The 72089-nt window shown below is 38.6% G+C and overlaps 1 protein-coding gene and 1 long non-coding RNA gene across 2 annotated transcripts; one reads left to right on the forward strand and one right to left on the reverse strand.

The window, feature by feature from the left end:
* Positions 1-5393: 5393 nt before the first annotated feature.
* On the reverse strand, positions 5394-5808 carry LOC128786065 (uncharacterized). Its single transcript, XR_008430168.1, has 2 exons — positions 5724-5808; positions 5394-5637 (listed from the first exon to the last, which is right to left on the reverse strand). It is a non-coding gene; the product is annotated as an uncharacterized LOC128786065 (long non-coding RNA).
* Positions 5809-10959: 5151 nt separating this feature from the next.
* EPM2A (EPM2A glucan phosphatase, laforin) lies at positions 10960-50191 on the forward strand. Its single transcript, XM_053939304.1, has 4 exons — positions 10960-12784; positions 24456-24630; positions 46737-46978; positions 48394-50191. The coding sequence occupies exons 1-4, from the start codon at positions 12523-12525 to the stop codon at positions 48672-48674; spliced, it is 960 nt and encodes a 319-aa protein (XP_053795279.1). The 5' UTR covers positions 10960-12522; the 3' UTR covers positions 48675-50191.
* The last annotated feature ends 21898 nt before the right edge of the window (positions 50192-72089 follow it).

Below are 72089 nucleotides of genomic sequence, written 5' to 3' on the forward strand. Positions count from 1 at the left end.
CTACCTTCAAGTTTTTTGTGATTTAAAAAGAGGCAATTGTGCTAGTAAAATGAAAGTTGGGTTGCATTAGCATTCATAGCACAGGGGTAGGCTGCAGGACAAAACTAATCTCATTATGTGACTGGTTAACAAATGAACAATCAACAACCTGGTATGGACCTCATTGGACTTTGTTCAGAAGTGTTAATGTTTGATTGTTATGTGTTGTGTAATCATCTGAATATTGTTTTCTCTTTAGTATTTTAATTATATAGTTGTGTTCCATGTGTGATTCTGGAGGCCTTTGCAGCAAACAGGAAACAGTATGCTGTTTACAGAGATTTGAACCTTGGTTAAGGTAAGGTATTAGTGCTGTGAACTGTGACAGCTGTTTATGAGCATCAGCTGTCCAGAGTTTCACATCATTGTGTATTTGAAGAGAAGGGATGGCCGGATGCTGTGTTGCCTAAGCAAGGTGGCTTTACTTACAAGCAAGATGTTTATAAGGTACAGCACTGGGCATGTGTTTTTTAATGTACAGATGGGTAGCATATTCTTGAATGAACAATGCAGTAAGACTACTGAGTAGATGGGATTGCATACAACAAAAATTGCTTCCATATTTTGTGATAAAACAGATAAAACCTGCATCTTTGGCATCAGTTAAATGGAGTTTTAACTTGTAATCATATTTTTCAGCTGATGGCCTTTTGGAGACACACACAAGTCTTTATATTAAAGGTTAGAACCAACCAACCAAGAAAAAGACCCCACACCAAAAAGAAACCTACCCCAACAACTGGAAAAATCCTCAGTGATATATTTTTTTAATGTATAAACAGTGTTGATTAATGGTTGTTAGGAGAACCTGGGAAGTAAATAGAAAATTCACTTTCTATATTTTGTTCAAATAAAATCTCCTGCACATAGATAAGCAAGTGCATCTTTTTAGTGAAAAACAAAGCCAAACCAAAACACATTTACAAAAGCTGTATGATTGGCAATATGACTTTTCTACTGTCCTTTTGAGTTTCAGGTGAAACTTCAATGATCCCAAATTTGCTAATTTTACCATCCAGAGAGGGAGGAAGCTCTTTGAGAAGAGACTGTGAAAAACACTTTGTAGCAGCTGTGAGAGAAGAGTGACAAAAACGTGAGAGAAACAGCCCTGCAGACACAAAGGGTTAGGGGCAGGAGATCCCTGGTGCGGGAACAGAGATTCCCCTGCAACCTGTGGAAAAGACCATGGTAACTCAGGTCATTCCTCTAGCCCATGGAGGACTGCAGAGAAACAGGTATCAGCTCTGCAGCCAGTGACGGACCAGCAGGGTGTAGGTGGATCTACTTTGAGGGGAGCTGCAGTCTGTGGAAAGCTCCCACAGGATATGGCTTCTGGCAGGAGATGTCATCCATGGAAGAGAGTCTATGCAGGAGCAGGTTTTATGGCTACTACATTAACTAGTCCCAGAATAACACACAGAAACCTGTGTAAATTAGTTACCTTGTGTAGAGGTGTGGTAAATAAGGTTGGCCAGAACATCCATAGATGAAATAAAATGTAAGTAAGAAATCATTGAAATAAGTGGAGAATATGGAGTAATTTATGGTTTTGACAGTTAAGGTAAATCATAACTGCTCTTTAATGTTGCTCTGACCACACATATGCTCTCGGCAAAAGTGAATTTAAAAACCACTGCTCTAAAGGTAGGGCACAGCCTGCCTTTGGAACATTCTGTTTGAACTTTAAGCCACTCTTGGTTGACAGCAATTGAACAACTTACTGTTAACTATGGTACTTAGTGAGAACACACAAAGTGAATGAGTATTCCCTGGCAGCTGTGGTGACCTAGCAGAGCTTGGGGAAAGCTTAACGAGTGGCCAACTGATGCATGCCATGTGACATCAGATCTCAAGCAAAGTACCTGATGGTTGTATGAAGATCATATGAGCATGTTTTTATTCCATATTTTGACCAGGTTAGAGTGACTACTTGCATCCATAGTGGTAAAGTTTTGAAGTTGTGCTCAAGCTGAAATTATCTGGGGACTCGCCCATAGTAAGGGTTAGCAGCCCCCAGACACATGTGACCACACAGCTTGTAATTGTAATTGTTCTCATGAACTTATCCATAATGCAACTTGTAAGGAAAAAAAGTCACTGTTTATTGATATATGGATCATATAGATCTAATCACATTTAAATTAAGTGAGATACTAAACCTATGACTATAGTAATTCTTCGAAGTCCACGTAGAGTTAATTTTATGCTTAGTTGGATCAATGTGTCAAATGAATTGGTTTCTGTCTCCTTGAATGTATGCAGGTAGTAATGTTTGAACAAATATGTGGTACAGCAAAGCAAATATTAATAAATGCAAAATAAAACCACTCATTCTCTCGTGGTATAGACATAAACCTTACCAGAACTTAGGAAAGACTTACCAGTGACTACCAGATGGATTTACTATATACATGACAACTTCTCATAGATTTTGAGTAGTTTTGGTTTCAGTAGAACAATCTGAAGTTTGTTAGCTTATGTGTTACACATATTCATGGCATAGACATTTGTACATGTTCACATTCTGTGATATGACAACACTGTTACTAAATTCACGTAAAGAGGTGTTTGTGGGAAAATGAGTGGATTCATTTGACTCCCGTGCAATTTTCAGGCTGTTCTAATCCAGGTCACATGAGTTGCTGCTTAAAATACATCTCAGTTCTAAACCGAAGTACTAACTCTCCAGGTCTGAAATAACCCCTTCTAGGTAATAGTGTGCCATTCATCCATCACTCTCTGGTCCATTGCTATGAAACAATTCAGTAGCTTTCCCTTTCTTTAGGTCTCTAGTTGATGACTTGTCCCTAAAGAAAAGGCTGTTGTATTTGCAAGCATTTCTGAGTGGCAGAGAATTACAGTTTTCAAAAAAAATTTATATGGTACCCAAATCAGTTGCTGAAGTTTAATAGTCCCCTTTACATTTTGAGCTGATTGTTTGTGAGCTTTAATGAAATCCACAGAGCTTCGCAAAAAACACAGCTGAGGGAAGCAGTAGAAAAAGGATCAGTCTCTCTTGGTGTCTGTGTCGTTCAGACAGGGAAGAGCTTCTTTGCAATATTTCCCTTTTCCTTAATTTCTCTAGTTTTCTTGGCGTTGTTCAAAAAAGAATAATATCCCACTGGCTGTTCCTACTGAGACACTTAATCCACGGTCATACTAATGTAAATTATGTATCTAAAAGACCATTTTGCATAGCTTTATACACAGCAGTTTTATTTTCATAAAGTCTTAAGTTAAAACTTCCACCTATGTTAAATACCCATGGCTTAAAATAGGTGGTCTGAAAGCACAGAAAATGAAATATATGTTTCTGGAGGTATATAATCCTTTATGTGGTAATAAAATCAAAGGAGGGTGTGGATTTATCTGTTACCTCTCAAAAAGTCTTAGCTTTTGACTTCCAAAAAAAGAATGGTTTTGCTAGAGTCACTTTGAATCTTTCTGCTAGCAAAGGCACTGACAGTCAGTGCTTTTTTTTTTCATGCTTTTTAAATATGAAGAGAGGAAAACCTACCTTGTGAGGTTTAGTGTTTAACACAGTTAGAGAACCTAATTTGAGTAAGATTAGTTTAACTTTCCCAACAAAGACATGGAGACCAAAATGATAGGAATACTGGTTTGTCTCTCTCCTTAAAAATATAAAAAGGAAAAGCATTAGAAGGTAGATATAATTGAGTTGCTACAACACAATGTGCCACCTTGGCTCAGTTACTTTTGGAGGCAATTAACGATGGGCTCAGCTCTTGCTGTGTTAGATCTAAAAAAGTCTAAGTCTCATGCTTGTTTGGCATAGGATCCTTCTGGAATCAGATACTGATGTTGCTATGCTGCAGATGGTTGTTTAGTACAGATGTGGATCAGTCTGTGATTGCCACCTCTCCTGCAGTACTTGGCTTTGAGCATGCTGTAGCAAGGATTGTTCCACTGGTCACACATGGCAACAGGCTTGATTATTTTTTTTTTCATTGATGCTAATAACTTGCCAGACTGTTAACTTCCAACCCACAGGAGGATGGCTGATAGAGACAAACAAGTATCTGCAGTGACTAAGGGAGCATGGAGATCAACATGCAAATACTAAATGTGTCTTTTGTGTTCATAATCACTCTTCAGAGCGCTGTCAATTAGTTTAGCTTATTATTTTATAGATAGAATTTATGTACTTTGAAAGCAGTGTGTGTACAGCTGAAAGCGAGGTAGTTCAGAAAGCAAAGGTAAGACAAGTGCTCTGATATACTTGGAACCCACAGTCAGTACCTCATGTAATACACTTGTATTCTGGTGAAGAGGAACTGTGCAATAACACTGGTCAAATTCACCACGCCAGAAGTGATACTCTCAGAATTTCTGATTATGGAAGCAACAGATTGAGTTATCACACCACAGTCTTTGCAAAATGCTGAAGGATAGTTTGTTTGATGTGTCATTTAATGCAGTTCAGGGTAGTGAACACTAGCAATATCATGGATCATAAAGGTAAAGTTATTTTATTTGCATATTGATACTTACAGTCATAGTGAAAAAGCAGAGCTTAATTGTTGCTTTCAGTTTAAAGCAATTAAAATGTGGATGCTTCCAAAGGAAATCTAATAGTGGCACATCAAGTGCTTCACTGTGCTGCTCCTGTCAATCCAGACTGGCCATCATGCCAGTCTAACAGCTCAATTAGCTCCTTAGAAATATTTTAGCCAGTGGGATAGCTGTATTTGGTAATAAATTTAAATTACTCATAAATATGTGCGGTGTAAAAAACCTCTTTGTTAAATAAGATTATGTTCTTGAGAACTCGGAACATGATTTTCTACTACATGCTACAAAGAATTGTTAGTTGGCTGACAGGAACTCAAAAGTGCTTGAAGTTTGCATGGAACTAGTTCCAACAATCCCTATATAAATGTATTTTTAAAAACTCCCATTTCATTGTTTTATGGGCAGGAACCTAAAAAGTGAGAGATCAGATCAGGATTTATTCTACAAGTTTCACAGACACGGAATTTGTTATCAAGGAAAAACTAATTCTGATAATTTAAGAAAATAATTCCACTTACCTGGAATTTGAGGTCATGAGTGTAATACTTGAGAAATACGCATTTTTGCCCAAATTAATTTTGCCTAGTATTAATATATGAATCTGTTACCTTTTCTATTTGGATTTTTCTCAGAATAGGAAAGGCATTTGGCAACAATATTTTATATAGCACTAAGCCTTAATGATCTTAGCTTGAGAATTTATGCTTATGGAAAAGTACAGATTAGTTAATATATAAAAGTAAACCAAGAAGGAATCTCTAAAAATTAGATCTCAGTGCTATTTTTCAGTAAACTTAAAACCACTTTAGAGGGCTCAGGCGTAAGAAGTTTCAGACAGCTTGCATTATAGTTTAATGCAGTAAGAATAAAAAGTAAGCACTGAGAAAGATACTGTCATTTGAAAATTCAAGTGTTCTTATAGCTGTTCAAGACAATGTATGTGTAATTCAAGTGTAACTCTACGCAGAGAATATTTGAAGCGTGTGCTGTACTTCCAAGGCTGTTGTAATACTGTTGATTAAGATGATGGATCTGGTTTTGGACTGATCTTCAAAATCCATTATTCTTTCAAACAGGTGAAGAAAAAAAAAAGTGATCAGCTGCTGACTTAGGAGTCAGGTACAGCTCAGCTGTTGTTTCTGTGGCATTACCTTGAAGGATGGCTGTGCTAATGATGAGGCATCTGTGTGAGAAATTGAGCTCAAGTGGAAACAGGTTACTATGGTACACAGCAACATACACATACCAAATTAAGTAGCAGGAGTCCCCTGTCTATGATCTAGTCTGCAAAGTATGTCATACACATCTCCTGGTTCTTGGCTGCAAGCTGTTGCCATGGCCGGTGGAAGGTTGCTAAGTTGCAGGCTGTTTACACTCTCTTTCTAGACTGCAATTCCTATTTCCAAGAGTTTCTTTATATCTGGATGAAAGTAGTGTTTGTTTCTTAGCAAGGATTATTTGTGTGCCAGGTACGTGAATTTAGGGAACCTTGCCAAAACAGCCAAAATAAAGATTCTTTAAAATAAAGAGATGTGCAGTGGAAAATTTGGTAAACACATGAAACCAGAAAGATAAGCAGCAATATGTTGTATTGATGCAATGATACAGCAACAGATTCCTATATGGAAAGAAGATAAGAGAGTGCTGTACTCTATGTGCTGTTATATACACTTGAGCATTAAATCTCTGTTTTATTGGATTTACTGGTGATATAACTGCTTCCTTTTATTTGTATGTTATGGAACTGTTGGGTAGGGAGCAGGGTGCTCTTTTTTTTTTTTTTTTTTTTATTATTTCTGCTGGCACTTTTCCTAGACCATAAAAATCATGTGTTGATCTAAAGATAACTTCTGGATTTGTTTTTTGATCCAGTTTCAGTCTAAGAAAAAGGCTTTGTTTTTACTTTTTAATATAAATGAAAAAATAAATTGATTGGTAGGGTCAGTCACCAGTAAGTTTGATTTGTTGTACTATGTGGAGCATATAATAACCACTGAGAATTGTATACTTAAATGAATAATCATTTCTGTTCCCTTTTGTGATATAGGTCCATGGCTTCAAGGATAATATCCTTCAGTTTGCTTAATTTTTTAAAAAACAAGTAAAGGGAAACCTTTACCGTTCCAAACAGCTTTTGTTCCAAAGCTGTTTAATCATTATGCAGTAAAATGCACAGTAACTTAATAGTAACTGAAGTAATTAGTAACTTACCTAAAATCTAGTCAGACTTGTTAGCAAGACTTCAATTTTTTAGGCTGTTTATTAAATTCCAATCAGTTTTGGAGCTAGATGCCTATTGCTTAAGCACATATGGAGAAGGAAGTTCTCTTGTCAAACTTCCTTTCCCATGGTTGCTTTTCTCACCTTTTACTCCACATCTAATGCTGTGTGTGACTTCCTGAAATGTTGCTGGTCAAACATAAAACAATTGCAATTAAAAGGTCTGCATAATGAAAAGTAAGCAATTAAAGTTTTCTTAAAATGGCCCCAGGAACTTTCTATCAATCAGTAATTTGCTGGGGATCCCAAGAACACTGAAACCCTGCACAGGTACAGAGGGTGCACTATACTGGAGCGCAGTTATTAGGATCTGTGAGCATTGGCTTTTGAAAGTGGAAGGATTATTTAAGTCTCCCCAGAAAAAAGGCAGGCACATTCTTCTACTTAAAACTTAATGTCATATTTTAGCACATAAGTTTTGGGTCAGATTGCATTCTCCTAACTAATGAAATAAAATTTTGCTATTCCATACAGTCAAGTATTTGCTTTTACACTGTCTTGTTTCCAAACAGCCAAAACACTTTTTTCCCTTAAGTAGGCATTTTAATTAGAAACCTGATAGAACATTGGTGGTAACAGGCTGGTATCAAAAATGAAGCTTACAATGAGTTAATATTGTAATGATTACTGCTACATACTGTTTTTCACTCAAGAAGCTCCAGGTACTTTGATCTCCAAGTAAACACTTGGCCTCTCTCATCCCTTTGTGCCAGGCAGAAAAGCCATGTTCCTGCTAGGGCTACCAGAACTTTGGGCTGGTTTGGGTCACAGCATCCCAGTGCAAATGCACCACAGATGACGTGGAGCATCCCTCCAAAAACTGTGTAGCTCATTCTGGGCAGGAAAAGAGCCATGTGCTGGACTAGTCTGCAATATTCGCTCATTTCTGGACATTGGTGAGGCTGATAGGACATCCTAAAAGGGCCTCATGCTGAAATATGTTGGGACTTTTTCCAGCTCCTAAGGCATATGAGGCTGGGGAGGATGCAGACAGCTTAACTGGATGTTGAAAAAAGAAACCTACCAGATCAGTTATTCCTGTATGTATTTCTGTAGTGTTTACTGTAATGTTATTGCATATTTATACTGCCAAGTTACTTCTAAAACCAACAAACGTTTTAAAAAATATGCTACACAAACCCCCATGCAAAAGTGGAAACCATCTCCTTTAGTGTCCTATCTATTGTTGCAAAATAATTTTCCAAAACAATTCCTGAAATGGTCAGTCCTGACAGAACTTCTGTAGCTTAGTCTGCATAAAAGGTTGCTCCTAGCAATAAGCAGCTAAAATGGTTCATGCAGTTATCAGTGCTCTGACACAGCTCAAAACTAAAAATTATGGATAGCATATCTGTTAACTTATCTGTTAACAAGTTCTTTAATTCTTAGTCTTTCTTCAGTCTATAAAGGTATTTCTTAGCTGCTGTATCATTAAATTAGAAGTATTGGTGAGAGCAGTAGGTCATAGTTCTATCAGAATTGATATGAGAGGAACAGTTAGAATTCAATTAGAAGGTCTGCGTCTGTAGATTGATTAGTTTAGAATAATCAACTTTTACTTAAACCAGTAGTCTTAAATTATTTGCACTAGAATAGGGTGTCTTCTATATTTAGCTCAATCTCTTTGAAGAAATACAGGCTGTCTAAATTTTTCAGCAATGAACATTTTACCCAAATCATTAATACATCTAAATCAGCTTATCACATAATATAAATGTTTGCCTTTTTACAAGCAAGACTGCGTACCATGTGCTCCCTTTCTCTTTTCTATAATTAGCAGAAATATTTGGGAATTGCAATAACACTTTCTCTGTATCTTTACAAGAAAGAAAATGACCTAAAAAGGGAAGAAAGGCAAGTCTAGGAAGGAGCTCTGCTAATCTAAACATCATCCACAACTTGCAATCAGGGATACTCCCTCCCTTCTCCAACCAAATATTTCTGTATTTGTGTTTAGTTTCTGTTATTCAAACTCTCTCTCTTCACTACAGATTTCCCTACTTGGAAATATTATCATCTTAGATCACTGTACAGCAATAACAGATAAAGCTGTTCCAAGCTGCAACTGGGCTATGGGGTAAAAGTTTGGAATCACTAAAGAACATGTATACTGCAGACACAGGCTACCCCAATGTGGAACTATTAAGTTCAACTGTCATTTTAGTAGTGTTCACATTGATCAGATAACTGTGTGCTGTCCCTATACCTAGTACACACTTTTCAGATAAGAAAATGGTGAAGAAAAATATGACTTTCCACTTGGAAAGCTGAATTTTGAACTGGTGTATACTGTCAAACTTCTTAACTACTGTCTTCACTAAAATTTGAGCCAGCAATACTTTGCACAATTTTCTTGGCATGAAACAAATGGTTTAAAACTCTTGGGTTCACAAAAATACCATGACAATTTTATCTCTGCAAGAGACACCATAAGAAATTAGACTTCTGCAGAATGTTAGAACTGTGATTCTGCAAAAGTTTAGTGCACAGCAAGTGAAAATGCCTTTAAAGATGTTTTACATGTCTGCAAATAAAATCACATTTCTGGACATTCAGACTTCTCCCTAGAATCCTTTCAGATACAGCCATTAGGCAGAAACCTGAAGGCATAACTAATGGTTGGTTGATGTTAAGTTGTTACATGGCCTCGGTGAGTCCTCCTGTGAGATTCCCACCACCTGCACAAATTTTGGATAATAAACCAGCTAATTAGCTAGAAATTACATAAGGCTACTACGTATCAGTACAATTTAGGTGAAATCCACAAAGCAAGTGATTCTTGCAGAAACTGTGATCTCTCAAATCCCTTCTTGCACACTAATGCTGTGTAAAAATACAGTCTTTTTTTTCATACAATTCTTCCCTTTTTGCCAGTTAGAAACAACGTTAGCAAATGCCTGGGATGGTAGCAGAAACAATAAACTGAAGGCCTTTAAATAAACTTGGCACTAAGCCTCACTGTGTTGTAAGTTCACTGTTCAATTTGAGGTCAATCGAGGCTTCCAGTCAGCAAGTGGCTGCTGTAAGTTAAGTATGCTGAGAGATCCTAAACAGCTGTGAGGGACACAAATGCACAGCATTTATTATTGCAATGCAGACAGACCACTAAGATGGCAACTTGTTCCCACAGGAATCAACAATTGACAGTAGTTTTTGTGACAGTTAAAAACAACTTGACTATTAGGGGTTTGCCCCTTTGTGCCAGAGCTTTTTGATGGGAACTGTAAGGCTTGCCAAGTTGGAATGAAGACTTACTATAGTGGAAAAAAAAAAATAAAGGAAATAGTCATGTTTAATTTGTGGTTGTAAAAGATGACTGGATTATCGTGAAAGCTTTTAGGTTTCAGAATAGTGTTGAGGACTGTAGTGGAAGAGCACTGGCCAGGCAGTACTAGAATAACAGGTCATTTTGGCAAAGGAAACTATTGTTAATTCCTTAAGAGGCTTAGGGTGACACTTGAAACTAAATTTAGGGTTATGGCAGTGGCTCAACTGTGGAAGTACTTCATCAACTCCTTCAATCCCAAATACTAACAATAAGTGGAACTCCTCCCCACCTCCCTTGCCTTTACTCCAGCTGAAATTCCAGTTTGGAAGATGACAAATCATAGACCATGCAAATCTAACGGGGGAAAAAAAACATACATTTGCCTTTGTTTCTTGACCTTAAAACCAAACCTTACAGTACCTTTAGCCCCTCAGTCTCAGATCTAATGCTAATAAATTTTATCCTGTCTACAGCCCCCATTCAGCCTGCAATTTCACCAATATAAACTGCTCTTCTGTTCCCAGAACAGCAGCCATATACTATGGCCATGGGATAGTATACCCAGCCATGGGATGTCCCAAGCCAATCTACATTTCTAGTTTTTATCTCAGTCTTGCAGGATCCATCAGTAGATCCAGTTTTTCAGCCCTTCCTGTTGATCTCTCAACCTCACCCTTATCTGCACTAGGGCTTTTGAGGAAACCTCAGCAAATCAAGCTGGCCACTTTCTGTCACCTTTAACCTTAATCTAACACACAATATTGAGTGGCACAAAATGGATTAAGTCAGATCCTGGAGAAGAAATGGACTAAATTATTTTTAAAGATACTACTTGGCACATCTACAGAACATTTTTTTGTTGTTCCTCAAGGCTTACAGGAATAAGATGAGATATTTACAGGCATAAAGCAGTTCAGATTTGTCCAAAGATGGATGTTGCTGGTCTCCCTTTTCACTGGGGCTTAGAGAACAGCCAGGAACTAAACTGTCAATCAGATGCCCTATTGGATCCTGCAGCCTTTAAGCTGAGACTGTGACTGGAATGAGCAGAAGCATATGGTTTTATGTAGACACAATATGCTGGTTTTAGGACTCCTGTCATGCTTGAGCTTTAGGATAAAACCCCAAAATTGTTACATTGTCTTGTCTGTGCTGCTAAAATGAAGGTGTATGGTAAAGAGTTAGATATTTGAAAGACAATTACGAGACAGGGTATGGGTAGCTCGACTGTAAGGTTGAGAAAAAAAAGAAAAAAAAATATACTGCACTGTTCCACAAAAGCAGTAGTGCTACAGTAAAGCCAGCAGAAATGGAGGACAGCGAGAATTTCATTTGCTTTGGTTATGTCTGGAAAAGTGGTGGAATATCACACAAGTTCAATGAGTATCAGTGAAAACTGGCTAAAGCACTCTTAAAAATAAATTTGGCAGCACATACACTTCAGTGTCATCACCCCTGAATAAAGGAAACAAACAGCCATCTCTTGAGGCAGGATTTCTTTTGACTCATTGAAAGGCCTTCAGCCTGTTCCCAGAACTTGACCTAAATAAAGTTACCACTCCTCTGTTTCTGTCCTTAAAAGCTTCTGAAATGGGTGTATTCAAGTAAGGACCGCCCATTAAATGGTCGGATTGCATCCTCTTCCTCAGTCTTTTTAAGTCCTGAGTATTGCTACACGTAGGAGTTGCCAAATTTTCCCCTTCTGGCTGCAAACAGAACTCGTGCAGCAAATTCCAGATTTCTTTTAAAAGCTTTCTAACCTCCCTCAGCATTTCACATTTCTTTTCTCACCACGACTGGCTGGCTGTCAGCGGGGAAGACATAAACATCATGAACACTACAGCGTTATTTGCAGCCAGTCCTTGTTTGTAGCTGCAAGTATGGCAATTTTCAATGATGTTTTTGCTGCGCTAAATTAAGCCTGGGCTTTTGGGAGTAATTGCAATGGCTTCCTTTAATGCAGCAATAATCCTTGTTAAACACCATACGTGCCGCGTAGCTTTTGGCAACCAGGACAGCCAGTGTTTAGCTGCGGAGGGGATTTTCCATCCCTACTTTAGGAGGCGATCGAGGGTCGGTGTTGTTTGAACTTCCAGCCGCTACTTTCGGAAGGGAAGTTCCCTTGGCTACGTGCGCGCGGCAGCCGAGCGCCCGAAAAAACCGCACCGGGACCAGCCCCGACCGAAGGAGCCACCGCTCGGGCTCCGCAAGGGGCAGGGGCGGTGTCCGGTGCAGGGGCAGCGTCGGGGACACGGGCGGTGTCCGGGGCAGGGGCGGTGTCCGACCCCCAACCCCGGCGGAAGGGCGGGCCCGGGCGGCCTCCCAGCGGTAGCTCCGCTGCCGGCCGTGCTGCAGCAATAGCAGAGCTCCTCATTAAACCCCATTCTTTGTGCAGCAGTAAAATGCTGTTCCGCTTCGGCGTGGTGCTGCCCGCCCGGGTGACGGAGGGCGGCGCGGAGCTGCTGGTGGCCGGGTCGCGGCCGGAGCTGGGCGAGTGGGACCCGCGGCGCGCCGTGCCCATGAGGCGGGCGCGGCCGAGCGCCCCGCTGCCCGCCCAGGAGCCCGCGCTGTGGCTGGCGGAGGTGGCGCTGCCGGACGAGGACGCCGCCAGCCCCTTCTGGTACAAGTTCCTGCGGCGGGAGGGCGGCCACTTTCTCTGGGAAGGTAACGGAGGGGACCCCCTCGCCGTCCCTCACACGCCTGGCGCTGCCCGGCCGCAAGGACGCGGCCGCCCGCCGGCCCTGGCGGGAGGGGCGGTGCGAGCTCTCCTGAGCAATGGCTCTGGCCGCTGTCCGCCGCGGCAGCCCCGCCCGCTTCCTGCCGCGGCCGGCAGGCTGTCCCGGTCGGCCGGGCCGTGCCTGAGCCGGAGCTGCCGATGCCCCGGCACGGCGGTGGCCGGAGCTGTGCTTGCAGGTAGAGCCGCCCAGGCTGTCGTGGCGTGACGTGAGTTCTCGCAAACAAAAATGTTTTTTGACTCTGTGATAGAGGCGGGTGAATGCAGAAGGAGGTTGTCTTTCTAGGTTGGTAAAAGTTATTTGAAACAGTTTCATTTTTCCCTCCTTACTTTAGGCATCCATTGTCATGATGTTTTGTTTTGTTTCTTTTCTTTCCCCAGAAGTGAAGAATTTAGGATCTCCTAGTATGCATTATGGTTGTTACTTTATTTCGCTAAGGTGAAATGTCATGATGGCATTTTCAGGCTGGCAAATGTTGCTATTTTGATTTCTTAAAGAAAAACACAGGGAGAAGTTCAGTTGCGGCTTTTCCAGTCCTCCTGCTGTTTCAGTAGTACTTCCACCGTGTTTTCCTCCTGCTATGTGTTTTCCAATGTTGAATAACGCTGGCCAGTTTCCATGTGCTGTTCTAGTATATTGAAATATCTTAAATCCAAGAGAACACTCAGACAATCGTCTGCTGAGTCAAATAAAACTCTAAATATACCTCCTGTAACTGAGGAATGATCTGACCTAGTGAAAGGAAGACAGATCACTTGGTAATTTTTGAGGGTATTTTTTTAACTCATAGCATAATAATCCATGTACCAAAATAACACATTGTAGAGCAGTTGCTCTTCACCCTGTTTTAAGAATACATACCACACTTCTGAACTGCCTTTCTGTCATGTAGACTAAAACATGCATGTTGTCATAACTGTTGCATTTGTTTTGACTTTGCGTTAATGCTACATTCACAGAAGTTTACATCATAAAGGACTATGTACATCGTACCATAGTAATTGTTTTGTTTAGCAGCTAAAACAAATAGTATATTCTGCCTGTTTTAACCATGTTTTTCTTTTCCAGAATTGCAGGAAAAGTGAATTTATGGAATAAAAATCTTTACATCTGTCCAAGGAAGCAGAATTGGGTCTCTTTGAAGGTGCCAAGTTGTACATAATATGACAGTGATACTGGTATATAAAGCAGTCCTCATGATACAGATTCTAGAAATAACAGTAGAATTAGAAATAATTAGAATTTCATAGAAATAATAGAGAATAATTACAGAGAATCAGCAATTTTAAGGTTGATGGTTTGGAAGTAGTGGTAGCTCAAATTGTTGTCTATTCCAGGGAGCACGTTTAGGAAATGTAGTCAGAGTAATAAACATACTTTGTTTTGGCAGATTTGCAGTTTTAGGATTAACCTGGCTGGCATTTTGTTCTTGTCATTGTGAATGCTCAGGAGTTTGAGCTCAGTGCTTAGCAGGAATGATAGAAAGCAAGTGCGCATATCCTCTAAATGCAGAAGAATTTTTTAATTAGTCATTAATATCAACAGTTTTTTCCTCAATTGATATTTACAGGAAAGCACAAATTTGCTTACACCTTGAAATTTATTGTTCTTGCTGTATTGCATGAAGGGAGCCTAGGGATGTTTTCTTATCCAATAACTGAGCAATCTTGCCGTTCTTTTTAATCTGTTTTAATGTTTTTTGGTTTTTGGGGTTTTTTTCAACTGTTGATCAATGAAAATTTGGCTGTCATCTGTTTATTCTTATAAAAATCACAACTTGAAAAGACAACTCTCTTCTTAAAGAAAAGAACAGGTGTTTTTTTTGTGCTAAACAAATGCTGTGCATTGTCTCTTTAGTATCCTGCATGTTTAGAATTAAAATGGGCTTTGGGAAACACTTAGCACTTGCAGAACATCTGCAGTTTTGAAGACATGTTTGTGACGGATAGAGGAAAGTGCAGAATGATACTTGCTCTAAGTTTATGAATTGAGGCATCCATCTGTAACCAGAGAGACTGTAGTCCATGGAGGTCAGTCTAGTTATGGATGTCAGATGTTTACATATATTGGATGTTGAAATCACATGCTGTTTTTAAGAAAATTACTTCAGCTTTTTTTACTAAGACACGTATGTGTGTGAGAATTCCACTGGCAGTGCATATTGTTTTTATGATAGTACGATACCTGCTGTATCATGTATTTTGAGTACAAATTTCAGCCATTCCAATACAGTGGGGAAGACTGAAAGGTAAAAGTGAGGGTAGTTATTTATGTGGGCTACAAGAGCCAAAGTCACAGGCCAGTGTTCTATGGCTTCTGGTAGGAAGCTTTCCGGCAAGGCTTGGCCTGTGCAAGATTCACTGTGTTGTTGCATGTAGCTTGAGGGAACAAGTTCCCCTCCCTAGGAGGATGAGGTGGGAGGTGAGACTCCCCTGTGCCCCTGAAGGATCAGATACTTTCTCCTGCTGTCCCAGGGAGATGTTGCTGGTCTGCACGCAGGACCTGTCACTTAAAGCCATTGAGTGTTTCTGGCTCGGGTCACGTGAGCTGTGTGGGGTTTCTTCAGGGTTGGTACTTGCTTACCTACTGTGAAAGCTGCAGCTTGCTATCCAGGAGGGTTTGTGATATGCTAAGGTATCTGTGGAAACAGGTTGCTTATGCTGAGCTTTAAAATCTGGGAATAGGTTCGAAAAAAAGCTAAATCAATTTATGTACCTTTTTCTCCCCCAGCTGCAGCTGTGTCTGTCTGTGTACTTTGTTTTTGATGTTGATTCTTGAAAACTGGACTTAACATCTCTCAGCTTGGAAACTAAAACTATTTTGTGCCTGCTGTCAAAACCAAATAAATACAAGATGAAACTTATGCTTGAGTTTGTTTTTCTGAGTTTATGATGGAAGAGTCTTCTGTGCCTTTATCCCCTTACTTTCATCTAAATAAACTGTAGGTACTAATAAAGAAACATGCTGCATAAAAGGACAGGGAATTTGCTAGAGGTATGCCCCAAACTGTATTTTGAGATGATGGAATACAATCTGCTGACACTTTGTATTTTTGGGAAGGGGAAAAATAAATTATATAAAAAACCTACGTAAGCTTGTAGTACATACACAAGCTTGTATTGTAAAATATTGGCCCTCTGATGCCCAGAGAAACTGTGGATGCCCCTGCATTGAAGTGTTGAAGGCCAGGTTGAATGGGGCCCTGAGCAACCTGGTCTACTGAAACGTGTCTCTGCCTGGGGAGCTGGATGATCTTTAAGGCCCCTTCCAACCCAAACCATTTTATTATTCTGTGGTTTTCATGTAGCTCTTTATTTAGATGGTGTAGATGAAGCTTGCCAGATACAGTATCACCAGTGAAAGCTCCAAAGTACGGTCAGCCTATATTCTAGTAATTTGTTCAGGTGAGCAGAGCCTTAATCCTTCCAAAAAAACTCCATCTTTAGTTTTGGGTAGGGAGGAGGAGAGAAAAGGAGATGTCTTGTTTACCATACAAAACAAATGATACAATACAGAGCAATTTAGAAAAAATTATGTTACTCCGCCTGCGGTATGTTGGCCTTCCAACATTTCCAGTTCACACTTCCGTGAGCCTATTTGTATAAACCAAAAGATTGGTTCATTTATGGAATAATAAAGGTTTTCACATCACTGTAATACAACCAGTGAAAATATCAGAAATAAATTCTAGTCATAGGTGTCAAGGGTTGAGCACCTGATTAGTTGAAAACGTCGGTGATAGTTAAGCACATTAAAATTTCACTTTTAAAGTGTGTTGAAACTTAAAGCAATCTGACTTTTTGTCTCAGCTCTTTGAATGAAAAAGGTGTAATTTCTTCATTAAAAGGAGGGGATTCTTCTGAGGCTGTATGAGAAGGTAAGATTTAGTTGCCATTTGCAATGGAGAGATTGTAATGGAATGAAAAATACTTGGGGCTAAGCCTTAGCAGGATATGCAAAATAAAAAATAAAAAAATTGAGGCGATTCTGAGAAGTATGGTTGGATACAATGTTAATTTCTGTAACTGAGATCCATGGGTTTTTTCCTTTTTTTTCCTCCAAAGCTAATCTACAGATCCCCAAAATAGGTAGCAGTCCCCTGATTAAAACCAACCAAACAAAACTAAATCAAACAAAAAAAAACCCAGCGAACCCTGAAGAGTTACATTTCTTCATGGCTCTTTTAATGCAGATGTTTCATGTAGTGCTCTTCCCACTGGGTGGTGCCATATTCCCTGTGTATAGCCAGTGCCTGCCTAGCGTCTTGCAGCTACTTGCATGTTTCATTAGTATTTAGTGTAATCTGTTATGCTCTTGAAAATAATCCAGAATTTTACTTATTTTCCCAAATCCCAGTTCTGAAGTAGGTGGTGACTAGAAATGAACATAAAGCACAAGTTGTGTGATAGTTGAATAATTGTGCATCATAGGCATTTTGTTCCTGGAAAGCTGTTGTCTGGACAGCACTAGATACCTTAACACCTTTCAGATGTGACAAAACTTAACGAGTGGATAACTTTGAATTCTTCAACCCAATACTTCTTTAAGGAATGAAAAAAAAGCTTTGGTTACAATGTGCAATAATAGCTCATTGTGTTTTGTTCTTCAACCCCCTCAAGTCTTATACATAGCATGCATTTTGGTTCAATTAAATGGCATCAAGATTCTCATTACTTTCTATCTGCTTATCAGCATTAGCCAGCTTATACTGAGCTGACAACCAGACATCAGTAAGACAATGTAGAATGGCCATGTGAAACTGCAAAATTACAAGAATAAAAGTAAACACATATACTTGCATTCTTCTGTGTTTGGCAGACATGGATCTTTTCCTACCCACAGAGATAATCAGAGGCCAGTTCTGATTTCTGTGTGAGCCTAATTAAAGTCTTTGTGGTTATAATGGCAAATTTACAATGAATGCATTGTTTATGCAAATCCTATATTTACCATTTTCCCTGTCCCTCACTTCCAAGTGGTGGTAGCGTTCAATAGGGCTCAACAACTTATTTTGAATGGCAGGAAACACTGAAAAGTGATAAGTAACTGGGATGATACTTTGGTCAAAGTATTGCCATGGTTGCTATTTTGATGTAGCTCATTTCCTGGCTATTCTTCTGGTATGGTAGAAAATAGCCATCAGTAGTAGACAGTACAGTAAACAGTGTCAAAGCAAATGGGAAGATTGATATTAGATTATACATTTTGTTGCTATTAACCATTATTCTCTCATCTGTATTTCCTGTAGTGTTATTTCTACCATCTGTCAGAAAAGAAACTGTCTTATAAATGAGGAAAACTTCCTTTTAGATGCTTTTCTCTGACTTCATCATTAAACCAGGCATTTGATTAAAATCTCTTCATACAATAGAAGCACCCACTGAAAAACACCTGGGCCTGAGCAGACCTACAGAGAGAAATAAAATACGTTTTTGAAAGTTGCCTCTGAAAATTCTTATTTTCTTATATCTGATTAAAAAAAGAAAAAGAAAAAAAAAAGCCGTGGTGATGAACAGCATTAAGTGTTAAGAATGGCTTTCTTGTAAACCATTTAGTTTTAATTCAGGCATAATTTCAAAATGTAATTCCATCAAATAATTTTCTTAGGATATATAAATAGACTAAAATGTCTTAAATTCTGCCTGGATTTTAATAGAATTAGAACTTGTTTCCATGGTTCTGTGTAGCAGCTCTACCAAAAAGGAAGTTGAAACAGTCTGCTTTAATCTGGTAGAATACAAACATGTGGTGTATGATGCACATGGTTTTCTTCTTTTTGGGTATCTCTTCTTGGCTTGCAAATGCAAGGAAACATTTCTGAAAATCAGACCAGTTAAGAAGGAGTTACTTAACTAGGTATGGCAAATTAAACATTTTGTCTTACATTAATACTAGGTATTTAAGTAATACAATAAATTCATCTGCCACTTACAGAATCTAAGGGGAAGATGGTTTGCTGACAGCAGAAAAAAGTAGCATTAAAAATCAAAGCATGCTTTTCTCAGGCATATGGGTAAGGCTTCATACATGGCATACAGAATTGGAGCTATTTGTCAGAGCTGTTAAAACAAAGGGCTGCTACTGAGGACTTTGCTGAGACTTGAGGAAGGTGGGACTCCAGAGCCTGTGGCAGACTCAAACTCTCAAAAACTTGACCTTGCTCAGTTTCAAAGAGAGGAATTCAGCCCCCTCCACCTCTGTTTTTTTAGCAATCAGTAGCAATTCAGTCTTGGCAAAATTGAGACAGATCCTATTTCAAAACATCAGAGATTGAATTTTGTTACAGGCAGCAGGGGGACTTTTCTAACAGAATCTGGTGTGAAGGGTAAGTAAATTTGGATATTGTGAGTGTACTGAAGGAAGTTCAGTTAGAGTGATGTGTGATAACAAGACTGTGCAGTAGCACATTCAGATAACTGAAAATTGTATCCAAAATATGACTTGAGACTTCTTCATTGTTATTTTGGTATAAAAGGTAAGGAAGCTAGTAAAAAGTTATTCTTTTAAATATTTTTGAGATTTTTTTTTGTACGTTTTCTTTACTTTCTGTTCTACTACTATTTTTTTTTTTTTTTTGTAAAATATCTTTTATTCCTTGATGCCTTCCTGTTTATCTACCCCCAGAGTGCTTATAATATTAAACTCTTTCAGGGGAATTTCTAAGCATGAATTTAAGATACTCATTTTCCTTGTTAAAGGACCTCATTTGATACAAATGGAATGACTTAAAATATTTAGACATAGTTAAAATTTTGAATTGACACTTAAAGTGTGCTGGTTCATGCAAAATTATGACAAAGATTATAGGAGTTAGTCTGTCCTCCTACTGATTTGTGAGTAGGTGATCTGAAAATTGCCTGGTTGCTTGTGGTTTGGGTGGGTTAGTTAGTTAATGTGTTTCAGGTTGTCTAAGTAGCCCTGTGGTTTTTAAAGAGGTAGAAATGGACTGAGAAACACCCTCACCTTACTGGGGTTTGGAAGTTGCATATCTGTGTTTTAGGGTCAGGCTAAGGCAGGGATGAAATACCCAGCACCTTTATGTTTGCTGTTGTGCCCTGTAGTTCCTGCATACCTTCCCTTATACAACACAGAACAGAAAAAAATAAAACTTGGAGCAAGGTGTGCAACAAGCTGGTAACTGGGAAAGCAGTGGTTGAGCAGAGCCTTTGCTGCAAAGAGCTCTGCAGAGACAGCGGGAGAGGCAATCTTATTTTTTTCATTTATTGATGTGCTTTTTGTTCACCACTCTTAATGGTGATAAGAAATTTCATTGACCCATATTTTGTTTATCTTTTAAGATCAAGCTGGTAATTTCTTCACTTTAACTCTTCTGTGCAATCTGTGTGCAGTTATTTTCTGTGTCAAGATAAGTCTGTGCTGTTGGCAGACTTTGAATTATACTTCTTTCATGCCTGCAGTACGCCTGTAATAAAATAGTAACTGCAGGTTTTTGTGTTTCGTGGTTGTGCCTCATTAGATTGAATTTCAGAATATCCTCTTCTAGTCTCTGCTTACCTTTTTCAGTCCTAGATCTTTGCACATCTTGTATCACTTCATATATCTGCTTCTGGTTTTCACAGAATCACAGAATTAATCAGCTTGCAAGGGACCACAGTGGGTCATCTGGTCCAACTTCTCTGCTCAAGGAGGATCAAAACCAAAGTTTTCCTCTGCTTCATTCTGGTCTCCTTTCATTCTGGTCTCCTCCTTTTACCAGCACCATTTATCAGTTATATGGAGATCTTTGGTTTTATTCTTTTGTTTAGTTATTTGTACAGCCACTTCTTATGCTCCTTTGATCATCCTTCATATGCATTAAAGAAGGAGCCATAAATTGCAGCCATGCAGATTTTGAAAGAGCCCTCTGTGAGGCTTGAGCTGTAAGTGGGGCTACTTTGTTGCTGTGCTCTCCAGCAATTCCCTAAGTCAGTAGATTCTGCGCAAAACCATCTGCAGTACAGAGCAACCGGTGCAAAAGCAATTAAAAACTTTATAATTTAATGCCTAGAAACTTATTTTAATCTTTCTCTTCCAGATAAGCATTTTGCTGTGAAGACTCACAAAGATGAGTTTTAAATTTTAAAAAAATGGACCTTATTAAAGGAAATAAAATGCTATCCTAGAACCTATATGTAGGACCTGTATATTCTAATAAACTCTTCCAGAATGCTTTTCTTCTTTACTTAGGAAAGCAAATATGACCAATTAATGGGAAGATCAGTACTATTCAAATACTTAATGTATCCCTTTTTATGGTTGGATTTTCAGATGATTGTGTATTTGCTTCCCAATTATAAATAATTAAACCTGTGTTTTGCCACTTGGAATATGAATAAAAACAAGATGAAGAAAAATAATGATATAGAAATGGGTTTAGCTGTAAAACCATGTGTTTGCTGTTGTGTGAGCCCTTTCTCAAAGGACATTTGTGTTTACTTTCCTTTTCTTCAAAGATGAACAGGTGAATGTTGTCTTATGGCATCCAAAATATGGCGTATTTCCTGAGACAGATTGTGCTAGCAGAAGCATGATGTTGACTGAGAAAATAATTTTTTTCTCATTTTGAAACTTCCTTGTTAAATGCATATTGTGAAGCAAACTGTGGTGAGAAGCACTTGTGTAATTGTGTGGATATTACCTGGGTAGTGAAACCTGATCATTTTTGGAAATTGCAGATTTTCATAATTCCCTTAAGAAGTATAGTGAATTCAGCTTTCTGAACACAGTCATAGTGAACACTTTGATCATACTGTTCCCTAAATTAGTATTTATTGAAGACAGTAGCACTCTTTCCTTCCTGTATGAAGCTATATTGTGTGTGAATATGTATGTACATGTTGAAAATATGTTGATGTACATTCTGCTGCACAGATGTCTTATTTCAGTAGGAAAGCTGTTTAATTCATAGATCAGTATCTAACATAAGGAGTAGTAAAGAACTAGGCAATTCTCATAAAATATGAGTGTAATCTGCTATTGTTTACCTGATTATTAAAGGCAAACCAGAACCATGCCTTTTGAAATTCAGGTCTGACTGTAGGCCACAGTGGGAAGGCTGAGGCTCAGTGGTGCACAAAAATCAACAGCAATAAATATTCATTACAGAAGACAGTGTTTCAGAATGAGATTTGACCAAAACTGTTTGAGGGAACAAATAAAATAAACATCTCATGCCAACTTACACTTAGCCCTGTTTCCATATGTGGTTTTAGGCTATTTAAGGGAATTAATGATGCTGAAGGTGGTAAGGTTATAAGGCATGGAGGTTGCAGGACTTAAGAAGGCAGAGAGAAGGAGGAAGGTCATAGAGAAGGAAGGAAGGCAAAAAAGGGACAAGAATTGAAGCTGGAGAAGGAGAAGGATGATGAACTGTAAAACTGGCAGGTGGCAGAAGTGCACGCTCCTCAAGCAGCAGAAATTGGAAATGGAGCAATAGGAAGCACATGGTGGGTACTTGTGTACAAGGAAGCACAGGGCTGGGAGTAGCAAAAAAAGCCAGAGATCCTGAGAACATGGTTCAAAATTGCCATGGTACAGTGAGGGCTGGCAACTCCCCGGGGACTGCAGGGACACCCCATGGGACTGGCAGGCAGGAGCAGGCAGCTAGGGGCATGAGGGCAGTCCCAGCCCCAAGCATCAGGCATCTCCCTGGGGACAGGGAGGCTGGGACATGACATGGGCCTGTGGGCATGTGGTGGTCAGGATCAGACACAGCCTCATGATGGCAGGACATGGCCATGGTGATGTGCATTGCTACAAACTGTTGTTGGACAGTAGAATAGGGAAGTCAAGATGTGGTGTTTGTGGCTGTATTTTGCTGAATGCATGAAGTCATTAATTAAATGTCATAAACATACAAAGATTTTGTTACATTGTTGTATTTGTTGATGTATGCTGTTGTCTTCTTGTATTGTTTAAAAATGGTAAGAATATGTAAACAATTATAAATGTGAGATAAAAATATAGTGGTGTGATTTGTAGCTTCTGAAACTGCATTGATCTTGTTTACCTTATTTATAATCAAAATAATCAAAACCTGTGTGATGCATAATTGCTCAGCAATGTGAAAAAGACAATAGTTTTCTGCCTCATATTTTATTTTTCATTTTGATAAATAATAATATTTCAAAATTATGATAAAATGGCCTGCATGTCATCTGGAAATAAGGAGATGGTTTGAGCTTTCCTCTTAAATGTTATTCTTGCTCTCTAATCATTGCATTAATACATCTCCCAAAACGCTCTTGCTCTAGCAAATTTCCCTAACTGTAGTGATTGAACACTGGTCATGCATTTACGTGCAGTGGGAAATTGAAGATATTCCTTTGGGCATAATTTTTCTCAGAAATATTTTAACATCATTAATATGTATAAGTGTAACAGGCTTAAGCAAGCCATAGACTAGGTCACTTCTGATCTGCACGATAATTATTCCTACATGGCAATTAGTATTGCAATAAGTATGTAAAAATGGTGCTGGGGGGAAAATGTACATGTACTGTATTTTTGGAGGCTGGATAACTTTTTGATTGATGATACGACCCATTTCAATTCAAGTTGTTTACTCTGTCATGGTATTAAAAACAGGTTTTCTGACTAAAGCTCACACTATTGCTGTAGGAGAAGAAGGGGTAATAAATATTAGTGGAAAATTGTAAGAAAAAGAATCTTACTTTAAACTAGGCTGTTTAAGGTAGTTGTGGTCATTCACCATTGCAATTGTGACTGTCTCTCTGTGGGTCACTTTGGGCAGCTTCTACTGTGTATGAACAGACTCTCAAAGCCAGACGTGCATTTGAAGACAACAAAGTGAGTGTTTATTGGTCCAAAAACATAAAAGACAGAGATTAATGAACTCCTTGGCTAGATATTCAAATGTGTCTGGTCTGCAACAGGAATCTGATGAGTCTTTGCTGGCCAGGCAGCTGTGAATGAGGTGGAAGAGGGCCACCCTTCTTTCCCCCTTTAAACAAGTCTGCCTTGTTTCTACATTGTTGTCTGCCACCTTCTTTGGGCTTTGATGCCTTTACACATTGATGATTTTCCTCTTGAATCCTTAAGCTGGTAGTTTAAGTTGGTAGCTTTTTTGTGTTTTTACCTTTCTGAGCATGCATGGCTGTCCTCTGAACTTTCTCTGAGGTCTTTTCCATATCTTGGCAACTTCCTTAGAAGTCAGCCTGAGCCAAGGTCAGGCTGCCATGGCATGTCTGAGACACAGCAAGATTGATACCCTAGGGAGAGATCACTGAGCAAGAATCTGAGGTCACATACTATGAGACATAAAATGAGGAACTTAGATGAAATTAATTATTCCTTACATTGTAAGTGATTTAGGAATTTTTAATATTGTGGAGGTTTTAAAATAACCAATATATTAAAATACATTTTAAAAATAATCAACAAAATTTTGTTTTGATGCTGAACATTTGCTTTGTGGCAGTGCTTCTGTTGCCACTATTTCAGTTGTTAATAATGCAGTTTGAAGAAGCAGGAAGAACCACTCCTGGCCTTGAATGCTCAGTTCAAATCTCCCTGCAGTTGTTTTTTTTTTTAAGATTATCCAGATACACAGCCTACAACTGTCCTTTCTTCTGTTCTAGGCAGTGGGCCCCATCATGATCGAAGTTGTGTTTACAACCAGAGCAACATAGTAGATGGAGTTTACTGCCTCCCAATAGCACACTGGATTGAAGTCTCTGGGCATACTGATGAGATGAAACACACAACTGATTTCTATTTTAATATCGCAGGACATCAAGCTATCCATTACTCCAGGTAAAAGAAATGTGCAGAGCTTGGCTGGCATCAAATGTTACAAACAGAAAATCTGAACTGGCATATCTGAAAACTGCATTTGAAGTAAGGAATGTTTGTATGTATGTAACAGTAAACTTTAACAAAGATTCGGCACCTCTTTGCAATTAAATGTCAGTTTAGCAGATCCTAAGTTCAAGGATACCTGTACCCTGTACGGGTCTATTACATTGCATCACATCTGAAAAAGTTTTGTGGCAATTTTTGGGTAGTCATTTTCAAATGCTTATCTATATACCCTTGTAAAATTGCATGTATGTTATGTGTTTGGTTTGGGATGATTTTACTGAAGAACATGTCCTAGGAAACAAAAGTGATATAATCCAGCACCAGAATTTACTGGTGACATGTTGTCGCTCTTGTGTGGCAGCCACTGCAATTAGTGACAGCTGCTTTTGATGACTTCCACTTTCTGGACGTGTATTTAACAAATTACTAAAACTTAAACAAGCCTTAATATGTTTGTATTTCATAGTGTTCACTTGAGTCCACTGTCCCACTGGTGAAGCATCCTGGCTTGAATAAGGAGACAGTAAAGGTTGAGGAGGGCACCCACCCTTTAGGGCTGCAGATGAAGCACAGGCTGTATTTAGAGCAACAGGCTGAGCCCTGGAGGTTAACAAAGTGGCACTGAGGAATTTGGGATGCTGTGTACCTTTTTTCCCCATTTCCATTCCATTGATCCAGCAGGAAGTTTGTGGATTGATAATAGTTGTGTGAATGCTGGCAGTCCTGATATGCCACATGCATTACAGAACAGTTAGTTATCCCAAAGATGTCACCCTGATCTTTTAAGATTTTCTAAAGCCTTCTGAGTTTACATTCTTGTAGCAAACTTTCTCACACAATTTCTGTACATAACTTATTGTTTTTGCATTCCTTTATAGAGGCAGAGAATTTTGATGGACTGGTAGTTTGTCCAGTGTTGTTGGAGAGGTGGCACTTTCACCCTCCAATCCACTGGCACCTTTGGAAAATTATAAATGCTGGAGTCAGCAAATAAACTTGCCTTTTTTACCTTTACAATAGCAGCGGCTCGCATCGTGCTTTCTTGTGTCCTATAGTGACACAAAGTGATATGTATTTTTTTAAGAAATCAAACCACCTTGTACTTTCATTAGGCCCTAGCATTGTTTTGTGTGAATTTCTCCAGATCACTTTATCAGCTACACCAACCTCACCATCGTGTCTCCTCTTTGTGCTCTTTATCTCCACCCTCTCACAGGGTAGGAAGAAGAATTGTCTTTTCCTCATTAGGCTTGCAGTGTGAGAGGGAAAGCTTTCTTCCCCTTGGTATCTTTTGGAATAGCAGGGATTCATAAACACTTTCAGGTACATTGTAGGTATTTGTGGGACCTTTTCCCTGAGACCCCCCCAAGTTATATAGCACGCCTGATAGACTATAGTGTTATGTGGATCTTAAACATCTGTTTCCAATATCCTATCAGAGTAAAGATCTTGTTTATTCCAAAGCACAGGCTTGTCAATTCCAAATAATCTTTGCTTGGCAGAGACATTTTTTTGAGAAAGAACAACAGCTGTCAGAAAGTGAATATCTAAGTACCAAAGGCTAACTTATCTTCCTTTCCAGAGGCAGCAGTGATCCATTTAATGCCACCTTATCTGCATGACTATGTGTTTCAAAGATTAGGTAAAAAGCTGCAGATTCTGCCAGAGGATATTTGCAGAAAATTTCCTGGGCTGTGTAGTCTTTTGCAGATGAGGGTCTTCTCCTTCATTCCCTTCTCGCACATACATACCTTCATTGAAAGGCAACCTTATATGTACATCTTAGTAACTCTTATCTCATTTCTTCGAGCTATATTAAGTAAGTGTATGCTGTAACAGTCCTGTCACATAATTATTTCTAATACTTTGAAGATAAGCAGCCTTAAATGTTTTTTAATTACTAACAGTTGGGGGCAGGTTCACCATTCTGCTGGTTATAATAAAGCAGCCCAAAAATACTTTAGATTTTTTTGTGGTTGTTGTTTGCAGAGCAGCTGAAGTGAGCTGATGAAAATGCCTTTAATTTGCAATGGATTTATTGATTCAGAAAAGTACTATGAAGATTAATCTAATAATTTTTTTTAATACCCCATATACCCCCCCCATATCCCCAAAGCAAAACCAAAACTCAAACAGAAGCAAAAAGCTAGTCCTTCTGCCTGTACAGTTAAATTTCATAGTATGATCAAATAATGGTTTTCCAGCTAACGTTACCTTTTTCCATGCTGTACTAAAGGCAGCAGTGCTGCAGGGAGCATTATGACCACAAATTCTGAGTCCTGTCACCACTTGTAGGATCTTTACAGTGGTGGAGGCTGGAAAGAAGTGATTTATCAATGAAAAATTTTGATGTGAGCTCATCCTCTATGTTACTCCACTTAATAGGGCTGCCATGTGTGAATTAATGAGAAAGGAAGGTTTTACTCTGTCAAAGGAGGTTCCCGCATGAGCCCTGGGACTGATTTTATTTTTCCCTGTAGAATCACAATTAGACACAGTTGCTCTGAGCTTTGTTGCCATCTTGCTTCTTCATAAAACATGAGCTTCTGCTTTATCTGGGCTGCAGCAGGATGAGAAGAGCCTGCCTCTGGCTGGGACCAAAACCAATTTTGCACTATGCTGAGGCTGACAAGAATGCTCTGAGGAATCAGATTTTTCTTATTCAATGTAGATGTATCACTCTTAATTTAGTGAACTTACATTTAAACTTACATTTAGAGAACTCATTTTGTGTTGGCCATTCAGGTGGGAGAGTATATAATGTGGTTTTTAAGCCCAGCAGGATTAGAACTAATTTCATGTAAATATGAAATGGAGCTTTCCCACAGCTAAGAGTCATGACTGATACCTTCATGGCATTAATATTCACTTGGTTTGGAGATGTAATGACACCTTTAACCAAAATCTGATTCAGGAAAAATAATCCAAAACAAAACAATCAGTTTCTTTTTTGTACTAGATAAGATTTTTTTTTTGTACTGCAATAAGATGCCTTCAAATTGCAGGAAAGTTCACTTAGGATGAAGTAATTTTCCAAAGTAAATTTGAGTTATTGTAATCTTTTCTGAGAGAAGATGACTTCAGAAAATTTGTGAATCTGGGCCATATTATCTCTGTTTCAGTTCCATGTGTGAAAGGCAGAAGTTCCTAATTTTTAGATGTAGTATACCTTATTATTTATATAAAAACATATGCATTTCTCAGAAGAAAGGCATTACATAAGAGCAAGAGAGGGAATGATGCCTGAAATTACAAAATACTTAAATAATATGTTGAAGACAATGATGCTTGATGGCAGAATTAGGTGCTATGGAAATGAATATCTCTGATAGAAACAGCCATCTAGTTATTTGTTTCCTATTTCCAGACTGATTTTAGGTGTGTGCTTTTTGTGAGTCATATTTCTTAAATCTGACAAAGAAAAATAATTTTTACATGCCTTGCATGTAGAATGCAGATAAACTAGAATGTGTAAGTGAATTCCTTAGACAACAGCCTCCGTAACAGTGGTATTGTATGGCTGTTAAACTTTTTGGAGGAAAATATACAATTAGGAGTCCACAATCAGGGGAGTCACTACATGAGAGTAGCCATGGGTCCTGACAACAATTTTTTGAGGTACAAGTTTCTTTAGTACCTTTTTTGCATTTTATATATATATATGCCATTAAATACTAATATCTCATGTTCATGTTTTTGGAGTGATTGGGAAGCTGACAAATGTGTTGCTATCATCAGTGGGGTTTTTCCCTAAGACAAAATTAAGGTAATGATAAAATAAAATTTACTCCCATGCTTGGAAATATTATTTTTGTTTCTCAATGGTTGCAAATGAAACACAATTTATGATGTAGTATTTACAAATATTTTGTGGCTTGTTGGTGAGACAGTTTCCTACAACACTGTCAGTAATATAGGTTATAACCTAAGTTAGGTGTTGAGTGGGAATGATCAGGAGAGTCACATAAGATGTGTGTTCCTGCTTTGTAGTAAATGTTAATGTAGATATGTGAGTGAATGAAGAATGATCCAGGGCAAAATGGAGATGCTTCTTGTTTACCTTGTGGAGGTACTAGAGCAATATTTTGCTCATGGAGCACAGAATTTCTTTCTATGGGAAAAATGAGCATTTACTTAATTGATATGCATCTTTAATTAGGTGGCAAACAAGAACTTGGTTGAATATATTTGGTTTGGTATGAAATTAGAATTACCTTTGAAAAAGATACAAGAGAGAGCACTTTTTTTTTTAGTCTTTAAATTCTCTTTTTACTGGTTGTAACTCATTCACAAAATAAAATGCCTTTCTGTTTTAAATATAATTCTTACCTACTTTTTTATTACTAAATTGTAAAAAAGGCTTTTAAGAGTAAGCTGTCACAAAAACCCCCTACAGAGTAGTGACATGTGCTACCGTAATAGAAAGCTGCACTGATATTTTATGCCTACATTATGAATTAGGAGAAGAGGTGATGATGTCTACAGAGATTACCATAATTAACATTAAAAGCTGAGAGCTAACTGTCCCCTGTGCCTAAAGAATGCTTGTGATTGTAGAGAAAAGAATAAGAAATAATGAGCTCTGGAACAAAATTCATTGATTGTGTTCTAGTAAAATAGTCCTGATCAAAAGGACTTAACATCAATAAGAGTTCATCCTTTGATTTCAGTACTTGGGTCTCTAACTGTGAAGTTATGTGGTCATTTTATACATTAAGTAATGAAAATATTCCAAGGCACATTTTTTAATCTGTTTATCCCATAAACTAGGATATCTGACTACTACTTTGAATTGTTTCATTGTACTGAGCTATAGTCTGAAACTAATATAAATTGGAACCATTGTTGTTACCAATGGGAATCACCTTTTATAGAATGGTTCAAAGGTTAATTCTATTTTTTGTCCTTTGTGTCTTCATTTTTTTCTACATCACCCCCAGCTGGAGCCGGGAAATGCTTTTACTAGCCTCTGTTGTGAAGAAAATGGGTTTCAAATCAGTGTAAGAAGTGACATTTAAGCAATTTTTTATTTAAGTTCTTGAAAGTGAAGAGGGAGTGTGAGGCAACAGGAGCAAGAGTGAGAAGACAAATTATGAGGCTAGAATTCTATTTGGTTTTAGTCCTTATTTGTTTTCATGTATTTAATTTGGGTGATCTCTGTATTGGGTAACAAATGCATTTTTCTTCCACATTTGTTGTCCATCCAAACAGAAAGCTTCTCCTTTTGTGAACTCCCCACACTGTGCCCTACACATTAATGGCTAAAACCAGGAAAAATGATTCTATTTTTCCAAGTTTTGTGATCTTGCTTAGGCAGGATGGCACTTAGCTGGGGTAGCCCAAGCCAGGCTACTGCTGAGTTAGCTACAGATCTCAGTCTTGTGAACTGTGAACAGAAATAGGGTTAGGATGTGCCAGCAGTGCAGTCACATGCCATGAAGTCGAATACTGTGGATGAACTAGATGATAGGAACTCTCTTTTCAGTTATTTTGATTTTTTGAGTATTAGCAAATGGCTGCTGCCAGCACAGCTCTGGGTCTCTTGCTGTTACCTACTGCCTGAGCACCCAAAAGGAACTTGACATGGAAACCCTGGACGTCACTCATTTCTAATTGCATTTCTTGTGAGTGCTGGCTAGCAAAGGAAATATACCTTTAGAAAAGGTAATTTTGCCAGAAGAAAAAAAAAAGTCACACAGCTTCTAGATTAAAGATTTTTACATGACTGTCATCAGCATTTGAAGTACCAGTATTACTTCTACCTACAGTGACTGGTCTGTTAAACCTGATGAATCGCTATTAGCTAGCAGGCTGCCAGATTTGTTACCTCCTGCAGTGGCTGAGGGACACAAATTTTTGGCTAGGCTTTGGGATGTAGTTGAAGTAATGTCTGATGAACAGTACACTACCTATGTGAAAAAGCTAAAGGAAATCTTAGCATGGTGTCTGGTTAGTCTTGTGAGTGTTTTATGGAGTTTTTTTTCTGTAGTCTTCTTTACCATCCTGCCATTCATATGTGGTTTTGGCAATGGCTGTTTGAGAATTTTTTATTTAGAAGGATGATTATTCTGGAATGAGTATTTCATTAGTAAAATGGCAGCAAGCAGAGTCTGGCTGTTGATGAGAAGATGAGACCTTTAATCAGTTGGCCAGTAACAGGTAATATTTACTTAAAAACACTGTTGCTCTTTAAAATGGATCTTTTCATAGGTGTGCCTCTGCACAAAAATTATTTCCTTACTTCTTAAGAAAAAGTTACAATTCTGTGTCATTCTGGGAGAAAAAAACAGAAGGAAGATTGGGAACCCTCCATGGAAAAACCTGGAGGAGTAAACGTAGTTCTGTTTTTCTCTGTGGGATATAACAGAAAAATGTTGCTAGTCCGGTAAGTATGAATTTTATGTGGGGTATCACTGTTAGGGAGCAGAAACTATTGTTGCTTCTGATTTCTCTGTGTGTTTTACTGTGTCTCCCTGCCGCTTGTCCATATTTCTTCTGGGGGTTTTCAGCCCTTTTTCCTGCCTCTTTACTCTTTAACATTCAGGCTGTCAGCGAGGGAGTAAAGTTGTCTCCATTGGAAAGCAATTTGCTGGTGTTGCCGGCTGTGAATGAAATTGACTGAGATTGTGAAATCCTGGGCAATTTAGCTCACAGCTGGGATGACAAGGAAGGGGCAGCATCACTCTCTCTCTGAAGATGATGTTCCAGTTTTCTTCCAGATATTTATTTCCTCCTAGCTTTTACATGCATTTATTAGGTGCCAGGTAATTGCTGGCATTTCTTAATGCAGTTTATCCAAAGATAGCAGAACTCTTTCTGAAAAGCAGAGATCGTTTACACATCCTAATTGCTATTTAGCCTACCAGGAGGGAGTAAACTCAGATTTCTGTTTGTTGTTGGAAAAACTTCACTAACACAACTCCATAAGTTACACCTGGTGATCGTGTTGAACCAGGGATGTGTGTTTGCAGAGTAAACTTACTCTGCCTCCCCTTCCAGTGATTTTTTGCAGGCACAGCTCCCAGGGCAGATTGGCCCAGCCAGCCTGAGGCTGACTCTTACAGAAAAAAAGTCTCAGAGCAAGAGAGTTTTTGCTCCCCAAATGTGAAAAGTGATGCCATCAGATGTTTTATTACCACCAGCTGGTTTGGTGTTTACTTACTTGCTCAGTGTATACTATATTTCTGAAAGAGGTGATCTGAAAGTCAAAAAAAATCTGAAATAAACAACTGCATAGTTATTTTAAATGAAATGGGAAAAACATTAAAGATACTTCATTTGAAACAGTAGCAAGCCGTAGCTATTAAGTTATGAATTCTACCTCTATCTTGAATAATTTTTGTAAATGCTGAGAGATAGAAATGCAAGTTTTCATGCTTAAATGCTCTAGATATTTACAAGATAATTAAAAAAATGAACCTCCATATAAAAATATGGAGAATCCTACTTAAAGGATAAAACATTTTTTATTAGAAAGTAAACTGGAATATAGCTCTAGTTCCTTTGAAGCGTGTCTCACAAACATAAATATTTTATTTCTCAAGACTAAATAGAGATTATCCAGTTGTTGCTGTATTTTCCCATATATAATTTTCTCTGTATAAGGAAAAAAAAAGCAACAAAGAAATGAACTGCATTTGTCTTCCCAGGGAACATATTAAGAGGCTGAACTGAAAATATCTTGTTCCCTCCTTTAATGCTTGTACTTTGGGAAATTTAATTTCAGGGAGTCAGGTAGATAATCCCTGCTGTTGTTCAGAAGTTTAATGTGCGTCCTCCCATGAACTGTGATAAAAATTGAGTCAAATGTCATAGACATTGCCAAGCTTTAAGAAATGTGTATTTCTCCTTTGGTTCAGTAGACAGCATGGTTTATAAGTTTAAATGAAATGTCTTTTTTCTTTGATGTGAAAAACCTAGTAATAGATTTTAAGCATCAAGAAGAGGATAAAGGCAAAATATGCATTTCAGTTTTATACAGACACAAGGAAATGTGGAATATATAAAAAAATAGTATTTGAATAGGTGGTTGCTTACTTTCTCCCTTTCTTCCCTTTCCTTCCCTCCTCTTCCCTCCCATCCATCAGCTGTGGGTCAGCAATGAGGATCTCTATGACTGTCATTTAGTTCAGGGGCTGGGTGCTGGGCAGTAGTACAAGGGGATGGATGTTGATGTGCTTCTAGAGCCTTTTCTTTTTTAATTATTATTTTTTAGTTTAACTAACTTCTCCAGGACTGCCTTTTAAAAGCACTTCAGAACAGTTCTATCCAGTGCCATCATTTTCCCAAGGTGATGATCTGATAAGGAGGATATGCAGCTTCCCTAACAAGACAATTTCTTTAATTTTCCTTCTTTCTGTGGTCCAGCTGCCAGCTTGAAGGGTTGGCTGGGTGCAGACCAGTCCTAAAGAATGTTAAATACTGCTTTCACTGCAGAAGAGTGAATTTCTCAGCTTCCTTGTAGTAATGAGTTGCTTCAATGTGGTGAGATAAAAGGAGGAAAAAGCTTCTCAAATATATCTCTAGTCTTGGTAATAAGGTTTTCCAGTGTGTTTAACAAATGTATAAAGTCAAGCTTCAGCTGATAATGTAAACACATTTAAACAAACTTTAATAACAGTAGGTCACTTTGAAATATTTGTTCAAATGCTTGAAATTTCAATTTCCAATCAGGTTCAATGATACTGCTAGGAAAATAAAGAAATCTGAAAGGAAAAAAAAAGAGACATTTTTAAAAAATAGAGAACCCCTGGTAATTCATGTCAGTCTTTGCTCTCCAATAAAAACTGCAGCATTGATTGTTCATAAATTTAACTGTCATGATTTTTTCCCATTTTGTCATCCAAGACTTCTTCAAGACATTCCACTATACTTTGTAGTTTTGTGTTAAAAAGGTACACATAGGTTCTTCTGGGGCCTCTTAGCAGCTCCATTACCATCCCAGCCTCAACCTTTGATGTTGGCTACTCATCCACCAGGATTATTAATCTTATGTTTAGAATCCAGAAACCAAGTACATTATCTAAAATTAAGTTTTTTGACAATTTTTTTTTTGTGGTAGCACTATACACATGTTCCTTTGTTTTGACTTTGCTGTGAGGACACCTTATTTTAGATGTTTATGTAACTGATGTGGTGAGGTTAATCCCCTTTTTCTCCATATTTCTAAGGTGTTTCCCCCAGCGTGTTCTGTTCTGTCAGCATGTATCTGTCCATCTTTAAAATTCAAATAAATGAACTGATGTGTGTTTAGAAATTCTGGATAAATTGGAATGAACATGGATACAGAGCTCATCAAGGCTGTTTTCAGATGGTATTACAGGGGATGAATGTACATCTTTCTTTGACTGTTGGAGTTCTGAGAGATTCCATTATTTTGTACATGTGCATATGGTGCCGTGTGGATCACAAGGCCACCTAGCAATAATCTGTGCTTTGCAATTATGCAATTTTCATTAATATGTACTTGTTTCTGAACTATTGGAATGTATTTCCATTAGATCTGGAATGCTACATTTTGAAAACTGGATTAATCTTTTATTGTTTTCCCAGTCTAGATTCCTAAGCAGCTGCTAATAGGTAAACTCTGAAAGAAGACTAAATATATTTTTACCAATGATTCCCAAATCTTCTCAGGCACCAACCTAAAGTTCATTTGTAGCAGTTTAAGTCAATTTTGTTGAGATGATTTAATGTATAGGTGCCAGCAGTGGCATCATTCCCATTGCTAAGCATTACTGTTAGAAATTCTCATTTCTAATGCCAAGAGATTCATGGTTTATTGCGGTTTGGCTGAGTTTAGCAGCCTATTGTTCTTGTGTTTCCGGGTAGTTGTTCTAATTCAAAACAAATGGGAATGTTGGCAATCTAACAGAGACATATGTAGGAAGTAACCATTGGCAACCATGGTTGCATGAGACAAGATTCTTTAATTGGAGCATTTAGGCATTAATGCTCACAAGCCAATGGAGGAGTCCTTTCCAAGGTGTTCAGTACAAGCCTTGGAACCTGATTCTCTTCTCAGGCTGTATTTTTGTAACTGCTTTCAGAGAATGTTTATAAAATGAAAGTGCAAGAAGAGTCATTCCTTACAAAGGCAAATCTTGCTTTCTGCTGCCTACAGTGTGCTCCCTAGGTGTGGCAGCAGCTCTCTGGCTACAGACAGCGGCAGCACAACTTTCCCAGGCATTGTCCTCGGGAAGGCTGTGAGAAGATCAGAGAAAAGCATGAGAAACAATTCTTATCTTCACTTGCTGCACCTGTTGTTGTGAACATGTGGAATGTGTTATGGAGGTTTGTTTTCCAAAGGGTGGTTTCTTAATTGGCCAATGGTGATGGTGTTTTAATTGAAGGACCAATTGGGTAAAACTGTATTGGACTGTCTGTAAGGGGAATCGGTTTCTTAATAAGTATAGTGTAATAAAGTGATTGATTCCTTCTGAGAATCATGGAGTCAATGCTAATTATTACCTCGCCAGGGACACCCTGCTACCACACTTAGGCATCCATTGAAACCTTGTGTGGATGTTTGAAAACAAATTCTGGCAAAGTCCTGTAAGGCTAGATCTGGACACCCTGTCCTCCAAGGCATTGGTGTGCTTGTGAATAATTTCTTTCTTATCTTCACAGTAGAAATACATAGAAAAATGTGACATAAAATATTTCACTTTGAATACAGGGAGAATAACACTTAATCTTCCATATTTCAGTTTTGGCTATGTGGGTAAAGTCTTATGTGACCACATTACTTTAAATCATATCTAGACTAGAGACAAAATAGATTAGAAAAATGTATAAGAGATAAATTAATTTGCTTTAAGCTTTTTAATGGAATGAAGTGAAGAAGAAGGGAGAAGAGTTTATGTTGTGGGTCTTTTCACTGTATAGATTTGAATGTACTGTGAGGTTGATAACAGCAATTCCACTGAACTTACTGGAGTATGTGAGCTTACTTTAGAGACAAAATTAGATAAATTTAATCTATTATTGTGTCTGCAGAACAAATATGCAATGAATGACAGTGGTTTCCACAGGATATGTAAACTTTTATGCCTCTGGAGTTGAAGCAAAATAAATTGGCTTGAAAGGAACTCTGTGCTACCATAGTTTGACTACTTCTGGTGTCTGGGATAAACAGCATAGTTTAATGAAGGCTAAGAAAGAGGATCTATTACTATTTGTAAAAGACATTCAGGAATTACTAAAAAGGGGGAAGAAGAATTATTGAAATTGAACCTTCTTTAAGATCAAATGGATATTAATTGCTTCTGAATGAATTTAGAGTGTAAATTAGAACAAGGTTTCTGTCATCAAAGGAATGATGTCTGAATTCTGGCATGACCTTTCAAATAGGGCAGGAAGGACAAGGAACCTAAATTATTTCAAGATGGAGTTTGATAAATGAATATAGGTAGTGCTTCCAGAAATGGAAATTAAAGTTTATGATTATAGTATCATAGATCATAGGCTCAAAGAGACCTCAGAAAGTATCCAGTCCATTTCCTTGCCCCAACTTAATCTCAATTACATTTAAATCATTTCAGGTTTATCCAGCCTGATCTAAAATATGATCTCATCTTAGTGATGAGACTCTATAGGCCTGTTAGTTGCCCATTCAATTACCTCACTATTCCAACCATTAAAAAGCTTTACTAATCTCAATTTAAGTCTTCCTAATGCAATTCAAGTTAATTTCTTCTTGTTCTCTCCACAGAAGACATGGAGAACAAATTAGTATCCTGCCCCTCTATAGCCCTTTAAAATATGCTTGGAAACAATTTTTTTCTCAGAATCAGAGTGGTTGACTTTGGAATATCTCACTGTTTTTATATTGATATTAGTCCTTGGATCTTTCAGTCTTTTCTCTGAAAACTTGTCTTCTAGAACTCTGTTTGTTCTGGCACTCTCTGCGGAGCTCTTTGGGTGTTTCTCTTCCTTTGTCCCAATTTTCCTGATGATGGTCTACCAGTACTAAATGCAACAGAAGGATTATTTTGTGACTTTCAAGCATAGTGCTACTGCTTACCCAAGTATTATTGTCATTTTTGCAGTGTGGGATGTGGTTTACTTCCCAGTGGTCTACATGTTTTCATCAAGTAAGTGCCCTGCTGTGGCAGGACATAGGATGTTAGGAATGTTCTTGATCTCTGCATCTGTCCTTATGAGGTTTGTTTGGTTTTTTTTTTTTTTTTTTTGTGAGTTTCTTTTAATAAAGCTCTTATGCTTCTTGTAAGGGAATGTTTGGGATTGCTGTGGAAGGGGAAAATGGGCCACAAAAAGAAAATTTTGTGGATCTGTAGACTAAAGTCTTATGTGACTTTAATTCTTCTCATGTGGGTCTTTTTTCCTGGTGAATTCAAAGCCAGGACAATCCTGAAGCACACACAGAATGCACTGGAAGGTTGTGAAAGAGAAGACAGCAAAACCTGAGGGCAGTGCAACACTGGAACCACTTTGTAGCTGAGTGTCTGGGTAATACTTTATTTCAGTTACAGGTTTGATATTATTCTTACCTGCTTTACTTTTATCACGTTGTCAGCTTGAGGTCAAACCTTAATGGCTTATTTGCCTGGCACATCAGTAAATGAGGTGGCTTTATGCCACAGATTTGTGAACATGCAATAAATAAGATACTATTAAGCATAAGACTCAGAATTCAAGGGCTTGAGAAACTCTGCATATTGCTAAGCTGACAAAGCGTTGTTCTAAAGTGATAAAAGCAGGTGTTTCTTTCTACATTCCAAGTCTACTCCCATGTGAGAAGCTAGATAAGTAGTTCAAATTACATCTAAGAAGAAAATTTGCCAGACCTTAATTGCTTTTCATCAGAGTTCCAAATAAGAAGGAGTAAAAAAATCCACCTTGGAGCTTGTCATGGTTTGACACTGGCGCAATGCCAGCACCCCCATGAAAATGCACTTTCCTTAAATAAATGCTGTGAGATGTTATCAGGGACAGAGCAGAGCAGGCCTAAGCTTAATAACAAAGGAAAAAAACTTTATTAAACTACTACTAATACAGAAAACACATAAACTAAATCCAGGATGAAGACCTTTTAAAACCACCCCTCTTCTTCCCAATTCCAAACACACCCAGCCATGAAACATCACCCGGGATTCTTGATCAAATTACCACCCTTCAGGTAATCTATGCTTAAACTATCAAGGGAGAGAGAAGTCTCTCTTGCACCACAGGCCCCCCAGGAAACACAGCTGCCCCCCTGTGTTTCCCTGTCACACATGGCAACCGCCCGGAAGAAAAATCTGCCAGTGTGACACTCTCCTTTCCATGTCACAGTGCTCTCACCACCGTGCATGGACAGACTGCTCATAGGGCTCCTTTAAGGATGCTTTGCCATGGACCCAAAGATACAACAGTTCAGTTTCTCATCCTGGGACTACAGTCCCCCCCATTTTCCCCTGGGGCCGAGGGGTCCAAAAACAGGACTCATCTTCTTCCTGAAGACAGAGGGTATCACCATTCCCTCTTCAACTCTCTTCGTTTCTCGCCATTCCTGTGCTGTTCGAAGCTGAAACAGGTCTCCCTGGGTCACCACTGCATCCCCCTAAAATGCAGTCTCTATTGCAGGAGATTTTGGTTCAGTCCATGGCTAACAAGAAAAGTCTAGCTAAAAGCTACTTCTTCATCTCCTCCCACCTAAATATTTCTTCTTCTAACATCTCAGGTCCCGGACTATCTCTCTTCCACTACAAATCAAGGAGGAGTAATACTTTTAAAAAGCCCTCATTCCCTCGAAAGGGTTAAAAGTTCAGACTCCCTGTACGGCCGATATCTCAGTCCGACGTTCCGCCTCCCACGCTGGGCATTTCCCCCCCCTTCTCCTTCTCCTCTGCCGGCAGATTTCCAGGTGCCGCCAGGCTCTCTGTCTCTTTCCCACATGGGGGGGGGCAAAGGCATCTCTGCTTCTCTCCACCCTTCCGTCCACAGGAGCTGGCTGGGTTCCAGACCCTCAGCCCCCTCGGCCTACCTGGACAAGGCCGCGTGGCTTCCCCTCCCCCACCCAGCCCATGGCTGGGCAGGGGGGAGTCTGCACTCTCTGACGACCGGAACCAAAAGAGACAGTTCTCCTGGGAGTTCTTGCTTTTAACCCCCTGTGTTCTCAGAGGCGTGTCCATACTTTCAGTGGTCACTCCAGGTGCCAATATCCAAACCTGACCACTGATTGGTTTGACCCAACTTCCTGGAAAAAATTCACTTCCATGTCAAACCACGACACTGCTACATTGTAGCCTGTTTAATTCTCATTTAAAGCCCTGAGGTAGAAATCTTGACTTCACAATAAACTGCACTCTTTCAGTGGTAAAGCATAACAAATGTGTAACTTGTGCTCCTTCTACATTTGACATTTATGTAAGAGCAATTTTTTGTTCAAGAATAGAAGTAGTTTCTACAAGGTCTGCAGATGTGTCATTTCAGTAGGATATAGTTTTATCATTAATCAGTACTTTTCTCTGGTGGCTTCTGCTAAGGTTATGGCCATTTATTCCATCTCTCTTTATAAGAGTGATCTTATTAAGCCTGTTTATTCTATCTTGGAGTTAGACCATAGCATCATCAAACCTTTCTGTCTTGGTCTGGCCACTAGTACTTGACTCTATGCTGGGAAATCAAGTGCATCCAACTTGCTCCCAGTCAATCCTGCTTAAGTCAGGCCTCTCACCATGAAGGGTCCATCAGTTTGTCTTCTGCAAGGAGACTTTATCAGTAAATCAACAGGAGAAGGGATTAAGACCACAGCAATTTACCCTTGTGCCCTATGCAATATGCAATTAACTGTCAGTGTCGTAACCCCCCAGTCCTACATTATTATTTCATTGATAAGGAGACATTTTGCTGAGAGATCTTTCTGTCCTTTTTTTAAACACACTATAGTAAAACCAAAATTCCTGTACAAGACCAAACAAGGGACCCCTCTGTTTTGATATCTGTCCATTCTGTCTATTTTGGAGGAAGACACAAGACTAAAAAATTATTTTAAAAATGTTGCTATTTTTCTCATCTCTTGGTAGTTACTTTATAGGTGAAGCTACGTGGAATTTTATATTCTTTATGTATTTTATTTAGATAAAGCCAGTTGGTTTGCCCTTATGTATATTATGTTTAAACAGTTGTTAAATTCCCTCTAAAGAATGTTATATCCTTAGTCTGCCCTCCTTTGAAAGTATTTTCACAAAAAATATCTGGAATCTACTGTATTTTGAATATTTTCATTTTTCTGTATCTTTCTTGATACAATAAAATATTAGTAAAAATTTGGAATTTGAGTGCATAGAATAGGATCAATGATTTTTAGACCATTACTCTAAATTTTCTGTTACTTTCAGTTCACTTCTTGGTACAGGCTCATATTTCCACTTTGATCTCTTTATAAAGCAATGCTTTCACCGAGTGTCACTACAAGCAGGTACTGTTTCCCTTTCTATTTGATTATAGTTAGCTTAAAACACAGTGATGTGCATGTGAGATTATTTATTCCAGGACTTATTGCTGAGATGCCATCATCAACCCTGAATCTCATCTGCTTCTTTACTGCATATTCATTTAGTTTAATTTGACACCACTGGCAATTGAAACTAAAAATTGTTTGGGCAAACTTTAGTCTTTCCTTATTGAGTAGGTTCATCTGTTTGGAAAGATCTTAACTTGAAAAAGGAATCCCATGTTGAATATAGGTCAGCAATGACATGCTGCAGAAGAACTGCCAGGGAACTTTAAAGAGGGATAAAAGCCTTTGAAGCACAAGAAGTAAGTAATCTTTGGTTCTTCTCAGAAATGTACTCTTTTCAGTACTGGGCATAATATATTCAAAAAGAGAGAGAGTCCAAAGGCAAACAAGAGTGTTTAGATGCTTTGAATATATGACAAGCATGTATGTGTGTATGTGTGAAGAATGGAAAAATGTGCTGGAGTGTGTTAGTAACTCAGAGATAAATAAAAGGGTTTTACAGAGTGGAAGGAAATAATCTGTTCTTTGTGTCCATTGTGGAGACAAGAAGGTGTGTCTATGACCTGTGACTGGACGATTCATATTGGAAAAAGGAATTTTTTTTTCTGAGGTGAGGATAGTAATCAGTGTGTTTTCTACATATCGAAGAATATTTGAACATGCTCAGATCTTCCACTGGAGAACAGAATTTGGTCATCTGAAAATTCTTCTCTGTCTGTGAATGCATTTCAGGGCATTAGACAGCAATCTAAGTAACGTTTCCAGATTGCTCTGACAAAAGTACAGGAACCTCATCTGATTTCTAGGAAGTGCTCACTGTCACAGGTTCAGAGAAAAGAAAAAGGAAGGCCTGGAAGAGAGATGTCTAATTTGGTACTTCAGGGAAGGCACACACAGACCTATAAATAAGCTGCTATATGTTGTTAGTAGGATGCCACTGGCAAAAGAAGGAGCACATGCAGGATGATAGGTCTGGGTCATCATAATCCAGTGGTATTGCCATTTAAAGTGATGTGCCTTGTCACAAGGCAGAGAATATAGAAAAGATGAAAGAGCATCTCAGCTATAGCTGAGGATTTCCTATATTCTAATTTTGAATATGCCCAAAGCAATACTTCTGGAAATCTCTTTTTTGTGTCATATGAGACAGGGAACAGACATCTGGTCTTTGAACTAGTTTAAATTTGGCTGAAAGTTGAAAATTTCTATGAAGCTTTTGGTTCAGACAGATCATAATTTTAGATTAAAAATCCACTTTATAAAAAAATTCTGAATGAGTTCCTACTCCAATGCCTTCAGGAGAGGAAATAGGAATGCAGTGTAATTGGAAACAGTCTCTAGCAGTTCAAGTGCTGCAAAAATCATCTGTAACTGAGTTGTACTTCAGGCCTGTATTCCCTTTGGGCTGCTTGCTTGTAGTGGTACCAGGGTAATAGCACTATGTTGGTGCAAAAAACCACTCTGTATGCCTAGAAGCAACACAAAATGCTGGGGGTAAATTGACTGAATTATATACGTTGCTCTTCTGGGAATGCAGAGTAAGTTTTACTGCAAATTCCATGTAGCTGTGGTTGCATGCTATACCTTTAGGAAAAAAGAATCTTGAGGGAGGACAGAGTCAATTTAATCATTATTTTCTTTGTTGTTTCAGCTAAATGGCTCTTTTTTGTTATATGTGTATTTTAGTACTTATCTCACAGTCATCAGATGCTTAATGGGATCTAAGGGAGTCTGGTGTAGAAAAGTGAAGTAGAGTTCAGGCTTTAACACAGGCTACCCCTTCATCTGGCACTGAGGGATGATTCAATCCATCCATTTTCATTTAAAATAATAGACTGGACCTTGTTCAAAAATATCACTGGTATAAACAAATGGCATCGTTGATGGATCATTGTTGCTAATAACCAATGACAAATACCCTGCTTAGTTTGGCAAAGTCCTCTCTTTTGATTAAAGCTGGCAACTATCAGGATAAAAGGACACCTGTCAGTACCTGATAGATATTCTTATGAAATGTGTTCCTAAGTGCCAAATCCTATCCTTTTCTATAAGAACTGTAACTCTTAGAGGGTTGATTAACTTTAAGGTAGATTCTAAGATGCCTTCTTCTAGCACACTGATGATTGGTCAGATCTGGAAGCAGTACCTGAGTCATCCCAGCTTGCAACTCACTATTTTAAGGAACTTTCAATTTAGGATCTGTTTGTCTCAAAGCATTATTAGCAAAAGTAAAACTGGAGTGCTGAAGAAGTAGAGTAAACATTGGTGTCATGGAGGAAGAGCTGACTGCCTGATGCAGTAACCTGGTGTCTTCCCCTAGGTCAGGTCACCTTCCTTGGAAATCAAATCCCTACAATTCCAGTTGCTGGGCTGCTTTTGTACTGTACTAAGATTGAGAGGTATGGTGTGTCATGCTTTGTGAACCCGCCTGAGAATTAGTCTGCACCATTAAAAAATAAGTTTCACAGTGCTAATTTTTCATTGCTTCAGACTCATTTTCTCTGTAGGGATGGGAAGACCATTTGCATACCCATTGATTAAAAGGAATGCATTTGCTATTTTAGATGTATTCACTCTGAATTGTTATATATAATATAACAATGTTATATATAATTCACTCTGAATTGTCATTTTAATCCAGACTGTGCAGGGTCCTGGGGGAAAGCCAACAAACACAATATATGTCTAGATAATTAAAAATAATTTGAGAGTGCCAGAAAAGAAATGTACAAGTGTTTGCAGGGTGTTCCATATTTACTCCATGGTAATGATAAATAATTGTTGGTTTTCTCAGTTTATAAGTCAAAAAGCAGGTTTTAAATATGTCAGCCTTCAGTCTGGGCTCTATAAAAATAAACTGAATAACATTTGCCTAACATTTAGTCCATATTACCACAGCTTCATGCTTCTCACATTAATTCATCCGTTGGACCCCTAAAAGTCCCCTTAAGGTAGGTAAATATTGTATCCATACTACTGGTGGGGAACTGAAGTGTAGGGCAGGCTGAAAGTAGCTGACAGAAAGTACCTATAAAGAAAGGGCTTATAGACAATCTTCAAGTCTTAATCTCAGAAGATCACTAAATATCCTTGATGTTTAAATCACTCTAGGTGTTTTCTTCATTGATAAACTGCCTCTGACTGAATTGACCATGTGTTCTGGAGCCAAACACAGTTTATTATCCTTGATGCACAGAGTAAAGATGTACATTGACAAAGTGCCATTTTTATATTAAAGCAAAGTTTCAAGTAGAATTTTGCTAAAACACTGTCCTGTTTTGATATTTTGGGAACATCAAAGGGGTTCGGCTGAAAAGATTCAAGGTCTATTGATCACTAATAATTTCCTAATGTTTTTTGATGTGCTTACGGATCACATAATCTGCTGCTGGAATACACCTGTATGTGAGCTGGAAAGTAGTGGCTGTCAGAGAGCTCAGAGCACTATGACTTGACAGTTTAGAGGGGAATGTAAAAGAACTTTCTTTCCCATGCCAAATAGTCTTGTGGCTAAAATCTAGCTACCTACTGAACTTCAGAGGCAACTTAAGGAAGGGCCACATTGAAAAGGAAAACTAAAGGTTATATCATTAAGGAAAGAGATGTAAAAATTAAATTACCACATTCTTGCTTGGTTCAATATGTATGTTTTCCTGATTCTTAGCATAATGAAGGCCTCAGTAGGGCTATCAAAAAATCTATATATAAAATATAGCTGCTAAACTCTCCATTGGTCTCTGTACTCACACATGCACTAACCCCTTTTATTCCTTCCTTCTGATGTCAGAAAAAGGTAAGGTTTGAACTAGATAAAGCCAAATAGAAATATAGGTACTATGCAGTAGGATTATCCTAGAACTTTTACATAAATTGGCTGATAGGAAAGCTCTGCAGTACTGTTTTCTGCGTGGTAAAAGGGTGGTAAACTCTTGGCCAGCAAGACCAAGAATTACAGTTATTTGTAGGTGGGTAGATAAGGGGCTTGTAGACGAAGGTCAAGGCTACATCTTGATCCTCTCAAAGGCTAAACTTTAGGACCTAATCATAAAATTAATTCACAAGAATTGCCTGTCCTAAAATATATCTCTTAGGTCATTCTCTGAATGCCTCCATTAGTTTAGTCAATTGTGGGGAAAGACAGTGATAAAAATTTGGTAAACTCTTCAGATTGTTCAGTAAATGCAGCTAGTGTTGTGCAATACAGGAGGTCTTGTCATGTACAAGACCTGTTAGGCTGCAAGAACAAAATAAATAAATGGTCTGTATCCCAGGGGTCTTGCAGATAGCACAGCTGTGATGTTCACCCATTAAAAAATCATTGGGGGAAAAATTATAAAGCATTGGTTTATCAGTAAGAAAGAGTACTACTCAGAATTTTATTTATCACAGGAATGCTTTAGTCACTTTTAATTTAATCAAATCCTAAAAAACACACATTTTTCCCTCCCATCAAGGTAATTTAATGCATTAAATGTTTCACAAAGTATCAAGTGAATTACATATGTATGAGTCTTCAGGAAAGCCTTTGAAGAAAGGGTACTAATGTTCTTGTTATTGAAATAATATCCTCATATTGTCACAAGTTATTAGTGATATTGCCATTTCTCTGTCCCGGGAATGGGGTTTTGTAGCCATTGCTCATCTCCAGCCATTTGTCAGCATCTGTTAGGGCACTGTAGCTTACATTCAGCACCTTGAAATGCTCTAATCATTGTGGCAGGTTCCCGTGGCAGAATCCTGACAGCGGTCACTCGCTCAGGTTAGGATGGGGGCTGCTGTGGAGCTGGCACGTGGGAAGGGGGCAGTGAAGCAGTTGCAGTGGACCTTTGCCCATCCCTCTGATAAGTGGGAATGCTTGAGCTGGTTATGTTGGATTTTGGGCAATTCCTGAACATGTATGTGAAACAAAAACAAAGTAAATTTTTTTTCGAGTGATCTCACTATTAGAACATGGTTGAAATAGTTATTTGCTATGTAATATATTTGTTTAAATTGGCCTCAGTTACTATATATTGAGATCAAGTGTTTTGTCCCATTGAAACAGGGGCTGTTAAGGCCAAAGGCTGTGTTTGTTTGGCTAGTATGCAACTCACCATGGAGACAATAAATAATTGTTAAATAATAAACAAAAAATAATTATTGTTTTAAAAATAACAATAATTACAAACAGGAAACAATAATAATTAGTTCTTCCTGGATCAGAATTTTTATTTTTGATAATATTGCGTACTAATATAACAGGATTTAATAATTACAGTCAATGACAGGTCTTAATTAAATCCTAGTATCTATTACTGTGACAGTAAAATGGAAATAACTACCTGATGATTTAAGAGTGGTTTATAGGCTCCTGAAAAAATATAAAGCATTTCCTTATTTGTTGCTGAGGTTAAAATTGGGAAAGATCATTAGACATGCATGACAGACATTTTATTTTTGAGGATCTTGCTTTTGTTGTAGATTTGCATTTAATAGTGTTTGCTAAATTTGCAGTTAGTAGTGCTACAGATTTTTTGCAGTTAATAAGGTTTGTAAATTTTTATATTAAATGCAGGGATATTTTGTTTAGTTTGTAGATTGCACGTTCAAAATCAAAGTTAATGGAAGCATAAAGAAATTAAAGTAGATCACTAATAATTTGAGCATCTGAATTATCCATTGTAGATAACATCAGTTTAATTGCATGTGCATATTAAAACCCCTCATTTGAAAACCAGCTTCTAAATATTCAGTTTATAATGTTTATAATCTGTTGAAGTATACAATAGTTTTATGATAATTAGCAATGGTAAAATCATAGAACTCTTGAAGTTTGATTCAGATAAACAACCATATTTCTGGTACTTTCCCATCCTACATAAAGCTCTTGATTTCCTGAAAAATTTCTTGTCCTTCAGGCCTTGAGGGAAGCGATACATGTATTGTGATTCTGTATTTGATTCCCACTAGACTCCAAGAGATCAGAGAAAAATTAGAAGAAAATGACTCATTAATTTTTAAATTTCATCACAGACGGGCTGTTCAAAATGCTTTTTTTCCTGCTTCCCTCTTTAGAGTGGTAGCTGAAGAGTTGGAAGACTTCTTATTACTAAAGTAGTGCAGATTTGGATCATGTGAACTCTTTAGGTCTTTTGTTGGGTTTGAGGGTTTTTTGGGTTTTTTTTTTTTTGTTTGTTTGGGCTTTTTCTTGTTGTTTTGTTTTTTTTTCTGCGTGTGTGTGTGCACGTGCACGCAAATTGCATGAATCTTCAGAGTTTTCTTATTTTAACCCCTGATGTTAGTAAGCTTCTACTTCAATCTTAGTGATGAATGATGACTGGAGACCTGTGCTATAACTATGCTCTGAAATTTTTTCTCAGTACATCTGGCTCTTTGGGGTCTAGGAGCTTGATCCCCAGCATCAGATATCACCAACTCAATTGTAACAAAATAAGTTGTAATGAAACAAGAAGTTTCTTACTGCCTGACATGAAAAGTCTGTGCTTAGCAGTGTTTGTGTGATGATGTCAAGCAGGTTTGGAAGTGGAGCACCGCTGAACTTGGCAGTTTCCTTAAGATACTGTAATCAATCCCAATGTTTTTTCAATGTTAGGATTCTGCCAAACATCTGGCTGGGAAGTTGCCCTCGGCAGCTGGAGCACGTGACCATCAAGCTGAAGCATGAGCTGGGTGTTACAGCTGTGATGAACTTCCAGACTGAATCTGACATTGTTCAAAATTCCTGGGGCTGCAACCGCTACCCAGAACCCATGAGCCCCGAAATCCTCATGAAACTGTATAAGGAAGAAGGTCTTGCCTATGTCTGGCTGCCAACTGCAGACATGAGCACTGAAGGTAATGCTCATGTCACTCTTGCAGTAAATTAATAGCAACAAACACTTTGAGTTATTAATCTGTCACTTCTGTGACAGTTGTGGGGGGAGGAGTTCTGTGCACATTTTGCATGAAAATATAGCTGGAACACAAGTTATAGTTTCTTTGTGTGCTGTCTGTAACAAATTATTCATATCTTGTAGGCAGAGAGGTCATCTGAAGTACTTTGTGTCTGGCAGTTTTATTTTTATTTGAGTTTAAAGCCATCTGACATCAATAAGTGCTTGACTATTTTTACTTTCAAATTGAGTTCAGCCTATATTATGAAAATATGCTGTATAGGTGGAAGACTGCAAGTTTGCAGAGCAGGGCAGTTTGCCACCTTTGCTGATTAAAAATGGAGAGACAGTGCTGTGTGCCTGCTGTTCCCTTCCCAACACTTTTTCTTTAACTGTAGTATCCCAGTCTGATGGAACTCCATAGCAACAGTTATATAATAGTTTGCAATTAATTGAAAATACTCATAGCACCTGAGCTGTAATATAAATTACTAGTACTTTTAAGTCCTTAGTTGGAATGCTTAATTCAAAGTCTTGTTTCCAACTAGAAGGTTAGAAAGTGAGTATGTTCAAGTGAGCAGCCTGCCAGCAGAAGCGAGTGCTTTCAACGCAGTGAAATACCACTACCCCAAACAGGTCACTGTCATATCAGCAAAGGGACATCAAAGAAGACAGGAGACCTTAAAACAGGAATTTGAATGGGCTTAATGTCAGTGCTCATATGTGCCATGAGGAAAAGCTGGGCTCCACTCTTTGCAGCTCTGTTTCCCAGGACAGCCAGAAGAAAAGTGTCAGAAAATATGGTATGTTCATTCCTTTGGGAGTGAGAAAGGCTATTCTGTGTTGTTTGACTCTATGCTTTGTACACAGTGAAATAACAGTTTTAAGTTGTACAGTAAAATGTTCTTCTACACTCCTCCCTCACTTACTGAATTGGTGGCCTTCATTAAAATGTTTTGGAAATCAGCAGTATGTAGGTACCTTCACAAACCTCTAGTATTAAAAAAAAAAAATCATTTTTGGCTTGCTAACTTTAACGCCATGTAAGTTGTGCTGTTCTCTATAATGTGCTGCCTTGTCTCAGTTCCTTTGAAAATGAATATGCCACATGCATCTGATGTTATCGGAATGTATACTTAGAGAAGACTCGGGGCATTTTACTTAGAAATGTCTTAGAAACTACATCTCTATTTAGGAGCAGTGATCTGATTCTATATTGCAAGAAAAAAAAAAAAAAAACTTAGCCTAGAAAGTAATTTGAGAAAAGAAAGAAAGAAAAAAGTGGAATATATCAGGTCTGCCATTATATCTCACAGTTCATCAGCCATGAACTGACTTTGTTCAGTGCAAATGAATGTGCCTTGTGTTTAACCTTAGGAAGAATCCAGATGTTGCCACAAGCTGTCTGCCTCCTGCACGGGCTGCTGCAGAATGGACACACTGTCTATGTTCATTGCAATGCTGGTGTTGGCAGGTCTACAGCTGCTGTCAGTGGCTGGCTGAGGTACGTGATGGGATGGAGCCTGAGGAAAGTGCAGTACTTTTTGGCTTCCCGGAGACCAGCTGTCTACATAGATGAGGAAGCTCTGAATCGTGCTGAAGAAGATTTCTACCAGAAATTTGGGCATCTTCGTTCTTCATACCAAATAGAAGAGTAGAAAAGCAGAAGAAAAGGAAGGTGAAGAGGAATCCTTACATTTGAACCCCAAGGACTTAGAAATTTCTGTGACTCAGGCACCCACCTCACCTCTTCAGGTTATAAGCTTCTTGTAAAAGTTACGAGAATTTTGTTTAAAAAGTGCCTTAGAGTTTTTTATTTGCTTTCTTTAAGCTGAAACGATTCACGTTTTCAAGCCTTTTGGTGCAATTATGAGACCTAGAAACTGCAAATGAGATTTTCTTTTAACTACTTGCCTATAGGAAGAGAGGTTTTAGGGCAGACACTAAACAAGATGTGAGGTGAAATAGTGTTGGCAATAAAAAGTGACAGGAAAAAAATACAAAGATTGACTGGATTAAGATTCAGGTTAGGATGGAGCAGACCATCATCAAAGCTGCTCAGTTATTTTAAGCAGATATAAGATTGTTGCAGTGTTTTGTAGTAATTCTGTAGACAAGTGGTATTGATGAGAAAGACTAGAAAGAAATTGATTCTTCAATTCAGTGTTTAAAAACAAAAAGCTAATGTCTAATGCAGTGAACTAAGATTTGCTCTTTGTCCATCTAGTTAATGTTAAGTATTACGAGCTCCAGCTGTATTATTTTATGACATTGGGCTTAGGCTGGGCTGTGACATGAAGAGAGGACACAGCTCCAGCTGTGGCAGCCTTGCTTTGTTACATTATCCTAGGCTGTGAGTTGAAGCTGCATTTTGCTCCTCTGGTTCATGCAGTGCTGTACAGGAGTTCCCTTAGGTACCAAGTCTGTCTGAGCAGTAACCACTGGGGTAAGACAGGACCTATAGGAATTGTGTGGTGCATGACTGGCACCACAGCCTCTTGGCTGTTGACCTAGCTTAATATCTTCAATACAGCAAAAACCTCTCCTTGTGCAAGCAGTGGATGTGTGCTAGGTTTAGCTGATTGAAGCTAATGCTGAACTATCTCTAGGCTGAATGAAGTCAATACATTCCTCTATAGGAAAAAAGAGCAACTCTGCAGAAGATGGTTTCTCAGGATCTTAGCCTCAGTGTTAGCTTTCTGGATAAGCCCTAATGTTTTCCATTGCTGCTTGGTCCCTTAGCTAAACTAAGCACCAACAGCTTCCAGTGCCATTCAGATGAAACCAATTTGATGTAGATTGAGTTCAAGAGAGAAGAGAGAATTAAGGAAGCATAAACATTAAGAAACATAATTTCTATAGGTTTATTCTTCAGTGAAATCTCATTTTTTCCAGCCAACTTGTTCCTCTAAAGATGCAGTCAGTGACAGAGTAGTTTAAGTAATAAATATTGATTTTTTTTAATACTTAATGGAGAAACTATTGGATATGAACTGTTTATGGAGAATGCCCAAAATAATATATTTTATTTATCCTATACTTCAATCATCTTGAAAAGAAAAATGTTTATTTAAGTTATTCTATGTGAGGTTTTCACCATGACTTCATTTCAGATTTTTTTGAAATAACACTGCCTGTTTAGAATATGGATGAGAAAATAAAGACAAAATTACTATTCCAGCAGCCCATTTTGTCATGTGTCTTTGTCTTCCAATTTCACAAATAGCAAAAAGGGTCATAACTGATATTTATATATAGAAGTGGAACCACTTCTGGTACCTTCAAAGACAAAAACAGGTGTTTCTTCTCCTAGCCCAGAGCAGAGAGAAGAGAGAGTGCTCCCCTCTTGAAGAAGAGTGTGTGAGTACTCCTGTCTGGCTATTGGGCTTACATGCAAATGTGAAGAGCTACAGCTGCCTGCCCAGGAGTTACCTCAATTTGACCGAGTTTAAAGTAAAATTGGTGAGCTTTTGCTACCATATTCTCCTTTAAATCAAGCACTGAGAGAAGGAGAATGGCATGAGAAGCAGAGAGTACATCTTGCTTAAGTTTTACGTTTCTGCAGAGATTTATTTGAAACTGCAAGCTTAAAATGTGTTTCCAAGCATCCCTGACAGAAGCCTTTCCTCCAGATTCAACTTGTAATAAATGCTGGGGCAAATACTTGTAGAATTGATTCTTGTTCCACAGGTAATACATATATGGATATATATAGTTTTAGGGCTCTTGGGACTGAGCAGTGCATAACATGGTACAAACAAGGAAGTATATTACTAAGTACAGCCACTTTGTATTGGCTACTTCCTAATTCTGATTATATTGCCAATGGAAGAAGATTGATGTTTCATTTGTAGGGCTGGAATCCATATGACACAGGAGTCACAGATTCAAGGATGCCCTAGCAGGCTGTTAATTCATTGTTTACTGTCATTTATTCAAGGGGTTGTTGATTCATTGCTTATTTCCACTTCAGTTTGATTTTCTGCTAAACTGCTTGGGAGCACATATCATAGAGATTGCATTAGCTCTTGAGCTGCATGAAAGCAACTTGCCAACATCATGTTAAAAAAGAATGCAAAGAAATCCCAGGAGGATCCCAGGAGCTTGCAGTCCCTTTGTACCTATTTGTAGCATCCTTTTTTTCCCTCATTGCTACCTTCCTGCCTCTGTCAACGAAGACCTCTCCGTCAAGCAACATTCATTCAAAACCTTTTCTGTGGAATGCAACTAGACACTTAAATGCTAAAAGGGTCATTGCAAGACCAGCAACAGAAAAATCAATCATATAAAAATATTAATTTTCTTCAAATGTATAATTACATAATAAATCTGCATCTAGAGTTAATGTATTAGATTTCAAATTTGTAATGTGTTTTTATGCTGATTGGATCATTAGCTCTTTCCACAGGCTAGCCTCTTGATGTAATTTGGATGGAAGGATCAAGAAAGGCTCTTGTTTATGCACTTGTTTATTTCCTTGCTACTTTAGTCCTAAAACACTACAAAATTTAGAGAAAAAGAGCTCTGATAAAAAGAATTAGAATCAGATAGACAGTAATTGTTATTTTGGAGGGGGCTCAAGAAGCCAATAATAATGGGAACCAGGTAAAAATGTTTTGAGAACTTATCACAGAAGAGCATCAGTTGGGGAAAACAACTGTGATGCTACTAGCATCAGTAATAGATGTTAGAGCCATGTTGTTACCTCCATGAAATTAAAGAATTTGCTGCTTGAAATGGGAACATTTATAACTCCAGGTAGTTAGAGTATCTCAATGTCATTATAAGGCCAAACAATAGTATATATTCTTTCCCAGGGCTATGCACATGAAGGAGCTAAGCAATTCTCTTACAAGTGATTTTGTAACAAGCACAGCCCCTTGAGGAATGGGTTGGGCTTTGAGGGGTATAGTTTTGTGAATATTGTTCCTTTGGACATCACAAAAGTACTAGTGAGAATCTTCTGCAGGACATTTTTAGATTGATGATGCAAGCTGATGATAGATGACTAGTGTGTCTGGTGTGACTATTGAAAACCTTCCTTTCTCCCTTACTCCTTACTTGCTATTTTGCACTTTGAGCTTTGATCCCTTTGCTTATGTTGTAAGTTTATGATTTTCCATCTCAGTACAGCAGCAAGCATAACAAAGCTCTGGCTGCAGGTTTGATACCAGGATGTTCTCCATGGCTGAAAAGTCTCAAACCTGGCAGCTGAGTTGTATGTGCTGCACAAAATCATGTGCAAAACAGTCTCTCTGCTCTGGAATTAAATTAAAATTTGAGACTGCCAGTCAAGCCCACTTGGGCAAAGGAAAGGAAAAAGGCTGTAGATTGTGCTGGAGTAGGTATTAAAAATCCCTATTTAAAACAAGAATGCAAAAAGTCAGATTTATTCCATTACCTACGGTGATGGCCTTTTTGAGCTCTAATCTATAAAACCCACTGAAATTACTGGTCTGTAATTGAGGAAAAAGAAGTCTAAAGACCAAAGCCAAAGACATTTGCTTTAAGTGTATTAGCCTGTTACTCCATTTATTCTTCATAATTAAATTACAGTGAGATGTTTCAAACCAATGATGAATTCACAAAAAAAATATTCATTACAAAAATACACTGTGCAGCAGAAAACAATGAGAAAATACTTAGAAGCTGGAAAAGCATATATTTGGCAAGCAAGAATTACTTTCTGGAAGGATAATGAACATCAGGCTGCTGTTAGCTAAAAGGGAATTGGATTAATGCAGCAAAGGATAGCTGACTATCTCCAACTTTGTTTACATTCTCAGTGGTAAATCACCTCTGCAGATATTTCTTAAAAAGTATTCTGCTGGAAAAAAAATGTGGTTTATTTTCCACATGAATATAATGTAAAGGGAAATGGGCTGCTCTTGATGGAGCAGACTGGGAATGGTAGAAGTGGAAAGGAGTTAATAATTTTTATGTTTTTCAGCAAGAGAGTGACATCACCAACAGCAAGACTAAACCACATGACTTCATAATTGATCTCCTTCTTAAATTATTAGAGGAAAGCAGTATTTTCAAGGGCAATGACATTACCATATATTAGGATAATTGTAGGATTTTGATACAAGTAACCAAAATACATATTGCTGGCACTTCAGTAGTGCTAACAGTGAACCTACGGGATGTTCATTATTAATTATACATATTTTGCTCTTGCCCTTCCTTTCACCTCAAGGTCTTTCATTGGAGTCCTAAATGGTTTATTTTTAATTTTGTGGCTAAAAATTTCCATATTTGTAAGAATGAGTATTTTATCAAACCCTTTTTACACATTGAGACTTGTCTTATGAAGCAGGAACTGTTATACCCTGTAAACTAAAGATGGTAACTAATTTAACCCAACAGGATTCAATCTTTTTGTGCTTAAATGTGTTGTCTTATTTGGGAGATTGAATTTATAAAGATTGCAGGATAATGTCAGTGATTTGATAATTACTTCAATGCTAATGTTGTTATATTTACAGCAAGGAAAATAAAAGGCCTGTTTATTCATAAGCTGGTAAAATAGTAAATTATATCTCTTTCTTGATTTAGATAATCTGAAGAAAAAGCATAAAATCTTCCAAGAAGAAATTTCTAATGCTGGACAGGTTTCTGTGGCCTTTACTTAATGTCATTATGACAAAATTTATTTTGTGGTAATGCAGTTTCAGCAGGGAAATAATTAATGGTAAGGCCATCATCCAAGAGTAGCAGCCATGGTTAAGTTGGGCAGCCAGCCCAAAGTCACTGCAACAAATCAAATGCTGAAAATTAATCCACTCTTCAAAAATTCAATAAAATGCATAAACACACAGGTTAAGAATGAAAGACTGTGTTTAGGCTTAAAATGCAGTTTGCAATATTTAGCTGTATAAAAAAATGAAATGTGGAAGGGTAAGCTTTCAAGAACACAGATCAGATGGATACCTTCTCCTGGGCAATTAACTCATGCAGTGCACTCAAGCTGGTGAAGCTTCATGAGCACAAAAATGGTTGCTGGTACCCTGTGGTTTGGCAACCACATAAATCCTTTGTGTGGTTCAGAAATAGGATTGATGTGGCTATGCTTTAGAAGAGCTAATGGGAAGGGCACCACTTAAAGCATGCTTAAATTATAGCTCCACGTGGAAGTCTAAACAAAACCACATCTTGAAGGAGTCTTTCTCTTCACATGTATCTTGCTGAAACAGGCAAGCCTCTCTGATGTCCCCCACCCTGCAACACCTGTGCTTATAGCCAGAGAGCCAGAGTGGGAAATCCTCACGTAGTAGCAGTGGCCCTGACACCAGCTGGACTCTACAGGTGAAATGGATTATTTAATCTCTCTACTTGAATTATTCTGTTTCTTAACATATAGCAAAATGGGAGAACTGCTGTTCCCAGTGCCTCCAGTCACAGTGGCTGTGGGAGTGCTCTGAGCACTTGATCAGACGGTATTTCAAGTACTTTCGGAACTTTATGTTAACATGGTTCTAAATAACCACCTTAAATTTCATTGAGAGCTTGTCTGGGTTTGAAAAGACAGGTGTCTGCTAAGGAAGGCAGGAGCCTCTTCTGAAATGGAAAATGTAAACCCCTCCCTCCGAATTGCTACAATTTTGAAATTAAGGGGCTAGTGCAGATGTTTTCCAGGAGAAGAGGTCTCAGACTAATCAGGAGGGCTCATGTTCAGGCGCCATTTGTAGCAGCCTGAACTGCTACAAGTAAAGTCCAGGGTAAAGAAGCAGAAAGGGCCTTTGCATGGTATTCAAGGATGTTTAATTCAGCCACACAGTGAGCTGTTCAGAGTTCCCCCAGCACACACACATGGAGAGTCCCATTTACCCACTCCCCAGGGGCCCGGGGTCACCCTGGTCTCAGGGCAGTACAAAGATGAGGGCCAATCAGGGAATAGGGAAGGAGTGGCCCAGGGGCATAGGAACAGACATAGGAGCAGGGGAAGGAGCCAATGGGTTGTTAACAGCTTTGAGGGAAGCTTCTTGTGTCTCCTTAACTTTGGGGATGCCCTCCAGGGTCCTCACAGATATGGGAGCAGGAATAACAGCTCTTTATTAGGGAAGAAAAACAAAACAAAACAACAACAAAAAAAAAAAAAAAAACAAAAAACAAAACAAAACAAAACAAAAAAACAAAACAAAAAAAAAACAAAAAACAAGAAACAAAAACACCAACAAACACAACAAATCCCCCAAAAACCCCCAATGCAGTAATACAAAACAACACTGTCAGAGTCAGAATACGACCTGACACCCTGTGGGTCAGGGCGTTGATAGGAGTCCAATTGAAATGGTGGCTGCAGTCCTCCTGGAGTGACAAATGTGGTTCTGTTGGAGCAGTGATCCTGTAGAAGGGTGTAGTCTTCCTCTGAAGGTCCAGTGGTGGTGTACATGGGCCTGGTCTTCTTCTGGGAATCCAGTGGGAAAGGGCTGTTCCTCTGGGAATCCAGTGGAGAAGGCTGTCGTGGTGTTCCAAAAATCTCAGATTATATCCAGGTAGGAATGCTTGGCTCCTTCCCCTGGACCGAGCATCTCACAATGGGATGATGTAATTCTATCAGTCATGCAGTGACATTCAATAGGCCATTAACAGAAGATATTTCCCAGAAGGAGGATTGGTTTGTGGAAGAGATAAAGAAAACACCCCAATTAACAGAAGATAACTGCCACACCTCTAACAGATGGCAAATAGAATACACACTTATTTTACAATCCAGGACAGTTACTTGTCCATGACCCCCACATACTTTCCTGCCACATGTGTGAGTATTGCAGCTTGATGGCACTCACAGGCAGCTCAGGGTCTAGCAATAAGAACCGGGACTCTGCTCAGGCCTTCTTTCAACCTGAGATGTCCTAATCATCTGGAACAAGGATTCATGAACAGATGCTGTCATCTTTAGCCAGACCTGGTGTAGTTTTTTCATCTTCTGGCACTTTCCATCCAAGTGCCCTTTTCAAAGAATAATGCAAGCTATCATGATAGGTTATTCTCAGCACCACTGAAAATCTCATTTGTGGGGTGGTTTTAGTTTTTTTGGGTTTTGTTTTTTAAATTAAGCTTAATTTAGCTATTCAGCTATGGGCAATTAAAGCAGAAAGTGCTGGTCTTAATTTCTGAAGTCTTCCTATATGGAAAAATAAATGCATTGTTTTGCAGCAATTTACATGCAAAGAACTGCAAAATGTCTTGTAAGGCAATAACTAGATATACTAGGCCAGTAGAGGAAGATGAAGAAACAGGAGTAGGAAAACATGTGAACTGAAGAAATGAGCAGTTTACTGAGATAAGGCAGAGGAAGTAGCCAGGTGGCCTTCCTTCCTGAGCTCTCATGTCACCTGAGAAGAAGCAGGGGAAAAAGTGAGACTGGCAACAGAGGCTGAGGGCAGGGAGGGGAGGCAGGGAGAGCTGAGTGAACCCAGAGTGGCTGGGAAGCAGCCGAGCTTCTGGGCAGAGGCTCAGGGCTGAGGTGCGAGCAGAGCCTGTTCCCTGGAGGCAGCAGAGCCACAGCCTCCCGTCTTCACTCAGGCTTCAGAGAACTTGGAAATACCTCCTTCAGCTGTTATCAGACACAGGCACTGGGGCTGAGGAAATGCAGCAGTGAGGCACAAATACATCTGAGCACCCAGCAATCACCATAAGCACACAATACCCTTGGGAACAACAAAACCTGGCAAGCTATTTAAAAAAATCTGCCAAGATCATTATTTTTGAGGGGAAAAAGTCTGATTAGGTCTCTCTTGATTGCTGGGAACATGACTTGAGTATACTTTAGAAAATGCTGAGCGCTCCATTTGTGTACTTTTGCTTATGGAGCTAAAATCAGTAACTTAATTTTAGCTATAAACATGGTTTTATTTTGCTTTCCTGAATAGCTGTAATTTCAAGGTATCCTTCGGTGCCACTCTGATTTAAAAAGAAAAAAATACAACCCCCCAAAGAATTGTATCAGAAATTGACGGAAATTATATCAATAGGATAATTTCTGTGCTTCTGGGTCTGGTTTATTGGGGCATTACTAAACATAGAACAGGTATCTTTTTTTTACTCAAATGTCTATATGATATAACTGTCTTGTATACCTGGTTGAAATATATTCTTGGATAGCACAGATAATATAAAACTATATTTGAAACTGTTATGTTTTTGTGCTGCTATGAAAATCCAAGGTTCATTGTGTTAAAATTTTTGTTAAAACCCCCACCCACATCTGTAAAATATACATTGATGAGAAATGCAATAGTTTCCAGAATCTGCTGTTATCCTGCTGAACTTGCTTTTCATTTGGCAAGGCAGGAGAGAAAATGATTTAGAAAAACTTGTTAAAGTCAAAGAGAAAACATACCTATACACATCAACGTACCTTTCCTCCCTTTTTTCAGCAGTGGACTTGGGTAGGTGATTGGCTGATTCTGCTCCTGTACTTTGAAAGGCTCTGCTCAGGTCACACATCCTTTAGATACAAATTGATCTAACAAAATACACACACCTTGTGGAAATTTATGTACCAGAACAATCATGGGGATTTCAAGTTGAATACTTTACACTTGGTGCCCAAGTGCTTGGTTGCATTTTCCACTGTGATCTTTGATAAAGCAAATTAAAAATTAGTTCCTTGCTGCAACTAAAATACCCCCAGAAAATGCCATGAGTTTGAGGATAAGGACACTCTCGTTTCATGACTGTGACTCAAATTAGCTGTTTAAGGTGGCAAAGTGAAATCACTTAATTTTTCAAGATATTGGGTAATAATAAGTGTTGGGACTTCTTTATGCAAACAATATCTGACAATATCTGTTGTGCACACCAACAGACTTTTCTAGCATCTGTGTTCACGTGCCACATGGAACACAAATAAAATGAAGAGCAAGCCTACCCAAGATCAGGGTTTTCAAGACTGCAAATTAAAAGGATGTAGATGTACATGTAAGATAAATACTGGCTGGAAATGCAACTAAGCTCTGCAGTATCTTGGTGAGAGTCTGCATTTTTCAGCAATATTGCTGTTGTATTTTGCATGAGCATCATTTTTTCTCTAGTCTGTACCCATTTACTCATGTGCTTTTCTGCTTAATTTCTGCCCCTGCTACTCCTCCCATTTGAAATGACTCATAATACGGAAGTTTTGAGGAAAATTCTTTGACTTGTGGATTTTTTTTTCTCCATGGGCTTCTGTAATCTATATTGGTAAGTATTCATTCCAGACTTGCCAAAAACCAGAGCAATATTATACATACTTCCGTGCCACAGCTGCTTCTTTTCACCTGTGTTTCTTCATAGTGCTTTTATTCAGTGGAGAGAAACAAAAAACTATGTGGCGATTCTGCATGTCTCTGAATCACTTCCAAGAGATGTGCAGAAATCATAGCAATTAGATAGAAATCTCCCTGCTGGAGAATCTGGATCCTACACCTGAGCAGGATTTATCCATCAGTCCTTCTAAAGTGAGGCTAACGAAGTTGTTCTCCCACAGGCCACAGCTGCACAGAGAAGTGACATGAGGTCACACTGAGGGTTGTCCCAGCCCAGCACCCCACTCAGATGGTGGATGAAAGCACAAGCCAAGGGCAGGGTGAGACCAGGGCAAACATCAAATGTACTTTGTTGCCCCCAGGCTCTGAGCATTTATAGCTCAAGATATTTCCAGAGCTGATGTAATTTCTCTGTTCAGTAATCTAGAATATATCTCTATTCGAGTCCTTGTGCTCTCTTCAGTGTGCATCAGCTTCAAGTATTCACAGTGGCCTCTGGCAAGAAACTCCATGAGTCTGCTACATGCTGGAAGAATAACCACATTATTTTGTTTGTTTTGCAGTACATTTCCTATCCCTAAGTTTTCATACTGGAAGAGTCAGAGTGTAATTAATCTGTTCTCCACCTTTTCCATCTGAGAACACGTGCTCTGTTCTCAGAGCACATAACAGAATATTAAGAACTTGAGGAACTGGGAATTAACAAAACCTTAGCCCAAACCTAAACATATCTCATCTGCAAATGCTTTGCTGAGCTTCAGAGCTCCAACAGCATTGCTGTGAACTAATTTTGTTCTGCTTTTAAGCAGAATTCCCTGCTCCAAACCTTCATTTAGGTATAGAGGTTTAAAATGTCCCTTCTAAACCTCTGCCTTCCTTGAGACAAACCTTTTCCCCCTATCCCTATTATCTGCTACCTCAAAAACCCTCTGGTTTTATTAAGTTATTAAATGAAGTGTGCATGCCATTCCCACATAACTTTCATTCTCTTAACTCTTCCTTACCTTTGATTTCCATTTGTTCTGTGCTGTGGTCAGAGGCCACCAGCACAAAGAAGGAAATGAGTCCCTACACTCATCTGACCATCTCACTGAGCCTGAAGATGTAAAACTCCTGTGAGCACCAATTTCTGTTTCTAGGTACTTAAACAACCAAGTGGAAGCAATCATTACATTAGCATTGCTTGTGTGGCTCTACTGGTCTTGTGCTAATGTAATTCTGGTGATTTATTTTATTTGTAAAAATTCTGATGCATATATGCACAGATAGAAGACCTAGAAGTAATGGAGGATAACTTAAAGGAAAAAGGGTCCTCATGTTTATGACTAATGCCTCATAAAGTCCTTTTCCCCATCCCTTTCCCCAAAGGTTTATTTCTGAGCATGTGACCTGCAGTTGTAATAGCCCAGCTACAGAGCAGACACCAAGAATAATAAATAAATTATTTTAATTACCAGATAAAAACTTCATGAAACCACATAAGTTTTAGGGCTTTTATGGACCAGATGAAGCTATATTGTTTGGTGTCCCAGCCTCTATATGCCACCTGCATGCTGACAGAGGAGTCACCTGGAGATACTGAATAGAAAATCAGAGGTCAGAGGCAAATTTGATGCCTGTCCCTAGCTTGGAGGAACTTCTGATAAACACCTCAGCCTGCCTGGGATATGGGGAATAGCATGATCCCTAGAGGAGACACCTCTTATTTGTAATGAATTTGCTGACTCCTGCTTGTTTTTTGGGGTGGTGAGACAGGGGTGATAACTGTAGTGCTCATTGCAATTATTCAGGGCTTAAAATACTAGCCTGGAAAACGGGATTGTAGGCTTAATCAACTTTAATCCATCTACCCAAAATGTTTCACAACTGTGTCTCTCAGGATGTGGCCCTAGATGCTGATCTGTATAGCATGTGAATGAAATTTATGTTGAAGGGCCTTAACAAGCCAAAAACGTCCTGCAAAGCAGGAAAGACACTACCAGACTCCTTGTCAACCATGGTTCTCCAGATCCCACCACCAGCATCTCCATTGTGCTTTCCCTCTCTGGCCCAATGAAACTTGAATTCTGTTCTGCACTCTGGCATGATGCTGGGGGGAATTGGGTGACTCGATCCCACCATGCTACAGCCTGGCCTAGAACATGTTGGTAAAGGAATTTGCAGATTTTATGCTCACTTCCAAAGCAAACATTCTTACAAGAAAGCTATTATGCCAAAAATATCATCATAATCTCAGGTGTTTCAGAAGAAATGTAAGAAGTGGTAGCATATGTTCACATCAGCATCAAGAGACTAACAGCCAGTAAATGATATTTGTTCTCTGAAGCCTCAACTCACTAAGGAGTCTGCAATGTTGTAAATCCCAGCCCTGGCAGTTGATATATACAAGGTCTGGAAATGCTCTATGCTGGCAACACCCCCTAATCTACGGGGGTTTTTTGGATGTCAGCTCCTTCTTCGGCTGTCATCCATTGTAAATGATAAAAAAAGTGTGTATGTGCAATCACTGTTTTATTCAACAACTTCCAACATTTTCTAGTGAAAAAAAAGGACAGTTTGTGTGCTGCCTCACCAAAGAAGAAATGTTTACTTTCTTCCCATTCTTAGCCCATATAAAACACCTTTATACTGCCAGCAAAAGCTGTACTTGGAATGCAGAAATACTATAGGTTTATAATGTAAATAATTTGATTTTCCTGATGTCTTTTTCTTCTTTTCCCCAAATGGCGAAATCATTCAAAAAATAATTTAAAGGGAAAAACTATCTGCTAAGTTGGAGAGCAGTCATAGAAAACACCAGTTTACTGGTAGTTTTCTAACAAGGGGAAAAAGAAAGGGAAAGGGAAAGGACATGTGTCTTTGCAGCCATTCCAACAGCCTTCATCTGCCACTCTCAAACAATTTGTGCCACAGTGGAGGAATTCTGAACTAGGCTGAATTCCCTCAGGAAATGCATTAGTGAAAAATGGGACATACAAAATCATGACCTGAAAGTGGGTGTCAAGGTGAGGGATAACTTTTTGGTTGCTGTGGGAGTGCAGTGCAATCTGGGAGAGCTCTGCTGTGCACAGACAGGTTGAGCCCTCCTGCAGGGACATGCCCATTTGCCAAAGGATGGGGTTTGAGGGCAGCCTTACAGCAGAGACTGGCCTCTACCTCTGAAATATGGACAATTTTTAGGTACTTTGGGCCCAGGCTGGCGAGTGCCCATTGCAGTGGTGGTGTGGACTCTGGCAGTCCAGACTCCTGGCCGGGGGCACCTCAGGGGTAATGGAAGGGAGGAAAGCAGAGCAAAGCCATGGTAGGGAGCCCCTGGCTCAGCGCAGCATGGCATGTGGAGATTAGCCTTCAGCAGAGTTTGTAGCAATGCCAGCTCTTGCAGCTGGGCACAAAAACAGGGACAGACTCATGCTTAAAAAAAAACCCACACAACAGCCTCCTTATATGAGTAAGGTTTGGAGAGTCATCACATCCCAAATGTATTTGGGACATTTTGCTGAAATCCTGCTCAGCCATCTGCCAGCATGTTTCAGAGGGCAGAGGAGAATCCAGGCCTCCTGCCTGCCACACTGCTCCACCACCTATCTGGGCAGGAAGGCAGAGCAAACCACAAAGATAAACTGCTATTTAATTGTATAAAAACAGGGTATCTGGAGAAACCAGGTTGGAAAGGAAATGAGTGACCTGGAAAGTGAGACAAAATACACCAGGAGAAGAAACAATGAGAGAACACCCAGGTGTGTGTGTGTGTGTGTGTGTGGTTTAGCAATTCTGACAAGCTATTTCCATCATCCCCAAAAAAGTAAGAGGAACAAAAAGGGTCTAGATTTACAGCCCCTGATGTTTATAGAATCCTAATAAAAAGTCCCTCACATACTCATCAAAATCTACTGTCCACACATGGACTCAGAGATTGCAGTTTCTTGGAGTTTTGTTTTCTTCTGTATCTTGCTGACTGGAAGACATACATGAAATATGTATAGAAATATCAGAATCCACAGAAGATCCTTTAATTCTACCTTCTCTGGTGATTAATTTGCCTTTGCCATGGGCCTGTTCTTCTATCCTGTATCTGAATGCTTTTGCAATTGGTTAAAAGCAGGCATTTACCCTGCATGTAGCCATATTGTAACAGGAAAATTTTCTTAAACTGTATTTTCTTCTACTTCCCCACAAGATTCTCCAAGGGAAAAGCGCATTCTCTTATCCTAGTATTTTACATTATAATATCTGTAAGTTTCTGTGAAATGGAGGAAGGACAAACCTCCCCTACAGTTTTCCTCATATATCCCATAATTTCTGTGATTAACCCTCTAATGGGGACATCTTGACAAGAGACCTCAGAAGAGACCTCAGACAGCTCCAATAACACTTTGCAGGGAAAACATTTTGCTGTGGAGGATGCAAGATCCTGAGAGAGCCACCTAGAAGTGCCTTTGTCTTGATCACACTTGACAGTGCAGTAGACTGTGTCAGTGCTCCATGTCCTCAGGGCACCTTGTGGTGTGAGGACCAGCTTCCTCCATCCTTGCTCATCCTCTCTCCGGGGAGATTTCAGGTCACTGACCTCAGCAATGCAGGATTTATTTCCATTGTTTCTTTTACTTCCCTGTAACTGGGTAAAAACATATACCTGTAGAAACATTTTTTTAAAAAATAATTTTGGACAAGTTCAATTTTTTATGTTCTCTATTTACAGAGCAGACAGTGTGATGAGCCCCTCTTGCTGATGGGTGTGGACGATGGCTGTAAAGCAGATGGAAATTTTGAGAATGCAAATGCTGAATCTGTTTGAGATGCTTATGGAAAAATCCAAGCAAGCCCCTCATACTCTGAAATATTTTGTTTCAGTCAACATTTGCCATGCTTGAATTGGTCATTCCTTGGCATACTGCCCTTTAGCTGTATCATTTCATAGTCAATTAATAGAAAAATGTCAAGCTGGCTGGCTGGAAATCTTTGCTGTACTAAAAACACGAAGGGCAGATCAGTAAACGACAGGGGAGCGGATACCAAATTCATTGCTTCTGGCTGGGCTAGAACTGGTGAGGTGAAAAGTAACTTCCATTGGGTTTGGGAAATTCATACCCTGCCACAGGAGATTGCTTTGCTTGTGATCACAAAGATTAACACATGGAAACACTGATATCCTACTTTCTGGTTAAGGTTAAAAGTTTAATTGATCTCATGGGACTTGGCACTGCTTCAGATGTGCATCATCTAGCCTATAAGAAATTGGGACAAGTGCATGTGAAAAACAATAATACAGAATAAAGCTAAAAACAGCACTTTGTCCAAAGTATTATGGGTTTAAATGTTGATCCACACATCAGCACCTTCTTTTGTTACTGACTATTGTGCAGAACTGGGAGTTCTAGAACAGTGTTCATATCCTTTTCTGAAAGTGCTTTCTAAATTAACTTGAATTCAGCTCTGTCTTCCCTCTCTCCTTCCTTTCTCAAGTCTTCCCTTGCTATGTATTAATTGAATTTTTAAGTCACTGCAGATTCTATTGGTCTTTGAGGGAAAAAAAATTGCAGCACCCACATATGGGTTTGAACATTCTGTTTTGTAGGGCTTCATTTTTTAGGGATGTGAGTGACAGTTTTAAAGTTTTTCTTGTGGGGCTGTTGAAGTTTTTTCTACCTTCATGAGAATATTCCTCTTTTCATGTTTTTGAAATGGAATTTTCATTCTCATTTCTATTGCTTGAGGAAAATTAAATGGAACACCAGGGAAGGTGACTTTCTTCATTCAGATTAGATTGGTCTGGTTTCTCATTAAAAAAAAAAAAAGATAAAAAAGGATAAAAAGATGAAGCACTTGACAGTGCAGACATGTTAATCTTAGCTGATCTTAACTTTTGGGGGAATGAGGGATTCTGAGTTAGTCTTTCATCAGACTGTCAGGACATTTATTTTCTTTTATAAACTATAGGTCCTGTTTACAATTTTGTGGCATCTTTAGTCCCAGCGGACTGACAGCACTCACCTATCCATCTGCTCTGTCTTCACCCTCTGTTGAGGTACAGCTGCCACAGTCTCTGGAGCACAAATTAGATATGTGTTTAATTGTGTATAACAACCCTGTCCTGGAGTGAAGGACAGAAGCAAAGCAGAATCCAGCAGAAACAGCAAGGGACCTTCAGATAAAAGTGTAGCTAAAAAATGAATATTCAACTGAAATAATTTTCTGACAATAAATTTCACTTCATCTCATCCCTTACCTGGTTCAAACCTGTTTGTATTACAGGTATCATGTGGAAGGTATCTGATCTGCCTGTCATACCCTATAGCTAGTATTTTGATCAAAACCCACAAATTTCTAGTTTATTTTGAATTTGTTTAGGTAGTACATGCTTTCTGACTGTCAGAGGTGCTCAATGTCCTTGTAAAAAATCAGTGGCTATTGATGGAGCCCCATTCACATACTCGTCCTACTGAAACACAGGCTCCCTAGACAGCCCAAGTCAGGAGTGTTGAATGAATTCCTGCTCCAGGAAAGTTTGATCATAACAGCAATACCCTGCTAGTGCACAATGAACACAAAGTCAGAAAATTGGTCAGGATCATAATAGCCTCTTCTATCTAATAAGGCAGTTTAGCACCTGGGATAAGCACAGGCATTCAGGGTTTACAGCTGCTATATATGGTGGCAATTTTAATGGCAGAGTAGCAACAGTGCTCTGGGACTTTAATTCAGCAACTGGATAGTCAGTGATATAATTTTATGTGGCTTCCACATTGTTGTCTGCAAGAAAACAGGATAGCCAGCACAGCAGCCCAGAAGCATTGCTTCAATGTACCTACTTTTGCTGGGAGGAGGCTATTTTAGTGGTGAAGGGAAGAAAACAGAGCAGCAGCATGCTGGCAAGCATGGGCAGGGGTCCTTGGTGAACAACTCCAGAGGAAATACCTTGTTACATGGAAAGTTTTCAGTTCCAGTTAGCTGACATTGTAGGGAAGGATATTTAGCTAGTGAAAACGAGTTTGAAGACAGAAATTTGTTGAAGTCAGTGAAATGCTGTTTAAGGCAGATGAAAGTAGTGAGGTCATTCTTGTACACAGCTTTTCAAGAGTCCTGATTTTACCAAAGTTTTTCTGATTTAACGATATGCTGCATCTCTAAGCTGAGGCCATGTGTATGGCAAAGCATGCTCTAGAGTTATCTTTAGCATGGGTCATTTTCCTAATTGTACCTGAGCATCATTTATAAGTGAGTCAGTCTGCCAAGAAGGTTCGGTATTCATGATAGCAATCCCCCTCCCTATCTTCCAGTAATCTCAAAGGACTCATTTGGGCATGTCTATCACTTACAAGTATGTAGGAACCCTGTTAATTAATTAATATTAACTTCTAATGGTTATGCAATTAATTGCATTTGGAAGAATATAAAAAATTAGTAAATAACCTCAAAGTGTTGAGTCCTATTTGGCAAGATAATACAGCTCATCCTGCCCAATTACAATGATGAGATTTTAAACTAATTGAACTCACACTGTGCCACCATTACCTGACATTCAGCAGCACACAGAGAAGATTAAAAGGATTCAGGGGATGGTGTGTTTATAAAACCAGAAATAGTCACTCCTGATTCTTATTTAAGCATAAATACATTTTAACTCACAACTGAACGTTACTTTTAATAGAGTTTGCCACAGAAATTAGCATGTTGAGAAGTTTGGGGCTTTTGCTGGTGTTTCAGGTTAAAAATAGTGACCTGGGATGCTCAGGACCTCATTACACAATGGCAGGTGCAAATCCTGCAGTTAGCTGCTCACCGTGGCAGCGCAGGAGCAGAGGGCTTGCCAGACTGTATTAAATCCTTTGTTCATCTGACTTGACATTTTGCCTTCTGCACTGATATTGTTGCGGAAGGTGGAAGGCTCCCATAATGCCAATTACCTATCCAAAAATGCTATGTGGTGTACAGGGATGAAACATCCTTCCAGAGCCCTGCAGGCAATTAACATACACCCATAAGAGTGATATTCAATTACCCTTATTATTTCAGCATGCCAAGCAGCAAGAGGTGGTTAATGATTGCACAAAATTATCTAGCCTTTTAGGAAACTATACTCAAAGTTACTGGAACCTTACACTGCATATCAGCAAGACCCATATGTGGCCCACTAACAGCAGTAAGGCTGATGAAAGGCCAGTGACAGATTATTCACTTGCATGGTAAAATTTGTATTTTTAAGCCTCTTATTCACACCCACAGTCCTGGGGGACATTTTGCAGGATGAAAATTTTCACCCAGAAGCAAATCTATTACTCTCCCCAGCTGAAGCTCAAAGCTTTTTGTTCACTATACAGAACTGGTTATTTTTCAGGGAAAGTTTTGGGCTGCTGAGCTCTCAGATTCTATTGCAGCATTTTAGACTCAGAAGTTGACAGTGACCATACCCATGGTACTCTGACATCTTCTGCCACTCACAGCAAAACAAACAAAAGATTGAAAACTCAGTTGTCTTTCAACCACTAATTCTAAAATCTTTGCAGTAGAGTTTGCACTTGAATGGGTATTTCTATTGTCATGGAAAAATGGGGTCAAAGACGCCAAGGTCTACTTAAGTTGTGCAGCAAGACAGTATAAACCCATTCCCTACCATATCAGACCATGCAAGAAGAGATGTGGTAAATAACAGCTGCTGTGAGAAATTATACATTTGATACCTATTTTTACGGAAAGGTCTGGGCTGGTAATTTTATGTCCTTCAGAAAAAGCATAAGGAAGATGATGATGAAATGTTTCTGCATTTTTTTATAGTACCGAACAATTGCTGAACTTTGTCAAACTGGTGTTATAAGTGGGCTGCAGGTGAAATTTCCCAAGACCTTCAGTCTCTGAGGGACATGTACTGATTAAGATGTATTGAATCATTACTTATTCAGTAAGAGGCAGTTAAGTTCTTCCTGCTAAAAATTCAAGCAAAAAGCATTGTCTTTAAGGCTTAAAGAAATTATCTTCCTTTTAAGTGAAAAGCTGCCTGCTAAAACCAAAGATGGTATGATGGGTGCCCTCTTGCAGCTTCAAACCATCATCCAAGTTCATAGAGAGTCGGGATACCACTTAAAATGCAGTCTCATACCTTTCACCAGTACTGATTGGATCAAATATATATTCTATAAATATATATCTGTCCACTGATCTTCATGGCTTTGCCTCAGTGAATACCAGGACTGATTCTGACCTGTTTCACACTTAACTAAGAAACAATTTCATTCCAAAGCCTTTATAGAAAAAGACTATTTGTCTAAATGGACTATTAAAATGGACTAGTTAGAAACTGGGAATTTTAGTCTCTGTTTTGGGCATAGTCTTGGGATTCACAAAGAGGACATCAGGATTTATATTCCCCAATGACAGACTTACTGCTTATGACAGATAAAAATCAGCTGCCTCCTCATGGGTTACAGTGAGCACATGGAAACAAAATACTGCTTTGCCAAGCTTATTTGATTATTGCAAAATTTGTTTCCCTAATATCTCTGTTTCCTGTAGCAGATGATAGGGAAAAGTGAGACTAATCAGCTAAAATGTTTTCTTTTCCACATGAGGATTAAAATTTCATGGTGTGCTTTCAATTCAAATATTCTTGAATACCTACAACAATAGCTTATTGAATAAAATGGGTGTAAACTAGAAAAACATATGGGTTTACTCCTTTCATTAATCAGAAGAATAAATTGCATTAAGATGTTGATGTTTTCCTGGAACAGAAAACAAATGATTCTGTGGATGACAAATAGGAAGCAACACCGAACTGCTGCAAGTTTGTAGCAGTGGCCGCCATGAGCTGCAAACATCAGAGGTAAATGAATAATCACCAACAGAGCAGAACAGCCATCAGACATAATGATGGAAAACCTCCTTTCACACTCACAGACGTCAAGTTTTCTGTGCAATTAAAAGTTGGCAGAAGCAAACAATTGGCTTTAAAACAAGAGAAAGAAAAGAACTAGGCTTTTTGCTTCAGTGAGTGGACTGTGAATGAATTCAGTTGCTCTGCTTGGAGAGGGGAGCAAACAAAAGCATATGCTTTTGCACCATTCAAAAAAAAAATCAGTATAAGAAAATAATCAAAGTATTTAATAAATCAAACAAGAACTATCCAAAACATTAATTTCCCTCATTTCTTTTGAAGCGGAGCTAGTAAGGCCTCTCAAAAGTGTCTTTAGATTTGTGTCCCTCTTGAAAAGAGTGCAGAGATGTGGGGTCCAGGGGTTGTATCCCTAACTGATGAACAGCAAGAGCAGGATAAAGGGGGATCACTAAGTGTCTTCTTCAGTGGTACCTATTTTGTTCTGGTGGAGTGCTGTTGATTTCTTAAGCATCACTCACACAAGTGAGATGAGAATTGGTTTGTGTCCTTTGTGGCTCAAAATTCTTTAAGCACTATTTGACTTAGTATTTTATTTTGAGCTACTTCTATTTCCAGAAGGAAGTTGCCAAAGAAGATGGAGGGTGTTATTTGGGTAGCACCTGGTAGGAGATACTGACTGAAGAAGGGACAATGTAGAAAGAGAGGAAGTGTTCTGAAAACAGAGAGCAATTGATCTTCTCAGTGTCACAGAGTAAAACCAAGACAATGGGACTTTACATGGTGATGTCCTTGTGAATACTTTTCTTTCTGTCTGGGCTTGTAAGTTTGAGATAAAAACTTGGAATTTGTCTGGTTTCGTTTGTGTTCTCATTCTAAATTTCTGGTAAATTCTAATTTCCACATACTAATTCCTTCCAACACCAAGTGGAGAGCAGTATTTCATTGATCACCATCTTTAAATGACATCAGCCATTCATGCTGAGAATGTTAGGCAAATAAAAGTCATCTATCTCACCACTGAGCAAGAGGGTTCAGGGCTTCATTTTTCTGTGCTCCTGATGGCTTTATTTTTATTATTAGGGAAGAAGATAAACTTTTAATTGAAGTCCTTTCCATGGAAATGAGAATACATGGAATTTTAGAATATAAGGAAATAAATTAAATAGTACCTTTCAGAAACATTTTCTGATTTTGACCATTCCAAGTGAAAAGATGGTACTGACAGTCTTCTAACCTTTAATGAAAAATTTTAGGCAACTTGATATTTCAGAGTTAAAATTTATCAGCATAAATCTCCTGAAATACTATGGAAAATGCAATTTTATTACCATTCTTCACCACTGCTTTTTAGCTGTATTTTAATAGCAAGGTGGAAAGCAATTTATTGCCTTAGCAAAAATTATTTTCTGGGTTGCTTGGTTTGGCTACTAGTGTTCACTGAAGGAAGTTCTAACATGAGTGGCTGGCTATTAGCACATTAAGGTATTGCTGTGTGGGAAAGCATTTCAACACTTGAGTGTTTCATTGAGCTGAAACCACAATTTAAGATGGTATTGCAAGTTGACCTAGGTAAGTACGCAATGCTGGAGCAGATAGGAACACTTAGAAAGAAGGAAACTTCTCAGGAATGTGAAAAGATTAGATTATATTCTTTGCACCAGAAAATTATGAAAGTGAAAAAAAAAAAAGAAAATAGAACACAAAATAAAATCTTGTCCCCTTACCTCAAGAGAGAGTCAGTTTGATCAATGCAAGATCAGATCCAAAGGTTCTCATGGATCTGGGCATCCTGTCACAGGGACATCAACCACCTTCCACCCTCCTCTCTTGCCAGAGACATATATAAATACTGGTGGAAGTAAAACAGACAAATTAAAAAAGTAAAATTTCTTTGGAAAAAGTTTTCTCTCTAGTTTCAGATTCTGTGAAATTTTTCAAAAGATAGGCTATTAATTCATCACACATTTTCTATTAATCTTTTGGATTAATCAGGTATCATGAATAATTGGCCTGTCTTTGTTAAGTTTGAAATAGGAAAAAGAAAAACACAAAAGGAAAAGGCTAAGAAAGACAGAAAAACCCCCTTAAATTCAATAGAAATTAAATACAAGAGGGGATGATGGTGAACCTGAGATTTTCAAAACTACCTGAATGTTAATAATTTGGGCATCCTTGCAGTCAGATTGCTTTGTGGGTGCATTGAGGGATGATGCCAGGACCCATGAGAAGGACAGCTAATTGTCCAAGCTCCCTGTCTCCCAGTACTTGTCCTACAAATGCTCACCCTGACTTTTGCCAGTGCAATGAGACAGAAGGATGTGGTCCTTCATCACTTCCAGCTCACTAGAGTGACAGCTCTGTCCATCACCCAGGTATCAAGACAACATTTTAGGTGCTTCAAATACAATTTGAAGTTCAAATATTTTCTCTTGCTGCTTCTGTGCTAAATTAGGACCCCAAGTAAATACCTGGAGTTCAGTTTCCCTGTTGAATTCTCCATGGATTGTCTAAACCAGGCAGAAACATTTTTCTTCAGCTTTTTTTTTTTTTTTTTTCAGATAAATGCTGAAAATTACTTTTATCAACAAGTTTATGGGAAACATTTGCAGGTTGAGCTTGATTTTCTGTAGCTTTTTTCATTTTCATTCAGAAAGGCATTTAAAACTCTAGCAAATTTTTATAGCATTTGCATGCTGTAAAACTAGACTTTGGTGGTGTAAACACACAACCAACCTGCTGGCTTGGACCACTCCTGTGGAATGTGATTATTCTTCTATTCTCACAGTATATTTAACAGTATGAAAACTCTATACAAAATAAACTTCTTGTAGACTCTGAGCTTGGTTCTCTTACTGGAAAAATAGTAGTGTAATTTCCCTGCTACATGTATAACACTTTCCTTGTTAAATATAAATATATATATATATATTCAAAACCATATTTTCATTATATTTTCATATATTTACATCCAATTTTTTACTTGTTGCTAGTGGATGATGTAATTCCTTACTCTATGCAATAATTCTCTTCGTAAAAGTACCTTGCAACTACTTTAAGTTTTTCTCTCTTCATTTGTTCAATGCAACACAATAACTTGTCCTGCCTCAGTAAGTTACTAAACTACACTCACTAGAACCATAGGTGCCAGGGCATAGGAGATATGGTTCCTTTGCTCACCTAAAACAGGGAAATCTGAGAAGACTAAAACCAAGGAGGAGCTTCCTACTGTTATTTGCTTTTTTTGTCAGTGATCTCTGGCATTCTAAAAACAAACAAACAAACAAACAAAAATACAAGACAAAAATCCCCCAACCCTACAATGTCTTTAAACATATATTGGAACAGATCCTTCCTTATGGCTGAGGCAAATCTTTTCCCTAGCGGGATCTCAAGAGAGAACAAACTTTGCACAAATAGTGTTTAAAATTTTAGATCTCTTAGAAATTTTAATCTTGTACAAGGCAATTCCTAGAATTAAAGAGAAATTTGCCTGTGTCAGGGCTATCTCTGGGTGTCCTAGGAAAGAAAGCAAAAATGCTGGGGCCAGAAACAAGGCTTGTGTGCTTCAAAACTGAAAGCTACATTTCTCATTTTCATATGTGTTCTCACTTTCATGTATGCTTATTCTTTTCTTAATCTCAGCCTCAGGTTCTCAGAGCTGTAGCAGCACCTTGGCTCACCTGTATTACCTGGTGCTCTCTCTCTCTGTGTCAGGCTTTTGAATAATCCAGAAATCAATCAATAGAAAAGTAGTTTGGTATTTGAAGTTAAAATTGTTATTCATATCAATGGCTCGGAGACATTTGCTAATGAGACATTGGTGCAGAAGATTTAAAAATTTTAGCCACTGGCTTTTAACTTCAGAGGAACTGAGCAGCAGGTGATTTGGTGTTGTATTTTTTTCTCCTCTTGCTTTTATGCATGTTGAAGTTTTTTAAACAAAGATCTCTTTAGCATTAATACACTCAACAACTATGATGGCAGTCAGT

The sequence above is a fragment of the Vidua chalybeata genome, chromosome 3 (assembly GCF_026979565.1).
Source record: "Vidua chalybeata isolate OUT-0048 chromosome 3, bVidCha1 merged haplotype, whole genome shotgun sequence".
Classification (NCBI taxonomy): Eukaryota; Metazoa; Chordata; class Aves; order Passeriformes; family Viduidae; genus Vidua; species Vidua chalybeata.

What these genes read in the sequence shown, in the direction of transcription:
- EPM2A (XM_053939304.1), top strand. Translation starts at nt 12,523, where the DNA reads ATGCTGTTCCGCTTCGGCGTGGTGCTGCCCGCCCGGGTGACGGAGGGC. An exon ending in CGGCCACTTTCTCTGGGAAG is followed by an intron (nt 12,785 to 24,455) that starts GTAACGGAGGGG and finishes CTTCTGTTCTAG; the next exon opens with GCAGTGGGCCCCATCATGAT. An exon ending in CAAGCTATCCATTACTCCAG is followed by an intron (nt 24,631 to 46,736) that starts GTAAAAGAAATG and finishes TTTCAATGTTAG; the next exon opens with GATTCTGCCAAACATCTGGC.